General features: G+C 41.2%; 2 protein-coding genes across 10 annotated transcripts; one reads left to right on the forward strand and one right to left on the reverse strand.

Moving 5' to 3' along the window:
- Positions 1–11,768: 11,768 nt before the first annotated feature.
- Positions 11,769–21,676, reverse strand: MBAC1 (Mitochondrial substrate carrier family protein). 9 transcript variants are annotated; one of them, XM_086799633.1, is made up of 11 exons: positions 21,399–21,642; positions 20,149–20,238; positions 19,900–20,001; positions 15,038–15,139; positions 14,824–14,928; positions 14,499–14,744; positions 14,290–14,388; positions 14,074–14,193; positions 13,088–13,323; positions 12,579–12,912; positions 12,174–12,494 (listed from the first exon to the last, which is right to left on the reverse strand). In XM_086799633.1, the coding sequence occupies exons 1-9, from the start codon at positions 21,534–21,536 to the stop codon at positions 13,177–13,179; spliced, it is 1,149 nt and encodes a 382-aa protein (XP_086655759.1). In that variant the 5' UTR covers positions 21,537–21,642; the 3' UTR covers positions 12,174–12,494; positions 12,579–12,912; positions 13,088–13,176. The 9 variants fall into 9 exon arrangements, with proteins under 9 accessions (XP_086655763.1, XP_086655757.1, XP_086655760.1 ...); XM_086799637.1 differs by lacking the exons at positions 12,174–12,494; positions 12,579–12,912 and adding an exon at positions 11,769–12,103 and having other exon boundaries at positions 13,219–13,323; positions 15,038–15,183; positions 21,399–21,676; XM_086799631.1 differs by lacking the exons at positions 12,174–12,494; positions 12,579–12,912 and adding an exon at positions 11,769–12,103 and having other exon boundaries at positions 13,219–13,323.
- A 36,590-nt stretch (positions 21,677–58,266) lies between these two features.
- LOC147637807 (cytochrome P450 71AU50-like) lies at positions 58,267–60,392 on the forward strand. The gene is made up of 2 exons (XM_086798946.1): positions 58,267–59,221; positions 59,554–60,392. The coding sequence occupies exons 1-2, from the start codon at positions 58,319–58,321 to the stop codon at positions 60,163–60,165; spliced, it is 1,515 nt and encodes a 504-aa protein (XP_086655072.1). The 5' UTR covers positions 58,267–58,318; the 3' UTR covers positions 60,166–60,392.
- The last annotated feature ends 11,697 nt before the right edge of the window (positions 60,393–72,089 follow it).

Genomic DNA, 72,089 nt, shown 5'->3' on the forward strand with positions numbered 1-72,089 from the left:
ATTGCCAATAAACTGGTCATAGATGACATTGGCCTTCATTAAGAATGCTTGCATAGAACTACCTGTAGAAAACTCCATACTATAGAGTTGATCTTACAAAGTAACTGCCCTCATCATCGAGGAATCCCGAGCATAGAGATTCACCAACTTAGACCAAACTTCATATGCACTACCAAGGGTTTGCATAGCCAGTGAGACCTCCTTTGTGATGGTCCACACAAGCGCCGAGTGTGCCTTAGAATCATGATCCTCCCAGTCTTCAAGCTCCATATTTGTAGGGCTTATTGTCATTGTTGTGTGCCCATTAGATAGCAAAGATCCAATCTCTTGACATGAGACAAACTTGACAAGAACAACTATCAAGCCTAGAAGTTTAGAATGAAGAACTTCTTATGATGAGTAAGGAGTTATGGGGGCTGGTCATAGATGCAAACCCCAAGCCAGGTGAAGATGAACCAAAAGTAAATATCAAGTTGTATAACAAGATATCCATCGAGGTACTACATTACATATCCATCAGTGTATCTGATGCAATGATTAGATATATCCAAGATGCCAAGACTCCCAAGGCAGCATGGGATGCCTTGGCTGCACTTTTTGAAGAGCCCAAAGATGCAGTTCAATTTTCCCATGGGTACCTCCACCTTGACCGCCTCTACTCTTACATGAAGAATGGATGCTTTGCACAATGTGAAAGTTTGTCCAAGATTACGATGTCATGTTAGACCCTTGATATGGTTTTTCAGGCTCATCATTTCCCTTTTGGTGGAGTTCCCTAATTGGCATACATTTGATAAAGGACAACAAGGCATGGCCTTCAACATCAACAAGGGTCCCACACTTCACCAAATACTCGACTACTATAAGTGAGTACCATTGGTGGACGCAAGGCTAATGCATGCTCACATTCGAATATGTTTAAGATAGCCTTCTGTACATCCTTCAAAGCCTTTCATCCCACTTTGACTTCTATTGGACCTTCTATGGCTTCTACTAGTAGGCTCCCCAAAGCTTCACTGTCGATTCCAAGGATAGAATCATGATTAGGGAGGGGATATGTTAACCACATTGACTAACTTTACTCCAAAACATGCGAAAACATCTTCAAAACATGTTTTTGTACCATGCAATGTGCTTTATATAAAATGATTATGGGAAATCTTTGAGCTTACGACTTATGTAATGCTAGAAGATAGAAACACCAAGCTTGCAACTTGTGTAATATCGGTAATGTGCGTTTAGATATATATTTAGACTAGGAAATCAGCCTAGACTAACTTATTAGTCCCTCAGACATCAATTGGGTGGCCGGGCATTGTGCAAATGAGTCTTGTATATGAGACATTTTAACTAATGAGAAAACACATAATCCCATTCTCACAAAATTGATTTTACATCTTCTTGCTCTTGTGGTTGAAGTAGCTTGTATGATTTCTTCGGTTCTTGTTGCATGCATGGTTAGGGATTGTTTGGGTGAGTGATGGAGTTAATGTATGTTCTCTTCTCCCTCTCTCCTTCTCTTGTCTACTCTCTCATGCTCTCACTCACTGTGGCATCAAAGTAGAGGTTGAGCTTTCCATAGCTCTCTCTCTCTCTCTCTCTCTCTCTCTCTCTCTCTCTCTCTCTCTCTCTTGCAAAGTCGCTTTGTGGTGACAAATGAAAGAGGCAAGGTTAAGGAACCTAGCACCTCCACAAGAGAGAGTTACTCTACCAAGAGTGGCTTGAGGTGCAAACCGGTAAGACCTTTTCATTATCCTCTCCTTCTCTCTATCTTACAAGGCTCAAGTGTTCTCAATTTGTGAGCACTGGCCAAAAGGTACTTGCGGTGCCAAGAAATCCTCAATGGAGGAGGAAGGCATAGCCTAGGTCTGCCAGTGTGGATGGATTGCATTAAAATCCATCTACCTAGGTGGGAATTAAATAAGACATGTCACCCTCAGGAGAGGGAACGAGGGGGAGGGGGACAACCAAATTGTTCCACTACCATTGTCATGGGTCCCACTATGCATGAGCAAGAGGCCGGTTCCCCAAAGCTATAGGCGTTTAGGGTACAGTCTCTTGGATATAGAAGAGGCAGGCCAGGCCCTAGATTATGAGGATGATGGGAATGGCTTAACATAGGTTCTCACCCATCTTTGCATGCAATGGGATTTGATCGACATTGTAGCATGTCTGGCATGCTCGTCTCACTACAACAAGACCATTGATGGAATGAGTACCCCACATGTAACCATCCAAGCCATGGAGGGAGCTCCCCATGTCAAGTCTTTTACATATATTGTGAGAATGTTTTTGTAGTGTTTGTACTATGCCTCTCTAGTAGGCTCTTTCTTTAATTGTGAAAGGATTTTCCGTTGGAAATATGAGTTGCATCTATGGCCACAGGGGTTTTTAACATGGAAGATTGTGATCAAGAAACATCTAGGTCTAGTAAGACATGAGAATAATTTCTATTTTACATAATATTTAAAAATATTTTTGATGATTGTCTTATGCACTTTGAGTTTTCCATAGGCATGAAACCAATATAGACCATGTGCATGGATGACTATAAGCTAATTTGATGGCATGGAGCATAAGATACCCCTACCAATGATGGGACATGTATCTCTATTTTTTTTAGTCCCTCATGATTACTAAGAAGTTCTAATTTCTAAATTCCATAAAGCATTTGTTAACAGCCCCAAAGATTGGTGAATACAACACTTAACTTGTTCTCTATTGAAGAGGATTGAAAATTGGATTTATTCTCTGAACTTGGCACTCCTATTACATGTGCCTTAAATTGGATTTATTCTCTGAACTTGGCACTCCTATTACATGTGCCTTAAAGGGAGGTATAGTTAAAAATAATTATTCAATAAATTGATGTTGATATGAATCTGTGTTGTGATGAAGACCAAGATGTGGGTGCAAAAAAAAAAAGTAAACACAAAACAAGTTCATGATGCTTCTTTGAAGGCCTTCCCTCCCATCCACGAAGAGTCACATAAGTTTGCAAGTTTATTGAAAGCTAATAATAAAATTTTTTCCCATTGGAGATTTCTCTTCACAATTGGAACTTTCCTCTTCCTCCATTTGGTGATGAAGACTAATGAAGAACGAGATGGCAACGAAACCAACATGACAACATATGCTAACAAGTTTTCCAAGCAACTAACGGACATCTAGTTTGAAGTATGAGTAATGTTCTCTATAAAGACTAATGAAGAACGAGATGGCAACGAAACCAACATGACAACATATGCTAACAAGTTTTCCAAGCAACTAACGGACATCTAGGTTAAAGTATTAAGCTTTGGGGAATTACTTGGCTTTTATGATTAGAAAGAAATAAATATTTTATTTTAAATTTGTTGTAATCTTGACTTCAACAAAAATCAGAGTTTCTATTTAGAGTGTAAAATTTTTTGTATTGTTGCATTCTCCTTATTGGGTTTATTTAAATCTTTATAGTGTTGTCATAACAACATTGCATATACAAGGATAAAATAAATAATTTTTTAATTAGAGTGTAAATATTTTTGAATTGTTACATTCTCCCTATTGGGTTATAGTGTTGTCACAACCTACATATACAAGGATGAAATAAATAACTTTTTAATTTATTATGAAAGTATTATGTGAGTGTGTTAACCCAATTCTAGGGTTAATAAGAGCTACCGCCATTATCTTACATCAAGGAGTCAACGTAGATACACCAAAGGGTCATACATTCAAGATATGAATCAATGATGTCCAAAGCTACAACTTGGACAGGTACCCGTAATGGTGTGACGGAGTATTTATGGTGATTCCCGTTTCAAGAGCATGTGGTAGCAAGCTAGAATGAAGTCCTAAGTGATGTACATCATGGATATATTATGAGAGTAGTCATTGTAATAGCATTAGGCCTCTTATAAGCCTAAAGAGTCCGGCTGGCCACAGTTTAAGTGAGTGTGAACACTCATGGCCATCATGTATATAAGTGAATATCTCTTATAATACAACATACTCTCCCATTGTGCAATAGAGTCTTGCTCTTGCTTATCTCTCTCCCTAATACATGCTAGTAAGTGTGTGTGAGTGAAGTGAGGTGAGAGAAGGAGACGAGTACCCATAGTGCAACGTGACGGTGTGACAACGCTCGCGGGAGAGGCACAGCTATGTAAGTTATGAATAAGCAAACAACTACACTATCGTTTGAGCTTGAAAATCTACAAACATGATTCTTAGCTAAGATTTATAAGATTGTAGCAAGAGGAAACGTTTACAGCTATAAGCAAGGGATTAGGAACCCTAGATTAGTGTACATGGAGAGGTGTGGGGAGAGGAAAAGTTGTTCTCGAGAGAAGGATGAGGAATTAGAGGCTACAGGACAACAAGGGAGGGTGGATTATAGTCTATGAGGGAGGTGTGGGGAGAGGAAAAACTATTCTAGAGGAGCATGAGGAGTTATAGGCTAAGGGATAACAAGGGAGGGTGGACTATGAGGAAATAATAGGAGCAAGGTTGCTTTTTGAAGGGGCATCAAGCCCGTTTTTGGGTATTTGGCATGTTTTTTTACAACCGCCCAAAGGGCAAACAAGAATCAGATACTATCATTTTGACTAGTAGGTAACCTGTGCTTCGCATGTCTTTTGAGACCCCAAATTCAAATTCTACCCAAAGCTTCTCCTCCCCTTCCCAAACCTCCAAATTCTTGCCACGTGGAAGTTTTGTGAAACTCTTCCTTAAGATAATATAGAAATGACAAAGAAAACAAAATATCGTCAATAGGATTGAGCCCTTATAATTTAGGTACAGTAGAATTTTTAAACCTCCATAAATTATTATACACTTGCTTCAAGCTTGTCTAAACTTTGAAGTGAAATCAATGCTCAAGAATTGGGTCATTATTTTTTTCTCACATTCCATAGAGCTCAGTGATGCTCACGATTCATGATCAGTCCACTAGGCTACAGGCTGCGATTCATGATTACAAACCCTCCCTTGGCACTTGCGTATGCACTAACCAGGCGAGACCACTCACTTTGCTTAGTGGGTTCCGCCAACCCCCTCTTGGAGACTACAAGCTTGAGAACTAATTAGTATTACTAATACTTATTATCTTGGAGACTGGACACACAGTGGAGTCTTGCAGAAGTTGGGAGTCCTCACAACTTCTAAGGGTTTTATAACCTAAGCTTGGATAGTAGTGAGAGAGGTGAGTCTTATGGTTTCTAATGGTTTTTAAACCTCAGAAAATAGCAATAAGGGAGGTTGTTAATCTTGCTTGAAGGCTTCAAGTGTCAACGTTGATATTCTTGAAGTGGAGGTGCAGCAACAATATAGATCGATCTCATTGTCAACAAGTTGATTGTTTTCCCAAAGTAAGCTCGATACATATGAATCATGATATATTTTCTTCCTTTTTTTTCTTTTAAACATTTAACAAGTAAAGGAAAAATCTTTGAAATTAAAATTATATATTGTTGGTGATTAGATACAACAAAATAAATTTTACAAGTGTACCTTAATAAAAGCAGGTGGTGCTTTAAAGTTAATGCAACTAAGGAATGGCTCCTAGAAAAAGGAAGCAACACACAATTTATGTTGTGATTTGATGGAATGCGCCTACAAACAATGCTTTGTATTTTGATTTGAATGAGGATGCAGACATGTTTAGTTGATTTGAATAACCCAAAATCTCATGGAGCTCTCAAAACCCTCAGAAAGAGAGACCTAAACAAAAGTTTAAGATCAATGGAAAGACAAGTTTCCTTGGTTCAGATACATTGTGCAAGGTGACAAAACTATTATGAAATACTCATATTGTGAAAAGCACCAATTCCCTGGGCCTTTGGGGTATGGGAGATGGATGTGTTTCTCTTCAACATGATTCACTTAAGACCCATGAAGGGTCAAGTGGTCACAAGATAGCCTTGGCAAAATGGACTCATGACGTAGAGAAAAATGCAAAGCCCATTCACATGCGTGTTTAGAAATAGAAGATGCTAATAAGGCACGTGTCTTTAACCACCATGAAACTCACGTACTTTATTGCAAAAATAGATATATCCATTGCAACTTTTAAATATTTATGTAGCTTACAATGATTTTAAAGGTGTCACTTCATATATAAAAAGCAAGTATGCTGGCAATGAATTTGTTCACAACTTATCAAGGTACAAACACTACACATGATAGTGAGTCATTTTTGTTCGGTTATGGTGGATGAAAGTGCTAATAGTGGACTAGAGTTACACTTGATTGTGTATGGTGCTTATATTAAGCAAACAATGGTATTTGACCAAAGACTTCAAAATACATGGGTGTTGTTTTCATTCAAGATGGTAAGGGAAAGACAGTGTACGATGCATTGAAAGATTCTCTTGGTAAAAGAGGCTTGTGTGAGCAAAAGACAATTGGAATTGCTACAGATGGTGCATCTACAATGGCTGGTGACCTTAATGAAGAAGGATGTTCCAAGCTTGATAACTATTCATTACATAGCTCGGCAGAGACTTTAGCAATTGCAAATGCTTCTAAAACATTTCTGGAGCTCATGTTTGTAGAGAAGTTTGCCAACAAGTTGTATTCGCGTGGATTAACCACTCATCGAAGAGAAACAACAAGTTGATGGATCCTTTACAAATCATGGATTTAGATGCTCACCCCATGTTCTACAGATCCGCAACATTAGGTGGCTCCACAAGGTCAGATAATTCAAAGTCTTATTTCTCTAATGTCTGCTAATTTAAGCATGTGGAAAAAATGCGAAGGTCGTGGAATGGTATAACAAAGCAAGGATTTCTGGTGTCCACTTTTTCTTACACATGCTTGCAGATGTGTTGAAAGAGCTTAACTTTCGTAGTCTCAAGCTATAAGAGGACAATATTGATTTGGCCTCTATTAGAATTGTAATTGATGTAACAAGCCATAAATTTACGTAATCTTTCCTTGAAGACAAATTCTTTTGCTTTGGATACAACATATTTCTTAGAGTTTTTGAAGTGCACAAACTTTGGCTACCTTGAATTGAAGGAGGACAAGGATGGACATGTACATGATGTTGCTATGAGCTCTCATTTAAAGAAATTAAGATGCATAAATAAAAGATGGATGGTGCTACAAACAATTCTTTTAAAAAATAATATTCACAAATAATGTGAAGATTGTTGCTCTGCAAATGGTGCTACAAAAAAACAATCTTCACAGATAATGTGACTATGCATAGATGGATCCTTGGATAAATGTATTGAGTTGACCAAAGATTATGTTCAAGCACTTGTGGATGTTTTAAATGCTTAGTTTCCCAACCTTCCTCTATTCAATGCAGTTCAGGTTTTTAGCCCGTGTCATTATGCAAAGGATGAAGCAATAAGACAAGGTAATGCAAAAAGATGGCTTCAAAAATTACTGTGACATATACAACCAAGTTTAAGTAGTGAGGATAATGCATGTAGAATGGTTGATGACAAGTCTTCTGAAAGAGAGATGTATGCATTCGTTGTGATAACTTGCATAAGGGTTTACCAGGCTTGGAGATGTTTTTGCAAGATAAAAGATTGGCATGATAGCTTTCCTAACTTAATGTAGTTATGGTAAGCAATACTTGTGGTACCAGTACGGATAGTAGCCTCAAAGCAAAACTTAATCAAGGACATACAAAGAACAAAGTTGATGGTGAATACTTTGGATGAACTAATGAGAGTGGCACTCACGGGTCCAAAAATAAATGATGTAGACTGGGAATGGGTCTTTGAAACGTGGAAAGATGCCAAACGAGAGAGGGATCTTTGACAATGTATAAATTGCCTCAACATGGACCAAGACATATTTTCTTGTTGCTATTTGCATTTGATATTCACTTATTTAGAAAATCTTTATTGCGTTGCTTTCTAATTTACTCCACCCTAATCACATTCTGAAACGTGACGCAAGTGGAGCAATGGTAGCCTCTTAACCTCGCCTTTTCTTCATAATTCTAGGCAACAAAATAACTACAAAAAGTCTAAAGGCTGAACTCAAAAAATGACTTGACTTGATTTAAAAAACTCAAAGCTTGCCAAGTATAAATGCTTCACATTTGCAAGGATTGACTTTTGAGCTCTTCTCTTGAATTAATTGTTAAATGATATAAGTTATCAAAGTGAATTTGAAATTTTGAAAATAATTTTCTTAAAGAAGAAACTACATATTGATTACTCCAAAGGAATACAAGATTTTATGCTTTACAGACTCTTAAGTCTTTGCTATGCAACGGACTCCATATTTTTGTATATGCTTGTACATATCTAAAAGCATCTTAAAATCACCTTTGGCAACTTCAGCTTCATTCAAAAATTTTAAAATGAGCTTAAATCAATGGTTTCAAATCAATCTTTATGAAAGCTCTCTCGATGCATAAAGAATTTTATAGACTTCATGTTGTGAAGACAAGTTTCATACATTAGGAGCCCCTTTTCTAAGATGAGAATTTGACAAAAAGTCTTATATATATACCTAGATGGATCCAAAAACATGCCCAAATTCACCTTAAAAGAGTGTAACTTATAGCCTTATGGTAGTCATCCACAAGACAATAAACCATCAACTACACTAAAGAGAGAAAGAATTAACACAATATCAACTAGCTGCAACCTGGACGAAAGCACCACAATGTGAAAAGTTTTGACCATTGCACTATACAAGCTTATAAGAGTCTCTTTTGGTACATGAGAGATAATGTGACTATGCATAGATGGAACCTTGGATAAATGTATTGAGTTGACCAAAGATTATGTTCAAGCACTTGTGGATGTTTTAATTGCTTAGTTTCCCAACCTTCCTCTATTCAATGTAGTTAAGGTTTTTAGCCCGTGTCATTATGCAAAGGATGAAGCAATAAGACAAGGTTATGCAAAAAGATGGCTTCAAAAATTACTGTGACATATACAACCAAGTTTAAGTAGTGAGGATAATGCATGTAGAATGGTTGATGACAAGTCTTGTGAAAAAGACATGTATGCATTCGTTGTGATAACTTGCATAAGGGTTTACCATGAAAGAGGCTTGGAGATATTTTTGCAAGATAAAAGATTGGCATGATAGCTTTCCTAACTTAATGTAGTTATGGTAAGCAATACTTGTGGTACCAGCAAGGATAGTAGCATGTGAAAGGGGATTCTCAAAGCAAAACTTAATCAAGGACATACAAAGAACAAAGTTGATGGTGAATACTTTGGATGAACTAATAAGAGTGGCACTCACGGGTCCAAAAATAGATGATGTAGACTAGGAATGGATCTTTGAAACATGGAAAGATGCCAACGAGAGAGGGATCTTTGACAATGTATAAAATGCCTCAACATGGACCAAGACATATTTTCTTGTTGCTATTTGCATTTGATATTCACTTATTTAGAAAATCTTTATTGCGTTGCTTTCTAACTATCATTACACAATCGAGCGTACCAAGCATAAGCACTTTGATTTCTAAATACTTTAATTACAATTTCTAAGTACTTTAATTACGTATGGTTATGCATATCATATACTAGTTAAGGCCAATATACTTATGGGGTTCTAGTTTTTACTCTATGTGGAAGTTTATAATTATTAAAGTTCAATATCCATGTCATGGTAGTTTTATCACACACTCAAATTTGAAATACTAGTTCTTATAATCATGATGGATTTTGCTCTATATAAGTAATGTATGCTATGTTGGCAATCAAGTGTTATGTTTTCACTCATATCTAAACCATATTGAGAGATGATATTCACACAATTTTTAACCTTAGAATAAGGGTTCTAAAGGGCAAGTATATATTTGACTTGTCACATGAACGCCACTTATTAGATGGAAGCTGTCATAAAAATTTATCACGAGACAAGCATACCCACCCGTCAAAAATCAAGCCTCAATAGGACGACCAGATTTTCTCTAAGAGGGTTCCCTTGAAAAATCGCTTTCTACTTGGGGGATTCTTCATGGGAAAAACCACAAAAACATGCACATGCCAAACAACAATAAAATCGCTCAAGGAAAGTTCACATGCCAAACCCACACAAAGTCCCACAAGAAAAGTTGCCATGCCATTCACATGAAAATTAGTGCCAATGATAATATACCATAAGCAAGGTCACATTCCAAGCCACAGAAAAATCAGGTGTCAAATCACACATACCAAAATCAACATATTAAGTCGCCCAAACACTAGAACAAGCAAATGAAAGCTAGAATGTGCAAATGAAATAACATGACATTTTGCAAGTGAAGAAAAGAGTGTAAAATGTACTTTAAATGCAACCACTTCCTTATGTGCCTTCAAACCCAATAGTGTCACTTCATCTACCACAATACCCTCTCTCACGTCCCCTTCTTCCCCAATACTAAACCGTTTCACAAGACACTATATGAGTGAGAAGAAAGGACAAAAGAGAAATGGGCAAAGCAAAAGTAGAAAGAGCACACTTTGAGTTGCCTAAGAGTTATGCAAAGGTGACTCACACTAAAGGGATTTGCAACAAAAGATAACATCAAGTAATGTAAGGTAGTCATCAAAATGAATTCTAGAAAACAATGTTGTCAATCCTACTATATGCAAACACTATTTGTCCAATTCAAAGCTAGAGCAATCTGTAAGGACATTGACATAGTGAAAGATTGTTTTTCTTAGGTACAATCAAATTAATTTTCCGAAACAAAGAAACGCGACTATTAAATTAAGTAAACAACTCTCACCTTCAAGCTTCACCAATAATTTACTCCACCCTAATCACATTCTGAAACGTGACGCAAGTGGAGCAATGGTAGCCTCTTAACCTCGCCTTTTCTTCATAATTCTAGGCAACAAAATAACTACAAAAAGTCTAAAGGCTGAACTCAAAAAATGACTTGACTTGATTTAAAAAACTCAAAGCTTGCCAAGTATAAATGCTTCACATTTGCAAGGATTGACTTTTGAGCTCTTCTCTTGAATTAATTGTTAAATGATATAAGTTATCAAAGTGAATTTGAAATTTTGAAAATAATTTTCTTAAAGAAGAAACTACATATTGATTACTCCAAAGGAATACAAGATTTTATGCTTTACAGACTCTTAAGTCTTTGCTATGCAACGGACTCCATATTTTTGTATATGCTTGTACATATCTAAAAGCATCTTAAAATCACCTTTGGCAACTTCAGCTTCATTCAAAAATTTTAAAATGAGCTTAAATCAATGGTTTCAAATCAATCTTTATGAAAGCTCTCTCGATGCATAAAGAATTTTATAGACTTCATGTTGTGAAGACAAGTTTCATACATTAGGAGCCCCTTTTCTAAGATGAGAATTTGACAAAAAGTCTTATATATATACCTAGATGGATCCAAAAACATGCCCAAATTCACCTTAAAAGAGTGTAACTTATAGCCTCATGGTAGTCATCCACAAGACAATAAACCATCAACTACAACATGCTTAGTATGGACTAGATACTTCAACATTCCCACTAACATCATATGTGCCTAATAGTGGGTCTAGAACTTGGTATCAATATATGCTCCCACCCCCCCCCCCCCCCCCCCACGCATACACACACACACAAGAGCATACAATCATACAAAGGTCTATGTACTAAGTTTCAATTAGAGCTCCGGAGGTCCAAGGCAAACTCAATCATAATGAAACCTAGCACTAAGGATCATAACAAATAAAAAGAATTATTACAACAAAAGTAGTTGATAGGGCATACGCCATATGCACCACTAAAGAGAGAAAGAATTAACACAATATCAACTAGCTGCAACCTGGACGAAAGCACCACAATGTGAAAAGTTTTGACCATTGCACTATGCACGCTTATAAGAGTCTCTTTTGGTACATGAGAGAACACTAATGAGAAGCATCAAAAATTCCTTGTACGCAAGAAAATCTTCTCCTAATAGCAATCAAGTAATTATTGTGCATATCTAAGTCGACGACAGAACAATAACAAACCACCGTATTCATGTAGAATAAGCCCCTTCTTGTAGGCAATACGCACATGAAATCTTGAACTCCTTTGTAACAATGTTCTTCATATCCACCACTTAAGACAAGCCTTAAAGGCCCTTTCTGGAAATCGACTAACACTTTCCCAGGAATTTCAACCACCTACTGAGCACAAATACCTGTACTGAAACATGATTATACCAGAATTCTTCCGTGAGATGCTAGCACCAAACTTCATAAGCACTCCAAGTTCAAAACTTGAATTTCATAATTACAATTAACATTCCGTGGAAAGTTCATTTATATGTACATTCAATATATGAGGCACTTACATGCCCACATTGTATGTTTACATTCAATATAAGAGGTATTTACCCTGCATAGTTTTGTAACCCACTAGATATATGAGATTTCCCGCAGCTTATTAGGCCTAGTGCCACTAGACATCGGTTTAGATCATGCAGAAGGAAGGCTGACGAAGTTATGCAGCAAGGCAATCAATCAGACATGTCAAGCTAGTCACCATCAGGATAAGCTTGGGTAAGTCCAGGCAGTTCTCCGTGCATAACCCTGCATAGTTTTGTAACCCACTCAAAGTTGAGGTATTTTCAGATGTCCAGCAGCATATTAGGCCAAGTACCATGCACCAAATACCTGTCTAGATCATATGGGAGGAAGGATGCCAAAATCAAGCAACAAGGCAGTCCGTTGGAACAAGACCCATCTGGACAGACCAAGAAAGTCTGGCGAGTGGTCATGGCCAGTGGTCAAGCAGGTCAGGCAGCATTTGCAAGGCAGGAAGCTGTTGGTTTAGTGATCGAGCAGGCCAACCAACCAAAGGGGGGAATTTATTCCAAAGAATAGAACCTTGGATCCCTCAATCCTCATCTACTTCCCGGACAGAACAGCAGAGCATCACAGAGGCATTCATGCAGCATCGAGGTCCAAGACAACAACCCTCCACTTCAGCAGAGAAAAGGCTAGCAATCTGCAAGAAACAGATGCAGAAAAAGCCAGCTCAGTGGGTACTAGGCAAGTTGTTCCAATGAGGGACTGTTCAGTGCAATGAGACTGGCTATTGTTCAACCTCGGTACCAAGGCCAAAGTTCATCAAGGAAATGAAGGAGACATAATGAGGTCAAAGAGATGGATCTGTATCGTACTTATCTTAACCGAAAGGTTGGGGCCCTTGAGTGGATTAGTTGGAAACCAATTGGGTGTACTGTGCATTTCTCTCCTCTGCTCTCTTCATTTAGTAAAGTTGATGCAACGAAGTACTAATTAGCACACACACCTTAAGCAGGGGTCTTCCGCAATGCATATAACAGTTTCTTATATGATCCAAATGACACCAAGTACAAAGGATAGGACTTGAGCCCAAGATCTCTGGATTGAGTACCTGCATTTCACAAGAGAGAGAGAGAAAGAAAAATTTTATTAATGTCTACAAAAGACCCAGTCTATCTATGAGGCCATCGTGTTTTACAAAAGTTCCATATGTAGACTGTGAACATGGAAACAAAAAGTACTGAAAATGAAATGAAAAGAAGACCCGCGAATTACACAGGCCTCAGGAGGTACTGAAAATCCCGGAGCAAGATGGCCAGAGATACCAGGATCTCATCCACTGATAGTACCATCCTCCTCTATAAGCGAGTGTAGAGCTACGATGGCAACCCCTCTAAGAGAGAGAGAAAGAGAGAGAGAGTTGATGATGAACTCTCATACCTCTCTGTAGTTAGGACTGCTTCACCAAGATGGTAGGAAACCATTCAAAGGGGTTACATCACTACATTAAGAATTCCAACAAAAAAACGATGTGTATTAAAATCAAAATCATGACCACTGGTAGTCACCAGTGCTCCAAAATTGAGTGATTTATTTTGGGTGGTTCGAGGGTGGGTGGAAACTCCATATTTCAAGGAGCCAATAAAACGAATGGCTACCCCAATTTGAATCAACACTCTGAGTGGTCGTGCTCACAACATCACTTTACGACCCATCAAAATAATCAGGATGTTCGCAATATATCCTCTTGGTGACTTATTTGGGGTTCAAGGGTGAAAAATAAAACAGCACTAAATTGACCAAAACAAAACCTATGGCCACCCCAGTCTGAACCAAAGCTCTAGTGATCGTGTCGGCGTACCCCAAGAAACTTTGCTGTGAGTTCCCATGTCACCATTGCAGCCGCATTTGCAGGAAATGCTCTTGCAAGAGTCGGACCCAATCCTGCATAAAGACCTCTCAGGCCCAACTCTCTATAAATCTGCAATTCATTGGGCCGAAACAATACAGGTAAGCAATATAACTTCAAGAATCAGTAATTAAGATCTACAGACCATTCAAACCCTGTAACCATTACCAGCTTTAGGTTGTGTAGAGGATTTCTGCTCGATTTCGGATCGACAGCTGTCTGTATGCGTGTCTTGGCAACATCGAATGGCAAGACAACAGCCCAAAACTGCATGACACGTGTACAAACTCTTCAGTTCTGAAATGGGTTTTCTAAAACGCAAGCAACTCTACAAAAGCAGTCATGAATGCTTTTTCAACACTTGTCTGTTTGCTTACCGCCATGCCCGCCAGTCCACCACTCAAAACATCCACTGCCCCTTCAACCATAACTTTCGAATATGCTTTACCATACAAATATTTTTGCCATGGATCAGGCTCGGATTGTGGTGACCCAAAGTCTTCAGGGTATTTTAGAGCTGACAGGAGCCCGTATCTGGTGAACTCATATGTGGTAAAGAAGAAAGAGTTTCCGGTACATTCCCTAATTAGGGTTGTAAGACCGCCCCTGAACAGACCTTGTACCTGCAGGAAAGTATATCACAACTTAGGGCTGCAAAGTTCAAGGGTGCCTGAATAAAGAAGTATAATATAGTACACCTACTCCATCATTTCTGATCGTTTTTTGCACACAATCCAAAGGCCCATTATATCTTTGCACACGTGTAGAGCTTGTCCCCCCTTCACCTGCCTGTACCTGCAACCGACACTGAGCCCCCCAGACCTCACCAAATCAAAACACAGCTTCTCTTGTGGGAAAAAAGAGTACACGTTAGAATCTAAGTTCACCTTTCTGCATATCTAGAGAGTAAACTTGCCTTCACAAGCTCGGTAGGGCACAAAATCAGACTGATGCATGCTCCACCAACAGCAGCGGCAGGTACAATAGAAGAAAGCTCTGGTTCGCTACAATCTCTTCCCTTCCAAGAATCAGCCACCATGCCAAATAATACAGCATCAGGGCCTGCATACATTGCTTATTCAATCACTAAAATTACACACACCAATCAAGAAACCCGCAATCAAGAAACACCCCTATGACAAGAAACCCACAATCAAGAAACACTCCTATGACAAGAAACCAGCACATTCAAGGCCATGCAATTAAGCACTCACGAAACAGGGTCTCCTTCTGCTGTTAGAAACAATGATCACAGAGACTTCGACTATCTCACCCAATCTTGTTGATATGCATGCAAGTTAAAGATAGCATTGCAATATCTTCCCAACACCTAACAATTCAATAAATTCATACATTATGAACTAAGTATTGATATTTCTTAGACACTTCTTGATATCTTCTTGCTCCTGGAATTGCCTCCGTTGTCTCTCTATCGCTTCCTCCTTTTGCTTTAGAACTTCCTTTGGATCAATTTCCAAATGACCAGTAATAGGTCTCTCTGGGGTGCCTCTCACATGAGATGGAGAACAGTCAACCATCTTCAATTAATCCTGCTAATCCCTGTTTAGCATAGAAGAGAACCTCTTCCACCGTAGTGAAGAAGGAAACCTCAACCCTTTTACCAATGAAATCAATGTGGATTAGGAGCCCAAATTCCGTAACTACTTAATTATTAAAGATTAACATAACACAACACCATCCACATGTAAAATGATGTGATCAAGAGACAGCACTAGGATTGGAACAGGCCAGCCCCTCCTAAGGAAAAGATTTATTCCGATTGAGTGATTTTAGATACAAGAGAGGGTGCCAAGCACCAGATTCCAAGTTTTCTCTCATCTCCCTCTTGAGCATTTTTGTCATTTGTCTACATCTTTCCGCTGCCCTCTGACATGGTATTAAAGCCCAGAGACGTCTAGAGCTGGAATCACTGATTGGTGCTGATTTTTTGCGTTTTCACACAAACTTGGTGGCTGTCCACAGTGTTTCAAACCTGCGTTTCTTCTTTGGAGAGGCAGATCTGAGTTTTTTGCATTTGTTTCTCCTCTCCACTCTCTTTCTGTATCGTGCAAAAGCTTGGTGGAAGAATCAGTAACTTCAATGCTCAAAATTCAGCAATCATTCATGACGAATATAACCCACAACATAGAAGATGTGCAGAAAAGAGAGAGAGAGAGAGAGAGAGAGAGAGAGAGAGAAATGAAATGAAATGAAATGAAATGAAATATTAACGTCTTCAAAAGGCCAAAATGACCTATGAGACCAAAAAGGTTACAACAATTGGTGGATCTGATACAATGTCTGTGTAAGAAAAGCTAAAAACAACTAACTGAAACTAAAATAACTGTGAGGAAAAGTACGGTACTAGGAGCTCCTAATGGATAACATTTGGGAGGAAAACTCCAGCAACAAAGGTAAGCATCATACACATCACTATCCAAAGATGTCTCTCATCGGTCGATGGCGGATATCCTCAATGTCCTCCATGGTGAGTACTCTGACTGGACGTCTCCCATGCCGTGCTAGTATGGTCCTGATCCTCTGATGTAGTCTCCGCCGGTGTCGAGATGGGCCTCTCATCTTGGGGCGCCTGGACCGCCCCAGCTCTATAGCCCGATCAATCAGTGTACCTCTAGTGCGGCTATACTCTGGGGCTAGAGAGAGAGAGAGGAGGACACAGTATTGGGTCCGAATACCCTCTGTAGGGCCCCCACCACAAATGGTGTATTTGCTCTATTAGAATGATGTAAATCTAAAATAAAGACTGATTCTTGACCTGCACTTCTTCACCTTGGTTGAGCACCTTCCCCTTGGCTGTCCTAGCCCTTGGAACGTAGCAACCGTTGTGAATAATAAGATACTATGACTGAATTCTAGGTTGGGTATTTATACCCCTAAATCCTACTGGTCGGCCTGCTGTTAGGAGCCTCACGACCTGGTCCAAAAGTAATAAATGCCTTTTTTAATCATTCGTTTCACATTGCTAACATGCTAGCCACTGGGTGCTTCCCTCGCTGCTGGGCAGCCTCCTGGCCCTGGCCATCTGGGTGCTACGCAGCACCCAGACCTGGCCGACTGGCTGGGCTGGCTCAAAGGCCAATCGGCTGCCTGGCCAAGCCCTCTTGGGCTGGCCGTCAGCCTGCCCAGCCCCTCCTAGGGCTGGTGGGCAAGTCCTAGGGTTTGCCTAGCCCCTCTTGGGTGGCCTAAGCCCACCTAAAGCCCATGCAAGAGATATGTCATCTCCTTTCTGGGGTACCCGCAAGGGCTGGCCCCTTTCTACATGCAACCTACATGCTTCTAGACAGATGCCTGGCATCTGGTTGCAAACCAAATACACGACACCAGAGGAAGACTCTCAGTACGGACTGGCACTGCTTCATGTGCAGAACAATGCACACTTGACCTCGGACACGTAGAGTGGAACCCTGGCTAACTCGTCCTGGACTAGGCTCACATGGGACCAATTTCCACTCCAGGTCTTGCACCTTCTTGTTCAAATATGTCCACGTGGCATCCAAGTGCAGGATGCACGTGACATCCCCTTCTGCTTAACTTCTAAAATATGTGTTTAAATGCATACATTTGTGTGCATGGCTTATTTTTATTTGTGTCTATTGTTTTGTTTGCCTGGACAATGCCTGGATTTTATTACATGTGTCATGAGAAGCTCATGGATCTAGGGACGCTTGGATTGCACCCATGGGCTAGTATGTTGCATAGTGTCTTCAGTTAACTTGTATTGATGGATTTGTACATGAATAGTTGATATTTTGAAGGCAGCCCACTCTTATGCGGGTTTTCTATCTCCATGCATGCATGCATGCATGATAGTTTAGTTAAATATGGTTGATGATTTTCTTCTCCATGATGAGAAACCCCCATGCATGCGACATACATGGCCAGAAACCCCCATGCATGTGACATACATAGTTAGAAACCCAAATGCATGCGACATGCATGGCCAAAAACTTTCATGCATACTAGAAACCCCCATGCATGCAACATGCAAGCTTTTCCAGCTACATGCATGCATCATGCAAAGCTTTATCTTTTCATACACCTAAAAATGTGCCATGCAAGTTCACTTTACTTAAAAGCAAATCATGGAAGCTCACTTTTCCCCAAAAGAAGTCATGCAAGTTAGTTATAACTCAAAAAGAAAAGTAAGAAAAGTAAGTCTTTTCCTCAACTTTTACTACACGAGTTGCTCTTTTGATTAGTAGCCATTCTTTGTGATCCAAAAGTCATGCACAAACATCTCCCTACCACAACGTTTCATGAGCAATATTCTCCACTTCTTCTCTTCATCTAGGCGCCTCCTTCTAGGCTGATTACAGCTCTATAAATTCCCATTTCAAACGCATTACTTGGCCTTTGTGTATTGCTCTATCTGGTGTACTTATTGTAGAGTATTTTTCCAGCCATACCATAGTGTTTTCTCTCTCCAAAAACACTACGAAACTAGCAAAACTCCGATTCTCAGAATTGAAAGACTCCATTCAAGCTTGAAAAAAGAAGAAGAAGACTATTTCCAAAGATTGAAGCTTTGGAAGAATCATCTTGGTTCCGATTGCTACTTTCTCTACACGGGAGAACCCTTGGGAAGTGTTGGGCATTCTCCTAAGGCTGATTTTCAACCACTACATGGTTGATCTTATAGAAGCTAAGCTACATTTGCAGAAAGCTAAGCTTCCATTCAATTCGAGATTGCTGGGCAATTTTGGTGAAGGGTGTTGGGCATCATATTGCTAGCATTTAGCTCGGCTACTTGTGGGCAAGTATAGTATTTGTGAATTGTTTTCATATTCAATTATTTTGGAATTAACGGTGGTGTATGGCTGGGCCAAGCCACCCATTTTATGTACTCGTGAAATTCTTACTCCCTTAACGCAATACAAATCCTTCAAGAGCGGGAGGGGGGACCACCCATCTGCTGGTCCCTAGTGAAGTATCATTTCTTTTTAGTATTTTCAATTTGTATAATCAACGGTAATGGATGTGTATGTGAGATATGGCAGGTGATGAAAGGATGATAATCTTGTGATTTCAGTATTAAATTCTGTATAACCATGCACCCGATTGTGACACAAACTCTATGCCCTGAATCACTAATTGCTTCAAACTTGATGCTCGCCGTCATTCCTATGCTAAATCTCTCAACTTTCTTGTCTATTGAAGTCGGAACGAAACGAACTCGCCAGGCGGCTTGCTCATATTAGAGTATATATATGGATTGCTCTCTTCCTCATTTCATCATCATTCTAGTTGATCACTTTGGTGAGCACCTTCAACCCTCTACCTAGGGAGTCCACTCCTCGCCTACGGACTGGTTGTATCCACTCTTTTCGTGAGGATTAGTGCATCAGCGTTTTGCCTTTAAGAAAACAAGGTTTCTATGCAAGTTTTTAGTTTGATTTTCTTTTGAATACAATGAGTAGAGTGTGCTAGTCATACTAGCTGGATCCAATCACACTAGATACAAAAACTGGTTATACTAGCAAACCCCCGTGGGAGTACCAATCATATCAGCAAAGCCCCCAATTCTAGTCATACTAGAGTGCCATCTACTAGTCATACTAGCATCAATGCACATCCTAGCTAGTCATACTAACTCTCTATGATGTCCTGCACACATAGCTTTTGGATACCAAGGATGTCATACATCCGAATGAGCATGTTTACGGAGCCAAACATTGACATTACTACCTAGACACTGCAATATATACACAAAATGCATCATTGAATGTACCTACAAAAGCTTTCCCTTTCATGTAATACCTGCAATGCAGATCTCATCTGAGAATAAGCCCCAAAGAGCACTGAGCTTTCCAAAGCAACACCAACAAATGATGAGGTTGCACCCTTGTAAAAGCCTTTGCACTAGAACAAACAAATACACAAAAGAAAGATTATTTGTCATTTAGGCTTTTACTAGAACAAACAAATACACGAAAGGAAGATTATTTGTCATTTTGTGTATAAAAAAGGCATTAAAAGATCAGAATGAAATTAGTATTCTAATCCCACCCTTTCGGTCTTTAGAATGTCAATGATACAATGTGCCGCATTGCGATATTTGACCGTGTTAACTTCAGTGTTCTGTGTCTGTAACTTCACCTGCGAAACATGACAACCAAGAAATCAACAACTTTGCATTCAATAAGCTCGTATTGAGTTAAGCTGAATTCAAGATAAGGTAACAACTATGGCAGTTTATTGCCATGTAAAGCCTTGCTAATCGAGTTTAAGGAACCATTACACCAAGGTTTGGCAGGGCCTAGAGTATTAAATCTAAAAATAAGTATTATTATTAATATTAAATTCTTGTGAAGTAATCTGAAGAGACCAACATGCAAGGAATTTAGAAACAAATAAGCATAGGAGAATTTTTAATCACCCTACATGGATGATTGCAACACATGGCAGCAGCTAAGAGCTCGATTTAAAATGGAGCTTTCTGATGGAGGTGTATCAATCGGACAATACTCATCCATAATCTTTAGCATATCTTCATGCAGTAACGCAATAAAGATCAAGCTCCTTGCATGCATAGAGATGATCAAGCCCAGCCTGAATGAGATGGTGTGCAACATCTTATCTTTCTCTAAAACCTTCTCTATGCTTTTCATCAAAAAAAAGCTAGTGTTTCCACAAACACACAAGGATTAAACAGCAAACATGAGATCCTTATATTGCTCGGAGTTCCAAATCCCCTGCCAAGGCTGCACATCCGCTGCCTAGCTTGATCTTCTCTTGCCCAGCATTGTTGCCATGCTTATATTCACCATGCATCCTGCTGACAATGTTGCATTGCCAATGCTGCATGTTCACACTAGACTTGACTTTATATGCATGTGAACTGCCATTTTCTGAGCATGCTTGGCTGAACTGACATCTAAGAGCATCAGCATAATGGATACGCTGAGACTCCCGAATAAGTACGAGACATCCTTGAGATTAGAAGTAATGCTTGAAGCGTGGAGCTAACACAGGTTAAACCTAATGATTCTAGATGGTCTCTAGCTCTAGGAACGGTCGTTATGTGACAGATGGTGGTGTTTTAGTGCATGCCTGCCTATAAGCGTGCATGTTCGTCCCTCTGGAGTCACATCATGCATGGATGTGATCTTGGAATCCCAGTTTGATGGTTCCTATGAGGTTACCAGTAGCTGTGTCTCTTCCATTCACCCAAACCACCCAACTTCAAACGCACGCTCCCCACGAGTTGCATTTGAGGATGTCTGCATTCCACCATAGAACAAAGCAACTGCACGAACCTTGACGGTGTCGAAAGGGTGTCCGATGAGAACAGTGGCCACTCCAGCGGCGAAGCCAGCTGCATAGTCCTTGGCTGCATCGTCCATAATTTTGCTTTCGAAACCCCCTGCTGTGTCGAGCTCCAGCGCAAAGACCATACCCTAGAGAGAGACTAGGGCTTTGGCAATGCCTTCCTTCCAAAAATGTTCATAAAACTTAGGGTGTTTACAAGGGGGCTATATTTTGGTGAGTGTTTGATATTATGGTCAGTGTTTACAAGGGGGCTATATTATTTGGTATATATATATATAAAACAAATTATTTGATATGTATTAATTAAATGCCACTGAGACATGGTATTTAATTAATACAATCTTAGAAATGAGTTTCTCCCACCCCTCCCTCTACTCCTTCTCTCTGAGTGGTTGAGTGAGCCCTTTGAGGCTTTTTATAGAGAATTGTGGACCTTAAATAGAAAAGATATGGATGAATGCATGCAAATAGAAAATATGGGGGGGGTCATCATTTTATTGTCTTAAATAGGTAGGATTGTAAAAATAGAAAGCATATGGGTGAATATATGTAAATAGAAACGATATGGGGGGTCATCATTTTATTGCCTTAAATAGAGAGGAAATGGGGGTCATCATTTCATTGACTTTCAAGCATTAATAATTACATACTAAAATGAAACCTTAGAAAAACACTCTTATTCTTGAAAATCTCACATAATATATTTAATGAAATGCAAAAAACATTTTGGTGCCATATTATGGTCAGTGTTTGTTAGCATTTCCATGCCTTATTCATGATATAGCGGTAAGTGGGTGTTTTTTTGGGAGTGTTTTTTCACTCAAACTCCTTGATCAACACATTTTAATTGGAATCATTCATTTTTTATTTTACTTTCTTCATTGAAAGACTCACATATATTCATTTTTTAAAACTTTTCTACTGGTTTCTAAATTACATCTAATGTGTGATGAGAGGCTTCTTTTTTCTTTGCCAACCCCTCGATTTACCCCTTCCCCCTTGTCAATCATCTACGAGTGAATGCCAACACAAATTTAATCTCCTTGATTTGATTTCATATCTATTATCTCACTTGCAATACATGAATGCTTCTTTTTATCAAATTTTGTTTTGTCGATCGACTCTACATCTCATAAATGACCTCTTGCCGGGAAGGAGTTAATTTTGGTCATTAGTACTTTGACTTAGTAAAAGAGCATCTATTCCAACTTTACCTCAATGATAATGGTGCATGTATTATTAGGTGCGAAAGTTTTACCCTTTGATATTTAATCGCTGCATTATGCTAAGAAGTTGGGTTTGCATGCTTGGGGTACACACACAAAGGTTTTGGTAAGATTTTTAATTTCCTTTTTTAGTTTTGTATATTTTCCTCTAAATATTAGCATATTGTGTGCTAATTGCAATAAGAGATTTCAACTCATTTTAATATGGACTTGGAGACTTTGAAAATATTGCAATGCCTTAATCTTCTTTACGATGTTTCTTTAAACTTATACTAGAGAGGACTACCATTAACATGTAAGAAAACACACTAGCAAAAGCAGGATCAACACAATATAAAGCAATAAATTGTAGAAAGAAGTGGAGAGTAAACAATATTACTACTAACAAACTTTGATTATAAAACTGATGGTTGTCTGCCCACTCATGTGCTCCGAAAATATTGCAATGCCTTAATCTTCTTACGATGTTTCTTTAAACTTATACTAGAGAGGACTACCATTTACATGTAAGAAAACACAATAGCAGAAACAAGATCAACACAATATAAAGCACTAAATTGTAGAAAGAAGTGGAGAGTGAACAATATTACTACTAACAAACTTTGATTACAAAACTGATGGTTGTCTGCCCACTCATGTGCTCCATGTAAGGAGCTTTGATGGTGGCAATCTAACTAGACTATTGACGAAGGATCTCTTGCTTACAAGAGTGCTTGAACACAATGAACATAATGATTAACTAAGGCTACCAAACTAGTCTATATATAGTACCAAGGGTCGACATTGACATGGAGGGCGGCCACGTCAAGCCAACCTATGACTTGGTCCAAAATGACCAATTGATCATATCATCCGACTAGGACCATATTAGGCTATAACAGTGTCTCGTGGGAACTTCTACACAGTTGCACAACCATCAGAGACTGTCTCAACCCTCAAATGGGCCCCAAAACCCGAGAATAATATGTCCTTGGTTTGTTATCTAACACTCACTAATGCGGTCACATAGCTTATACATGCATGCATTCTACTTGGTAGAGTGCTAAGTCTACATAACCCTTCTCCTAACCATCTAATGTCTTGGAACCCGGGTGCTCACCACACAACAGCTACTCCTCATAAAGGGGGCCTTACAAAATACAACACATATGTCACCCATAGTACCAACATGAGAGTGGAGCATTGAGCAAATGCTTTTCCAACATTAGATACTTAATCTGGAAACAAAACTATCAAGCATAATGTAGCTAAGTCTTGTATCACTAAATAAAAACAAATATCAAAGGAGCAACACATCTACATTGTTATGATATTATTGAAAGAACCATAGCAGCTATGATTAAGGATATGGATTAGGCATGATGAATAACTTAATCACAGAGATTAGAGTGAGTGTGTTTTTTGAGGGAGCTTTTGCTAGAAATCCTTCTCTCTTAAAGATGTGAACATTCTCTCTCTAGTCCCTCCACTAGCTTCTCCTGTCTCCTCCCACCTCCACCACCACCTCTCATCCCATCCCCTCTAGCCCACCTTACCTCCTCCCTTTCCTCTCTCCCTCACTTCATCTTACTTCCATTTCACCCTCTCCCTCCCTCTTCCCTCTTCTCTCTCCCACCCTCTTCCCTCGCTCCTCCCTTTCCTCTCTCTCCCTCCACCACACTCTTCTTCCCTCTCTCTCTCTCTCCCTTTCCCTCTCTCCTCCCTTTCCTCTCTCTCCCTCCACCACACTCTTCTCTCTCTTTCCCTTCCTCTTCTCTCTCTCCTCCCTTTTCTCTACCCTCCCTCTCCCACCTTCTTCCTACTCTCTCTCTCTCTCTCTCCTCCCTTTTCTCTCCCCTCCCTCCCTCCCTCTCTCTCTCTCTCTCTCTCTCTCTCTCTCTCTCTCCCCTTTTTCCTCTTTCCACCCTCTTCCATCCCTCTCTGTCTCCCTCTTTCCTCTCCTCTCCTCTTCCACCACCTTCTTCTTCTCTCTCTCTCTCTCTCTCTCTCTCTCTCTCTCTCTCTCTCAATCTCCGTTCCTCTTCTCTCTCTCCTCCCTTCCCTCTCCCACCTTCTTCCATCTCTCTCTCTCTCTCTCTCTCTCTCTCTCTCTCTCTCTCACTTCATCTCCCTTCCTCTCACTCTTTCTTCCGCCATGTATCTCTCTCTTCATCTCACCTCATCTTACTCCCTCTCTCTCTCTCTCTCTCTCTCTCTCTCTCTCTGTCCCCTCTCTTTATCTCTCTCCGCTCTCTCTTTCATCTCATCTCCCACCTTGCCCCTCTCTCTCTCTCTCTCTCTCTCTCTCTCTCTCTCACACACACACACACACACACACACACACACTATGTTTTCTTTTATTATTCCTTTGCATGTGTTGGAATGTTATTATCATTATCTCTCTCTCTATCCCCTCCCTCTCTCTCTCTCTCTCTCTCTCTCTCTCTCTCTCTCTCTTTGTGGGCACCCTGGTTGCTCTCTCTGGGCGCGGGGAACGACCACCATGGCATTACTTGCCCTTTATTATCCCTTGGATGCACTTATATAAGCACTTATGCCCTTTATTTATCTTTGTATACACTTGCATAGTCTTGCATTTCATTTAATGTCTTTGCATGTAATACTATTTGCATACACTTGCATAGTGTTGCATGTAATTACTATTTGCATGTAATACTATTTGCATGCACTTGCATAGTGTTGCATGTCATTGCACATGCCTTTTCATGTGATTGAATGCATATTATTACTCTTTACAACATTGAAAAGATGCAAGGGAGAAGGGAGCTTGAGCTCTTACAAGCACACTCACACTCACACAAACCCTAGAAGACAGCACACAAGGTGAGAGGCTGAAAATTGTTCTTCTTCTTCTTTAACAAAAGAGGTCTACAAAGGAGATAAAGTGGCTAACATACGTATTAGAGTATATACAAGTGGTCCATAATGTGAACACGCTGAAGTGGAGTAGGTAGATGTGGAATAGTCGGTGTAGTCCAGCTGTAGAATCTCTGGCGAAGATATGTCGGTGCTAGCTACCAAACTCGCCACCAGTGATGTAAATGTCGAACGGTCATGTAGGCGCCCTGTGAGTGTCAGCTCATGTTAAGCTTGACATCTCAACACTCCCCCTCAAGCTTAACTCCAACTCCTGAACTCGAAGCATATCTTGAAATCTGCGGAGCTTCACAGCTCCCAAGGCCTTTATGAAGATGTCAGTGACCTGATCATGTGAGCTGATGTAGGCCAAATCGATGTCGCCTGTGCCAAGACTCTCTCCCTGAGATGAAGTGGTAGTGTACCTCAATGTGTTTCGTCCGCGCATGGAAAAACTGTTGAGAATTGTGGTGCCAAAGTGCACTAGACAAGAGGTATGGAGTGAGAAATGCCATATGGCAAGTAGACATTTATCCCATATGAAAGGGAAGTCCCGTGAGATTTGTACCTCCACGCTATAAAAGGGGTCATTTTTCAAGCAATGAATCATCTCATGCACTTTGCACATCTCAAGTCTCTTTATGAGTCCAAGCTAATCTATCTTAGAACCTAATTGATTTGAGTCTATTGCACATACACATCATCATGTGTATAATTAGACACCATCCACCTTAGGTCATTTTAATCATGTGTAATTAGTAGGTGATTAGTATGGGATTAACATCATTACCATGGAGACCTTGGGTCTCCCAAAATCTCAACATGGTATCAGAGCTTCCCCATAGCTCTCCTACCTATCTTCCCTCTTCTCATTAGTCTTCCCACAGCTCAATTAGCACTAATCATATCTTATCCATTTCTTCTGCTTGTGGCCCAAATTTGACATGCTCTATTCTCTCAATCATTTGCACCATTGCCTAAACCCTCTTAGCCACACATTCCTCAACCTATTGCTAAGCTACACATCCAAGGAATTGGCCAATTTTATCCTCTACCTCCCAACCGGCAGGTTGCTATCCACGCTTGTTGATTCATTCTTTCTCTCTACTCACAATTGGGCTGATTCCTCTTAGGTTAAGTTTAGAATTGTTATGAGCTACCCACAGCCCAAATCTCATGCCATTGGGGGAGTTAGAGCAAGCAAAAAAAAAAAAAAAGGCCAACAAGGAGGCTGCAATTGCTGCAAACTGCTTGAAATTTGGACTTTAGTAAGGTGCACCCCAATAGCATCTGAGAGATTATTTTGAAAATCCCAACGGTGAAAGTGAAAATCATGAGGTAACAAACAACTTTTATTTTTACATGAAGTAATCCAACGGTTGGATCTTCTTAGATGTTCTCTGCAATGTAGGCATGTCAAAACTGTCCAGTTTTTCTGTTGAGGTTTTCAACGTTTTTAAGTTTTTGCAAAGCTTGCATTAACCTTGAATTAACACCAAAAGCACTCATATTGCATCAGGGCTTCTCTCAAGAGCTCTGGAATCAAAAAATCAAAAGTGGAAAGTGAAAATTTCTTATTTGTATTGCACCAACTCTTTGCATTAATCTTGCTTGTATTGTTGCACATGCCCAACTTGTAATCAAGAGGTAGACACTGCTGAGTAGTACTCAGTAAGACCCCTCAAACATGGAACAAGAGATTAATAAATTCAATGGTGATGGATTTTATACATGGTAAATGAAGACCATGTACATGCTTATGTGGAAGGGTCTTTTGGGAGCTCATTGACAGAGTGAAGAAGAAGCAACCTCTACATCAATGAATCCTCAAAATAATCACAAGGCCTTGGGTATATTATTAAGCATGGATATGAAAATAAACATGAGATAAAACCATAGACTTGAAAATAGAACTTAGACGACATCACCATCAACAAAGGATTGGGTTAAATCTCCCCCTTATGCGTGCTGGCTCCTTGCACGACATGGGTATTTTAATCATGTATTACCAAAATAGCCCTTGAGCCAATGTGAAGCTTTTGCCAAAAATAGGGCTCTTTACTTTTTACAAAAATGACCAATCCCTCTAGAGGATGTTCACACACATCTAGTGTGTACCAAAAATAATAGTGAAGCTCTGTTAACCCATGGCGGACATTGCGACGTACTATATTTTACGTCATTAATTTAAATATTCTGAGTCATGGGCCGGGCTTGTCGGCACCATATGTTAAGGATGAAGGGATTGGGTGATCGCCGATGAGAGGCGCACCTTGGATATCAGTAGGATAAGGGTTAGGGTCGGCCGGCCATGTATGGGCGCCCAAGTGTGAACGGCCAAGTCAGCTATAAGAGTCAATTGTAACCCTAAAATCCTTATTCTCATGTGTTGTGAATACAAGAGTGCTCTTGCCTTATCTCTTTGGTTTCCTCCTCCTGCGTGTGTGTGAGAGAGAGAGAGAGAGAGTGAGAGAGCGATCGAGCACTGTGTAGCGGCACGGCGGCGGAGAGGCGGTAGAGCGGCGACGGCGGCTCCTCCTTCACGGCTGCGACGCGGGAATCCTTCAAGGCGGCGGTTGAGCGGTGAGTGACACACCCTTTGGCATTCTGTTTGAGCTTCCTTCCCTGGTTGCATGCTTGCAGCCATTCGTGGCTCGCATACGGTGTCCGGCAAGTCCCCAGCTACGACCTGTGCGGCAAAAGCGCACATTTTTGGCGCCGCTGCCGGGGAGTTGCCCTGCACCAAGCTCCAGTTTGTAGCTCGGCTGCTGCGTGAAGTTTAATCTACACTGTAGGGAAGGCGTCTGTGTTGCTGTTGAGGTGTTTCTGTGGTTTTCAATCTCTGTTTCTGCAATTTGTCTTCTGTATTCCTGTTCCTTTTGTTATATTTTCGCTCCGCGTGTGGGCGTACGTTCTGTTATCTGGTTTCTGCGTGTGAGAGGGATTTTTGAATCCCCAGATCTGTGCTGTGTGTGCGAACTGCATCGCGGCCAAGGCCGAACCCTAAGGAAACCATAGAAAACTTATCCCACAAAAAAACAGAAAATTAAAAAAAAACAGAAAATAAAAAATAAAAAAATTAAATTTTATTTTCAAAGAAAGAACCGAATGTGTGGAGAGGAAAGCTTTTCTAATTGGAGAAAAAAATTTTGAAAAGAAAGAACCCCAATTGACCCACGGCCCCGGTCTCGGTCTCGGTCTCGGTCTTTTGATATATATATATATAGGAGAGTGAGCCTCCATAGCTTTCTCTCAAGTGAGAACTTATGGGAAGTCGTGCCCTATATGTAACCCACTCCCCAAGGAGTAAAGTGAGCATGTGGGATAAAGCCCTCACCCTTTCCTCCACAAGCAAATAGGCTTTTGCCCCTTCCCCCCCAAAGGAAACGGACTATTTTGAGGACTACAGGAGCTCTAGATAGGCGAACACGGTGCTGTAAAGCACACTAGGACCCTTTAAACGATACGCTCGTTTCGAGCTATCACACGCCCTAGTCCAAGTTCGACCGTAAGTAAGGGGGTCAAAAACGGGTTAAAAACAACACAAAAACAAGTAAAAACGGGGTGCGAAACACCTAAGAAACTACTTGTGTGAGTTTCAAGGGTAGTTACCAACGCACGTAGGGTACCCACGTCACATGCATCTACGTTCTGGTCGGGTGCTAGAGCCTGAACCACTAGAAAGCGTTTCAGTCTACGCAGGCTCACACCATCCCTCCACGTTGGCATCTTGGCCTTCGGCTGGAACCCAAGGGAGTGCAACCCAAGATCCACGAATAGTGGATAGTGACTCATCCTTCGACTCAGAAGCCATGGAAGGGCACCCTACCAAGAACCCTGAGGAGACAAGCCAAAACATGCCAGTGTGGGCCCCACAGCCCGGATCTAGCATGTTTAGTCGTTTAATAGAGACCTTTAGTAGAGCTACATGCTCTGAGCATGCGACAAGCGAAGTAAATGAGGAAGGAGGGGTAGTAGATTCGCCATTCACATCTTATGTGGACCCTACCCTCCCAAAGAGTGTCCATGTGGATATTCTACCCACTTCGTTTAATGAGGGCCCTACTGAGCTACCACATTCTGATGCTCTTCCTAAAGTAGAGGTCCCTAGAAGCCAATCCATAAGAAGTGACATTGCGTCCACTTCAAGAGAACCGTTTGGCACACCAAGTCTAGATGGGATATTTCTCAATGAAAATTGGGAATATGATCTACACACAGAGACTCTAACGGACCTATACACGGGTTACACATACCATGTAGGTTGGTTAGAAGTCCTACGATCTACATCTAGCGCCACTAATCTAGAGGAGCAACAACACATGATATGTGAGGTGATTCATAGAATTATCCAAATTGAGAGGCAAAATAGGGGAGTGGACCTAGTTTCCACTGGCCCTATGAGGTTTTTTGATACGGGCAAGGCCAAACAACCAACCCTATCACAATTGGAGACTCCCTCGGTGAGTCCCATAGACCCTTCGTATGTTGTTTCGCCTGGAGTCTCAATGCAGGTTGAGCCCACGAGCAGTAACTTTAGTTTTCCAACCTTGGCTCAACTTTCCATTAAGGAATCCGCAACGCCTACCCCAATGATGAGCATAGCTGAAAGTGCACCTGTTACCGCTGTAGTTAGTACGACACCGCTACCTAGTGGAACAGTACCTACAACAGTGCGTGCCAGTGCCTATCAACCATATGTACCTATCGCTACTCATGCTCATGTAGCTCCTATGCCTCTTAGTATGCCAATGGCGTATGCTCCACGACCACCTTATCATAACCATTATCCAAGGGGAGCTAGGCCTAGCCACATATCATATCCTACATCATTTGCCAACTTACTCAGACCAACGCCAACTCCTATCAGCCAGGCTATCCCAGAAGTGCCTCCACCAACTATGCCTGCTCACTTAGGTGATCTCGCAGCGTTTGCTCAGACGATCGGACGATCCATTGTGGAAAACATGTGGGGCATGCCTGAGAGAGAACCTAGAAGCAAGGCAGTACAAGTGGCTAAGCTCACTCAAAACTTCAGTGGTAACGAGGATGTTAGAAAGCACATTGAAGTCTTTGAACATGTGTGTGATTCCTTGGAAGAGCACAATGAGCTGCATAAGTGTAAAGCCCTAGGCTTAACCTTAAGTGGGAAGGCCGGAGATTGGTATCAAACCTTAAGCGTTGAAGAGCGCACTCACTACCCCACTCTTAAGAGATTGTTCTTGAAAGAATACATACGTGAGGGTGTGCTTTGGGGAGTAGCATCTCAACTCCAAAAAGCTGAACGTGAGGAAGGGGAGTCAGTGAGAGACTTTATAAGTCGATTGAAGCATCTAAATTCTCGCTGCACTCCCGATGAACGCTTCAATAACAACCAACTCCTCGATAGATTCATCCGAGGATTGCGCCACGAGGACATTTACAATGGCCTGGTCATTAGAGGTCTTACAACGTGGGAAGCAGTCACTACCAATGCAATCCAGTTAGAAGACAACTTGATGATTGCAGGTAAAAAGGTGTCTTCAGAAACAAAATCCGTTAGTTCGCAAGTATCTGGGCACGAGCCAATGACGGTAAAACCAATTGCCAAGGAGCCCAAGATATCTGAAATGTCTGTGACCGACCTTACTAAGGCTCTCCAAGAATACTTTAGGGGTAATCGAGCTCCTCAGAATAGCCATATGTACCCAAGGAGAGAGCAACAATGGTGTTCGGTGTGCTTAGGACCACATAGCACGAGTGAATGTCTCACATTCAGAGTCAAATTCAATGGGAATTGCAATGCATGTGGTAAGTATGGCCATCAATCTAAAGATTGCCTAACACTTAAGCGAATGTTGGCAAACCAGGCACCACTAGCTTGGTCAAACACACCTCAAGTACCCGCGCTAATGCCTGCACAACCTATCGAGCAACCGTCACAGCACATAGTTCCAAGGAATCCGAATGTAGTCCAGTCTGTGCCGTTACCACCGCCAGTGCTAGGACCACAACCTCCACATCCAAGGATTACCCCTGTAAACCAGATGGGTTGTGAGTCACATAGTGCATGTGGGGACTATGAAGAAGAGATAGACCCCACTGCTCCATACGGGATTGATACGTTTGAAATGATTCCCCAGTACTACATGGAGGATCATTTCGGGCAAGTCAAGCCTGTATATCAAGCGGCTGCTCTTGCCACAAGAGGGCAAAACCTTAATACCATGGCGAGGAGACCACCTCTTCAATGTTACGAGTGTGGTGGACCGCATCGTGTAGCGGAGTGCCCTAATAGGTTACAAAAGATCGCTACTCAGATGCAACCAAATCAAGGGAGCACATCGGGAATGCCGGTACTTACATGTAATCGTTGTGGCATAGATCATTTGATCGCTCAATGTCCACATAATCCTAATGCACCCAAGATTACGCCATTGAATTTGGTTGAGGTCACCAACCAAGCACGAAGAACCACACCCGTTGTACCCGCGAATGTAGTTACACGGTCAATGCTTCAAAATCAAAACTACATTCTTGAAGAAAGAGATACTGCATCAATCGCTCAGGCAAAGAAAAAGAAAACACGGCGGAAGAGATCGCTTAATGCCACGAGCTCCAAGCCTAGTTCAAAGACTAACATAGGGACAGGAGACGACCCCGTGTATATGAATGATCCTGAAGATGATTCCGATTCAATAGAAACCATGGGGACCAAAGCCACTACCTTAAGGGAGGAACCCACTCGGGAGCTCAATGAAGGAGAATCAAGCGAGTACCAAAATAAGGGGAAACGGAAGGAAACTTCCTCGGCCCCACAACCAAGTCAGTTAATGCCCCCTCGACCACCCAAACTGACTGAGACTCCCCAAGACAAGCCACGTGGGCCAAAAACCCTCAAGAAAAAGATTGGTACTTACCCAAACCCAGTTGAGGAGATTGAACAAGTGCAACACTTAAGGGGTTTGGTGGAAGAAACACAAAGAGAACTGGAGCCAAACCCGAGAAAAATCAAAATTCCAGACACAGTGTTTCCTACGCAAGTTCAGCCTCACCGGACCCATAAACCGTTAGCTATACCTAGTATCATTCGGGAAGAAAGCGAGGATAGGACATCCGGAAGTGGGCAAACACCCTTCTTGCTGGAAAGAATGTTTAGTGAGGGACGGCCTGACCCCATTGAAGAGGAAGTGATTCCATCTTCACCAGTCCCTAGTCAAGGGGCGATGTCTCGAAAAGTACCATTGAATGTGTCTAAGCTAATGGATTTCATGTCCTCTGAGATCAGAACCACGATCATATCCAAATTATACGGAGATCCTGAGCTATTCTTAGCTCTTCGGGCATTTCTCAATGGAGAACTAAAGGCGGGGCTACCACAATTTGCAAATATGGATAGACCCGACACGCTTCAAGATGAAGGAGAACATTGGGATCTACAACCCAACCTAGATGAAGATTCGGTCGTTGAAATACCTGTGAACAAGTTGGGACAGTACTTTGAAGGTGACGAATCTAATGCCACCCTCCCCATTACTACCAAGGGATTAACTCTAAAGGGAATCCTTGATGGTGGTGCTGGAGTGAGCATTGTGACTAAAAACTGTTGGGAATCTATGGGAAGGCCTCACCTCGAAGTCACAAACATAGTGGTTAAGATGGCAAACGGAACCATAGCTAAACCTATTGGAATGTTAAGGGACCTTAAGATCAAGGTCCTGGGATACAAGGTAAAACATACCTTCATTGTAATGGATTTCTCCAAGCATCCTATGTCATATCAAATGATCTTAGGACGTCCTTTCATGAGGGAAGCACAAATGGTGCATGACTGGTCGAAAAACCATGTCTATCTACAATTCCAGGACTCTGTCATTCGAGTTGATCTTGAGAATGGTCGTGCGCATCCTTTAGGAAGCAAGGTTATCATTGATAATCGATCGGATACCACTATTCACTCTGCCCCATTAAGATATCGCTATACATGCAAGAAAGAGACTGATGATGGGAAAGATTCTCCTTATATGGATGTCCTACCGGGTATGACTGAGTCAGATAACGTGGATTGGGTACACCTAGCGGCAACCATAGACACATGGGGAAATAGAGGCACAAGTTGGGTAACACCTGAGGGGCAAGATATGCCACCGTTAGTGCCAATAAACATGATAGGTGTTATGCACTTGACTCCTGATGGCGAGAACGTGGCAAACTCCACCGACACTGAAAGTAGCGAAGACTCTGATCAATGCAACTCTGAGTATGAATCTCAAGAAGAAACTGACCCTGAGCCTGATGGGAAAAATGAATCAAATACTCACACAAATGTGGAAGCAAGGTGCTCAAGGCCTGGGACAGTGGCTTCCTGCAGTTCACCCGAAAGTGAAGATCGACCAAGTGAGTCCGAATCTGATAGAAACAAAAATCAAAAACTTGGTAAGAAGAAAACGAGACATAAGCGCCAACGCTATCGAGCTAATGTACGCACTGCAATAAACAAGGAAAGATCCACTGCAGAATGGCTCAGTTATGTAGGAGCCATTGATGCTCATCGAAAGATAGCTAATAATTGGGGACAATATCTCCAAAGTGTCATGTGGTGTATTCCGCAACCTCATGACGTCGCCCAATTAGAAATCGAAGAGAAGCCAAAACTAAGTCGTACTGCAAGAAGGCGGCAAAACCAAGAGTTGGCTCAACAACAAAAGGAGGCGGAATTAAAAGAAAAAAACCGGGCACAACAAGAACCAGTAGACTTACACCCCGCACCCGAGCATTTCAAATCATTCACCACAGGGGAACGTAAAGTAGTCTACACAAAAGCCCAACGAACGCCTACCAATGGGAGTAGCGGTGTCTATGATGGCCCTGCGGTAGTTAAGGAGATAGACTTAGCAGATCCGGGTGAGGAGTCTAAACCAGTTTTTATTGCTCAAGACCTCACCAAGGCGGAAGAAGCTGCACTTACGAAGCTTCTTAAAGAATTCAAGGACATATTTGCCTGGACATATCATGATATGAAGGGTGTCCCACCCTCGGTGGTGCAACACACGATTCCAATGATTAGCACTGCTAAACCAGTCCAGCAACGTCCCTACCCAATGAATCCTAAGTACGCAAAGATTGTACAAGAGGAAATTGAAAAGCTGGTAAAATGTGGATTCATATACCCAATTGAGCACTCAGAATGGGTTTCTCCGATAGTCATCGTGCCAAAGAAGAATGGGAAACTCAGAGTGTGCGTTGATCTCAAAAAGGTTAATGCAGCCACCAGAAGGGATCATTACCCCTTGCCATATTCTGAACATGTTCTTGAAAGAGTGGCAGGCAAGGAGGCATATAGCTTTTTAGATGGGTACTCGGGTTACAATCAGATCACAATTGCAGTCGAGGACCAAGCTAAAACAGCATTTATCACGGAGTTTGGAGTGTTTGCCTTTCGCGTCATGGCTTTTGGCTTGACCAATGCACCTGCAACATTCCAACGATTGATAAACACGGCCTTTAAGGAATATCTAAGGGACTTCTGTGAAGCTTTCTTAGATGATCTTTGTGTTCATTCCTCTTGGGACGAGCACTTGATGTGTTTACGAAAAATATTTGAAAGGTGTAGATTATATCGCATCTCATTGAATCCTTTCAAATGCCAATTCTGGGTTAAACACGGAGTTATCTTAGGGCATATAGTGTCCAAAAATGGGATTTCCACTGACGAGAGTAAAATCAAGGTCATTCTGGAATTACCCCCACCCACCAACTACAAGGGAGTCCAACGCTTTATGGGCCACGTTGGTTATTATCGAAGATTTATTCTCTTCTTCGCCGAGATAGCTCGACCATTGTATAAGCTTCTCATCGAGTTTATTTGGACCGAAGAATGTGACCGTGCCTATGAGCTATTAAAGAAGGCCTTGGCGAGTGCTCCAATCTTGAGAATGCCTAACTGGGATTTACTCTTCCATGTGCATATTGATGCATCAAACTTTGCTATGGGTGTGTGTTAACTCAACCTGGAGAACATAAGCTAGACTACCCCATTAGCTTTGCCAGTCGCCAGTTGAACGATGCTGAGATGAACTACACCACTACGGAGCGAGAAGGGTTGGCAATGATATATGCAGTAAGGAAATTTCGTTATTACCTCCTTGCCACCAAGTTTGTTTTCTATGTGGATCATCAAGCATTGTTGTATCTGGTAAATAAACCATGCTCCACAGGAAGAATCACACGATGGCTATTGATTCTTCTTGAGTTTGATTTCACGGTTGTTGTGAGACCTGGCAAGAAACATGTTATGGCTGATCATTTGTCTCGCATACCCAATGGTGAGGCTCCTACAGGGGTTGATGATGACTTACCTGACACTTCCCTGTTCATGGTGGAGACAATGCCTGAATGGAGTGAGAAGATTGTTAACTTTTTGGTTAATGGCTTGCCACCCAAGGAGCTTCGTAAAGATCTAGCTCGAAAGCTGATCAAAGAATGCGAACCCTATTGCCTGATAGCCGGGACTCTTTATAAAAGAGGAAAGGATGACGTTCTTAGGCGTTGTGCCCGAGAAGATGAGTATCTATACATTTTGCAAGAGGCACATATGGGTGTAGCCGGTGGTCACTTCTCGGGAGACTTAACTGCGCGAAAGATCTTACAATCGGGGTATTGGTGGCCCACTATGTTCCAAGATGCATCACTCTTTGTGAAGGGTTGCGATGAATGCCAACGATATAAGAAACCCCAGAGGAAAGATCAGATGCCCCTACATCCAATCAAAGTAAACCAACCATTTGAAAAGTGGGGTTTAGACTTTGTAGGTCCAATTAGCCCAGCGGCCCGAAACACACAATCTCGCTATATTATTGTGGCCACTGACTATATGACCAAATGGGCTGAAGCGAAAGCGACACGTAAGGCAGATGCGAGGACAACAGCCAAGTTCCTCTTTGAAAATATAATCACACGCTTCGGTTGTCCTTTTGAACTTGTGAGCGACAATGGAACGCATTTTATAAATGACGTGATTAAGGAGCTCACAACAAATTTCATGATATCCCATCACAAATCTACTCCTTATTATCCGCAAGCGAATGGCCAAGCCGAGAGTACAAACAAGACATTAATCTCTGTTTTGACAAAGACAGTTGAAGCTCATCGCACGGATTGGGATCTAAAGCTTACAACAGCTTTATGGGCCTATCGTACTACGTACAAAGTGGCTATTAATTGCACACCATTCAAAATGGTATATGGCCAAGAAGCAGTCATGCCATGGGAATTTATCATTCCTAGTCTTCGTGTTGCTACTCAAGAGGGATGGGATGGTAATCCTTTAGCAGAGCGTCTGTATATCCTTGAGCGGCTAAACGAAGAAAGACAATTGGCTGTATACAATGCCCTTGTGGAGAAGGATAGAAGGAAAAAATGGTTTGATCGCCATTTAAAGGACAAGGACATCAAGGTGGGGGATAAAGTCCTGATGTATGGAGTGCGAAATGAAAAGAAGAAGCTCAAATATGCTGGTAAGGGACCATATAGAGTATGTGAAATCACCCCGCAAGGTACCATCAGAGTGGAGACTCTCGACGGAGTTGAAACCATTGGATTCCTTAATGGGAGTAAATTCAAACGATACTATGACCCCCTGAGCCAGGAGGAGTTACATGCAATCCATCAAAAGAAGGCAGCTAAAGAACAAGCTGAGCTTAAAAAGATACAAGCGAGAGTCGAAGCCAAAGAACGTCAACAGCGTGCTAGGAGACAACGAGAAGCCAACTTGGGAATTACGCAAGTATTTTTCGAGGAAGCAGAAGAGGATGCACTGGAATCTGACCCACCTCTAAGATACCCAATTGAGTTACAGAGTCCTTACGGGGAGGTACTGTATAATGCATTATTGGATACAGGAGCTCAACACAATTTGCTATCATATGGCGTGTGGTGTCAACTGGGAAAACCACCTTTAACCAAGAGTTCTATCCAAGTCCAAGGAATCAACAAGAAGAAAACCCCTGTCTCAGGAATTCTGCACACTCCGGTTGCTTATGACAAGGGAACCATAATTCAAAGCTTTTTGGTTATGCCTGCTGGCACCATGGAAGGGACTGTAATCTTAGGGCGCAAATGGATGATGGCCACCAAGTGCAATATCGATTGGGCAACCAGACAAGTCACAACGCAAGAACCAACACTAGGTCTGACCGCTCAAAATCCCGCACCTAAGTCATCCACTCAAATATTAGATAATGAAAAATCACAAAGTCCAGTGGCAAAACCATCTTCGATTGTAGGCCACCCCTCTAACGCTTCAACGCCAAGAGTGGAAACAGGCAAGGCGGTCCATAAAGCTTCGCTTACTATGCCAAAGAGTACATACAAATGGGTCCCCAAAGCTTCGTTAGCAGCTACTTCCCCTGCTCAATCTCGTTCAGCCACCAAGAAGCCTCGTAAAAGGAAAGCAGCTACCTACCCGAGAAAGGGCAATGTAACATCGCGATGGATCCCTAAAAAATTATTAGTAGCCCAAGGGTACTATGAGGGAAATGACCAGATTTGGGTCCCTAAACATAAGTTGAATCCCTCTACATCACCTGTAAAACCTTGCAAACCAATTGTTGCCACCCCAATGACAATTCAAGACCGTGGTAAGGGAAAGGTAATAGAGTGCTCCGCACCACTTCTTCCAGAGTTAGTTTGGATTCCCAAACGATATCGATCATTACCACCTAGCTCAGGAAGGGGGGAGCCACATGAAGCTTCTAGCTCCTCATGCCAGGCACACACTCATAAAGAAGTTTCTACATGCTCTACACCTACTCTTGTCAACACCCAAACCGATGAGTCTACGTCTCCCCTTGTAATAGTATCATCAGAAACCATTTCCTCCATTCGTCAATGGGAGCGTACATTACCATCTCTGCAATTGGATGTGGCCACAAGGGTCATAAAAAGCTATCTACCCACATCACAACCTATGACCCGCTGGACAAATTGGTTCCAAGAGGCTGCAACATCATTGCAAATAATATGATCTGCCCAAGGAAAGGGGGAGCATGTACTCACGCTTGACATTCTAATGCTTCCTCCTTAACCTTCTCCCCTGACCATGTAATTGCCAAATTCAAGGGGATGTATATATATAGCTTTATACATTTTAAAAAAAAAACAAAAAACAAAAAATAGTAAAAAGAGCAAGAGCACAAAAACAAGAGAAATATCCGTATACAATCAAGAACTAGATTGTCCTGTCATAAACCTACTGATGCTATATCTGTGTTTGCAGATATGGCAGATGCCCGATCATCATACACTTCATCCACTCCTACCTTTGGTGAGAGGTATCATCTGTACCTTTCTCAGATATTCCACATGTGCTATCCTGTTATTGAAACTGAATGGGATCATATAGATGTACTGGCCAGAGAGGAAAATGTTGAAGAATTAGAATGGCTAATTCGCCTATTGACCATGACTGACCCCTACTCCGTAGAGGAAATATCCCCGATAGCCCAATGCTTTCCTTTTCCACAAGATGACTATCCTCGCATGGTTATATTCTTGATGAGTTTATGTGGATGGGAAAATGAAAAGGAAATATCTGACAATGATGAATGGACGGATGAAACTCATGGCACTACTGAGGTTGACTTTATTTGTTTGGATGATGCGGATAGAGGCTTAGCCTTAGGGCTAGAGCCAGGACTCTACAACATCCTCTTACCGTATTCTCAGTAGTAGTGTGGTGACTGGTAGGTAGGTTAGTGTTTTCAAGTTTTTTCTAGTTTAGATTCCTTAAACGAGTCTTGAAATTTTCACACTGATGTGCCTCTCGAGGTATAGTGCTTGTTAGTTGATTGTACAGGTTAAAAAGTTTGAGGTGGGTTCGCTTCCATATCTTGAGACTGCCGCAACGATCATCAAAATATATCTACATCACATTGCAAGCTGTCTCATCAAATCAAGGAGATCTCCAATTTCAGGTGTAATTCTTCCATACCCACTCTCTTTCGTTTTTTCTGTTCAATTAATTTCATAAACTATACGGCATGACCACATGGAAATTGTCACTGTACTACTTAGTTTTTGAAGTTGCTTGCATGCTAGTGTGAAACATTAATGAGCTTAACTTTATTGGAAATATTCCTAGGCAGCATGATGTCTTTAGTTAACCTTGGAATACGATTGTCTTAGGTCTAGGGTCAAACCATCTTAATGTTTGACACCTGGCCATGTGTGTGTTGACCTCTAGGACATAGCTTTTACCCCTTGTCGAAAGAATGTAAGAACACATTTTAGTTCAGGAGCAAAGATCAAAAGAAATAGATTTAAAAAAAAAAAAAGCCTACAATAAATGGCAATACAAGGGTTAATGTGCTTTAATGTTGGCCTATCGCCTTATTGATACTTGGTAGGCGAGGAGTATTCTACTCCAGACCGATGCCTTGGTTGGTAGGGGGTAGCCTTGCCTAAAGTGAGCTAATAGATTCTTGGATAATGCCTTGTGTTAAACATGGTACCAGGATCGATGTTAGTTTTGCCTTAGGAAGGTCGCCATTGTGTGTCAAAATTGTCACGTGCATTAAAAAAAAAAAAAAAAGAGAGGCAAAAGGCTCCTGTAACTGTGATGTTTCTTGTGTCCCTAGACGTGTGGTATTAACTTGTTCTTAGAGTAGACACAGTGTGGTCATCTGTTTATTTATCAAGCTTGGTTATTTTCCTAGACTTAGGCCAGTTATAAACCTTGATTAACCTTTGACACCTTGCTAACTCTTGAATTCCTTTCAATAATTTTAAACTCCTATTAATTTGCTACACTAGCTCACTCATGTGACCCTTAAACTAAGTTCTCATAGCAACATCCATTGTGGTCTCACATTCTTGAATTTATCACTTTATATCTTTTGAATTTCAGCATACATTCACTATACTTCCCTGTTTTGCAGACGGTCTACCACAACAACCCTCTCGAGCTTACCATACCATAGCTTCCGAGGACGGAATCTACATCAGGAAGGGGGGCATGTTAACCCATGGCGGACATTGCGACGTACTATATTTTACGTCATTAATTTAAATATTCTGAGTCATGGGCCGGGCTTGTCGGCACCATATGTTAAGGATGAAGGGATTGGGTGATCGCCGATGAGAGGCGCACCTTGGATATCAGTAGGATAAGGGTTAGGGTCGGCCGGCCATGTATGGGCGCCCAAGTGTGAACGGCCAAGTCAGCTATAAGAGTCAATTGTAACCCTAAAATCCTTATTCTCATGTGTTGTGAATACAAGAGTGCTCTTGCCTTATCTCTTTGGTTTCCTCCTCCTGCGTGTGTGTGAGAGAGAGAGAGAGAGAGTGAGAGAGCGATCGAGCACTGTGTAGCGGCACGGCAGCGGAGAGGCGGTAGAGCGGCGACGGCGGCTCCTCCTTCACGGCTGCGATGCGGGAATCCTTCAAGGCGGCGGTTGAGCGGTGAGTGACACACCCTTTGGCATTCTGTTTGAGCTTCCTTCCCTGGTTGCATGCTTGCAGCCATTCGTGGCTCGCATACGGTGTCCGGCAAGTCCCCAGCTACGACCTGTGCGGCAAAAGCGCACAAGCTCTAGTTTACATGCAATATACCCATGCACATCGGTGTAAATAAATATTCGAGTACAAATAAATGCATGTGGCCAACCAAAAATAATGAAGTATAACTCATAAATGTCAAGGCGATGTAAATGCCCATGCACATGACAAAATCCGCACGACACCTCGTTCGGTGACCTTCGCGTGTGCAACACCTCGTTCGGTGACCCTTGCACACATGCCTGTACGACACCTCGTTCGGTGACCCTCGCGCAAGTACGATGCCTCATTCGACATCCTCGTACTCATCACCTATACTCAACAAGTCAACATGTTAGGTGAGGCAATCAAACACCAATATCAACAACACTAGCATGCGTACACATGGCATCACCCAATCAGAGCATACATAGCATAGACCTGCAAAGCATATGCCAATTGCACTTATAATGTAGTATCTACTATGACATCACTCACGATACAAGCATGGCACAATGGTCAGACGAGCATCCCCAATAGACCATAGAGGGCCAATAATGTAACATTAAATGCACATGAAGCTTAGTAAATGGGTGAATATTGATGTGGAGAAGCTCTTGCAACATTTGGTTAAGTGCATTGAGAAATAAGGAGCTAATTTGGAGCAAATTAATAGAGGATTAAGTCTATAATTAGCAAAACAAAGCTCACTAAATCTCTAATTACTCACTCACCACTCAAAATTGGAGCACAGAGGTGGAGCAACATCATATTGAGCTAATGAATTCTTGGGTCTTGAATTTGGATCTCATTTGAAGTGATTCGAGCAGGATTAGTGACTATAAATCATTGTTTACATATTTACATCAAAATAGAGTACAATATTTGGCAAGTGTTTGGCATGTTATGAGTTCGGATGATGTTTATATGCAACATGGAGGATGTATGGATGTCAATGCATTGATTTGATCAGTTTCCATTAATTTGAAGGATTGGAAGGCTCAACAAAACCCAACACAATAGGGCATAGTGGACTGTTCATACATAGTTGAGCTCAAATGCTACTCGGATGAATTTGTATGCATAGCATGAGCTAATTGAAGTGTTTTGAAAAGTGGAGGGCTGTTTTGGATGCATTTCTTAAATCTTATGTGCGGTGCCAAGTTATTTTCAGCTTATGCAAATAGTGGTTTTGAGTCTTGGAGTTTGTTGCCATAAAAATTGTGGGATGTGTGGATAACATTGGTACCGAAGTATATGTTTGTATGTGTGTGTTTGAGTTGATTGTTGGAAATACTCAATGAACATTGTGCTTAGCAAAATGAGTGAGAGTCCAGACAAAATTTTTGGTGAAAATCTTGATAGACACAACTTCCGTATTTAAAAGTATCGTATGACAAATTTTCTTAAAGGCAAAGGGCTTTGGCATTTGGTGACAGGCGAGGTGACAAAGCCAAGGGTTCCCCTAGTGAATGCAACACCCGCCCAGCTTATAGCACATCAGAATTGGACAGAGAGGACCTTTAAAGTATTACATTATTTCTCGATTTGTGTGACAAACACCAGGTTATGCCATATTCAGGACACACATAATCCCAAGGATGATACAACTACAACACCAAAGGAAGATGCAATTGAAGAAAAAGATACATGGTGTGACTCGAAACAATAGGAGCATAAATGATTATGTGTTGGAGATCAAAGAATGTGCTAATGCACTAGCATCTATTGGTGCTCCCATGCCATTACATTGAGTGGCTTGGGTAAGGAGTACAAGGCATTTGAAACCTCTATCAGGGTTAGAGGTGAAGACTCCCCATATTTTGATGAGCTGATTTCATTGCTTATTATGGAGGAGATGAAACTTGGTTTAGGTGCTTCATCTAGTACCAAATGAACATGCAAGGGATCAAGCATTTTATACTTATAGAGGTGCTAGAGGCAAGGGGAGATTTAGTCCAAGAGAACTTATAGGTGGACATGATAGGTCACCACAATCTCAAGAGAATTTTCAGCTATCATTTTTGGTGCCAGAGGTGGTCATGGTTATGCACCTTAAAGAGGTCGAGGTAATGCTCATGGAAGAGGTCGGCAAGGCCAACAATCATCTATGCAGCATGCGGATTGTCTCACAATTGTGGAAAGTTTGGTCACATGGCTCATGACTGTTAACGCAAACAGAATGATTTAAGAGGGGGTAGAGTACATGGTGGTAGTTTTGCATCCAGCAGTTCATGAGAGCAGTGCAAATCACTTATTTGCAAATGAAGCATGTAGTGGGTTCCGTGATGACACATGGAGACAATGATAATACATGGTATATGGATTCAGGAGCATTAAATCACATGACTTGCCATGGTGAGTGGTTTGCGAACATAAAACCAATGCATGAAAAAAGATATGTGGAGACAACTCAACATGCTATCACTCATTTTGGGAGTGTGCCATTGGTGATGCACAATGGCGAGGAGTGAAGTCTATGTCATATGTTTTGTATGTGCCTTCCATTACAAAGAGTTTGTTTTTGTTGGTCAAATGGTTAAGTAAGGATTACAGGTACGATTTAACGAGCACGGTTGCTTCGTTGAAGACTTTAAGAATGGCTGTAGAGTCATTGCCACCAAGGGCAAGAAGGAAGGCAGGTTATTCAAATTGGATGCATGAATCCCAAAGTTGAAATCGGTTATGTTTTCTGAAAGTCGTAATGTGGTCCAAGATATTGAGATATGGCACAAAAGTATTGGGCATGTGAACATACAGAAGTTAAAAAATATGCAAGCAAGAGGCATAGTTGGTGGGCTACCTAGATTTAAATATGATGGGAGGATGCATGCATGTGATGGGAGGCATAGTTGGTGGGCTACCTAGATTCAAATATGATGGGAGGATGCATGCATGTAATGGGAGGCATAGTTGGTGGGCCACCTAGATTCAAATATGATGGGAGGATGCATGCATGTGATACTTGCCAGTTTGGAAAGCAAGCAAGGCTACCATTCCCTAGAGAAAGCAACATGAGCAGCAAGCCACTTGAGATCGTTCACAATGATGTATGGGGGTCTACACAAAGCCCATCCATTAATGGTAACATGTACTATGTAACCTTCATTTGATGATTATAGCAGGATAACTTGGATCTATTTTCTCAAAGAGAAGAGCGAAGCGTTAGAAAAGTTCATGGATTTTAAAGAATTTGTAGAAAAGCAATATGGTTGTTGGATCAAATGCTTGAGGACAGATGGAGGCGGTGAATACACCTCACATGCATTTGAGGACTTCTTGAGGAAGAATGGCATTAGAAGGCAACTTTCATGCAGTACACACCTCAGCAAAATGCTATTGCTAAGAGGAAAAAGATGATCATTGGTGATGTGGCTAGGGCAATGCTAAATGAGAAGAGCATGCCAAACTTTTATTGGGCAGAAGCATGCGCCACAGTGGTGTATTTGCTTAACAAGACAACTATAGCTACCATACATGAAAGTACACCAGAGATGCATCTTACTAGATATAGGCCATACATTGGGCATCTCAAAGTTTTTGGTAGCATTGCTTATGTGCATGTGCCACATGAGAAGAGGAAGAAGCTTGATCCAAAGGCATAAAAGTGCATCTTTGTTGGGTATGCACAAGATCACAAAGCATACAAATGTTACAATCCATATACTAGGAAAGTGCTCATTTCACGAGATGTGGTGTTGAAGTAGCTTGCTAGTTGGTACAAAGCAAAAGATGAGGATGCCAGTGATTACAGTGATGATGATGTGCATGTGGACTTGCCATAAGCAAGTTCTTCTTCTATGTCTAGGCCACAAGAGTTAAGTGGTAGCAGTGTACACAAGTGGAAGCACTAGTAGTAGTGCTGTGGACAAAGGAAAGAAGAAAGTTGAAGGTATTGGCATTACAAGATATGAGTCATCTAGTTCGGAGAGTTTGGATGAGGAACTTAGTATACTAGTTTTACGCACACCAGGTACAAAGCAAGAGAGAATGTACCTCCATATGCTAGAGTGCAAGTGTACAGAGTGATCTACAAGCTTTGCGAAGATCACAGAGAGACAGGTATCCAGTTGACTGGTTGACATACCATGGTTTTGCTATGCACTATGCATATATGACCTCTTTGGTAAAGCATGTGGAACCTACATGCTATGTAGAAGCTATTGGAAAGCATGTGGAACCTACATGCTATGTAGAAGCTATTGGAAAGCATGTATGGGAAAAGGCAATAGATGAGGAAATGGACGCATTGGTTCATAATGATATTTGGGATTTGGTTGCCTTACCACAAGGCAAGAATGTCATTGGCTGGGTTTATAAGGTGAAATTTAAGTTAGATGGTTTGATTGAGCATCATAAAGCACAGCTGGTTGCTAAGAGTTATCATAGACCCAAGGCTTGGATTATGATAAGAGATTTAGTCCAGTGGCAAAGATGGAAAGTGTGAGGTCAGTTATTGCCATGGCTATGGCAAATGGTTGGAAAATGCATCAAATGGATGTTAAGAATGCATTTCCAAATGGTGATTTGCAAGAGGAAGGCTTTATGGAGCAGCTAGAAGGTTATGCACACCCAAGGAACCCCACTCATGTATGTGTATGTAGGTTGAAGAAAGCACTTTATGGGCTGAAACAAGCACCTCGTGCTTGGAGTGATAAGATACGCTGGTATCTTATCTCTGTTGGGTTTTAGGTTTCTATGGTAGATTCTTCACTATATGTGAAGAAGACATATCATGGGATTGTTGTGGTTGTCATCTATGTGGATGACTTGATTCTGACAGGTGATCATGTTACAGATACTATGCATATCAAAAAGGCATTGAGTGGGTAGTTTGATATGAAAGACGGGTGATTTGAGGTGTTTTCTTGGCATTCAAGTGGCCAAAGATCATGTAGGAATATGGCTAGTTTAGCGTCAATATGCATTGGATATGTTGGCTAGATATGTCATGATTGGGTGTAAACCCATGATTGGGTGTAAACCCATGAGTACACCATTGGAGCAAAATGTGAAGTTGAGGGCTGATTTTGTTAAAGTGTTAGAAGATCCATCTATGGTTGGTAGCCTCATTTACATGACTATTACACAGCCAGACTTGACTTATGCTGTGGGGCTAGTGAGAGTTTATGCAAAGCCCTCTCGAAAGCCTCATTTGGACGCAATCAGATGGATCATGCATTATGTAAAGACCACTACACATTATGGTCTTCTTTATGAGCATGGTAAAGGCTTAGATGTATATGGCTACACAGATGCAGATTGGGCAGGTAGCTCTTATGACAAGAGATCTATTAGTGGTTATGCTTTTACATTTGGGAGTGCAATGGTGAGTTAGAGTAGTAAGAAGCAACCTACTGTTGCTTTATCCAGTACAGAGGCTGAGTACAGAGGAGCACCCATAGCTGCATGTGAAGGAGTATGGTGTTGTCATACATTGTGAAAACATGAGCAGCAAACAGTTGGCCAATAATCCAGTTTTTCATGCGCGGACCAAACATATAGAGGTCCACTATCACTGTCAAGGAGAAAGTGTTGGATGGTACAACGGATTTGAAGTATGGGAAGACTGAAGAGCAAGTTACCAACATATTTACGAAGCCACTTCAGAGAGAGAATTTTGAGTACTTTCGTACCATGTTGGGAGTACATGGGATGAGCTTGAGGGGGAGTGTTGATAGCCTAAGCTCATCTTCATCTCTATGGATGTACATCATAAGCTTGAGAGGGGATGTTGAGATTACAAGGTTGATGACAGCTGGAGCCAGGCACTATATGTGCTAGCATGGTAGATAGTAGCATGATATGTGCTAGCATGGTAGATAGTAGCATGATATGTGCTGGCATGGTAGACAGTAGCATGTGTGTGGTAATAAATGGCCACGTCTAGCTGGCCACAGTGTGTGGACACTAGTTAGGGTTATTTGTTGTGTGAACACAACACATGTATTGTGTGGTTGTGTAGTCTTCTTCTATTATGCATTGTGTGAGAATGGATATGGCTTCCCTCTATGGTTAGGGTTACATCAATCTATTAGGGTTTTCTCTTGTGTGTGTGCTCTCTCTCACTATTTGTCTTTTATCACCACTCCATGGTCTATCAACAGAACCGCTGTATGAGGACTCTCCTGGTCCACTTAATGACTGTGATTGTTGACTTGCATTCTATGCAGCCACATTTCCACTTACATCATCCCCAATGGCATCTTCTTCAAAACACCATACCAGCTACTCATCTCATCAAATACAACATCCCTGCTTACTCGCAATTCACGTTAGCAGGATTATAACATCTATATCCCTTTTGCTCAAGGGAATACCCAGTAAACACACATTTTTCTGCCTTTGGATCTAGCTTAGTTCGCAACTCATTTGGCACATGCACATATGTAATACATCCAAAAACTCTCAAGTGAGACAAATTAGGTTTCTTGCCAGTAAACTTCTCCTCTGGCGTTACATCATGTATGGCTGTAGTAGGAGTCTTGTTCATGATATAAACTATTGTAGACATAGCCTCAACCCCCAATAGCTATGCGGCATATTCTTCTCTACCACCATCAATGCTCGTGTAATCTCAACAATGTGCCTGTTTTTTTGCTGAGCAATTCCATTTTGTTGTAGAGTGTACCTACATGTAAATTATCTCTGAATGCCATTCTTCCGCAAAAAAATCAGAGAACTCATTGGAGAAGTACTCTCTCCCTCTATCTGACCTTAGGTACTTCACATGCTTCCTTGTCTGCTTTTCAACCATTACTCTGAAATTTTAAAAATGAGTGAAAACTTCACTCTTCTCCTTCATGAAATATACCCATACTTTCCTCGTGTGGTCATCAATGAATGTTACATAGTACCTACAAGCACCCATAAACACAGTCTTTGCATCAATGAATGTTACATAGTACCTGCAAGCACCCATAAACACAGTCTTTGCAGGATCCCATGCATCTGAATGCACAACATCTAGTACATTCCTGCTCACATTTCGATCATGTGGAAATACATGTTTTGTTTGCTTTCTAAATCGACATGCTTCACATATTTTCTACTTACCTTCAACCTTAAACTTATCTTTAAAGTCTTCTACATAACCATCAGGGTTAAACCACACTTGCAAACATTACAACACTCACTTTAGGCATATTTACATTTAGTGTAAACATTCTGCTTGTTCTGTTCCCTTTTGCAACCAACCTACACTTATCTTTAAAATCTTCTACATAACAACCATCAATGTAAACATTCTGCCTACTCTGTTCCCTTTTGCAACCAACCTACACTTATCTTTAAAGTCTTCTACATAATAACCATCAAGGTTAAACCACACCTGTAAACCCTGGAATCATTTGGCCAACAGAAACCAAATTCTTTGTAATGTTTAAAACATGTACATCTGTAAGGTACTTGAGCTTACCATCTTGCATAGATAATGGCACATGTCTAACATAGGCAATTGGATGAGCAGTGTCATCCCTTGTTTTTCAACAAAACATGGTCTTTCAAGACTCTTCATTTCCTTGAACCACTCATCATGACTTGTCATGTGGTTTGAAGCACCTGAATCAACATACCATACATCTTTCTTACATGCTGCTACATCTTTCTTACATGCTGCTACATCATTTCCAGACACAACATTAACTACATGTTGTATAACAAACAACCTCTCATTATCCTCATTGTTTTTGCTAGAGGACGCATGGTTATTTTTCATTTTGCATGTCATTCTGCTTCTTATAGCAATCTACCTGCACATGTCCAGGCTTACCACAGTAAAAATAGCATCATGTATCATTATGTTGCCTTTGCCAATTACCACGACCTCTTTGACTCCCCCTGTCTCTAAACTGGCCTCTTCCACCTGTGTGTTGTTGTTGTGATTCATGGGACTGTTGCTTTTGCTGACTATAATTTTGATTACTTGTTCGGCCACAACCTTGGCCGCCAGGGGCTCGATCTCTACCTCATCCTTTACCTGCACTTGTGTAGAAGGCATGTTGCTTCGAACTGCCTTTGTTTTGTGAAGACTGTTGATCTTCACCCAAATTCTTCTCTTCAGCATTGGCACCAAATTTGTAAGGTTGGGAATGTTTTCCCGAGTCTCAAAATAGACGTGTTGAATGCCTTGTATTGTGGCCCTAGACCACTTAGACATACTTCCACCTTATCATCATCATCAATAGAAACACCAATAGATGCAAAGGAGTTCGCAATGCCCTTGATCTTCAAGGCATAATCATTCACAAACATGTTTTTCTCCTCCACATTATGAAGCTCATTCTTGAACTAAATCTTTCGTGCCTTGGTGTTAGTTTCATACAGCTTCACCAAGGTGTCCCATGCCTCCTTGGGTGACTTAGCATCCTGTATATACCCACTTTCCTAGCAACCTACCAAGATGATTGCTTCCCTAGCACTCATTTTTCTCACTACGAGGTTCCTCTTGGAATTTTGTGAGAGCTTTGGTGGCCTCATGTGTTGTGGCAAGGGCAACATCACGTCCTTTGGTGTCCTATATGTAATAGAAAGCCAATACATGACTTTCCTTGCTCCTTGATTCCAATCCTTGTACCCTAGAAAAGAACACACAAGGTGAGAGGCTAAAAAATGTTCTTCTTCTTCTTTAACAAAAGAGGTCTACAAAGGAGATAAAGTGACTAACACACATACTAGAGTATATACAAGCGGTCCATAATGTGAACACGCTAAAGTGTAGTGGGTATATGTGGACTAGTCAATGTAGTCCAGCGATAAAATCTCTAGTAAAGATATGACGGTGCCAGTTACCAAACCCCCAGTGATATAAATGTCAAACGGTCACGCAGGCGCCTTGTGAGTGTCAGCTCATGCTAAGCTTGACATCTCAACAACATTCACATGTCACCAAATGCCCTTGCTAGTGATCCTAGGTCTGTACATGTGATTGCATATCCATGATAGTGATTACATGTCTTTTCATATGCTTGCATATCGTTGCATACGCTTGCATATTAATGAAGGTTCATGAAACTTAAAATTAAAGATTCCACTTTCCTATAAATAATGAACAATGTACAATGGACAATGTAAATAATACACATAGATAAAAGATAATTTATAGGTTACCGTATATACACATAGGTTATCTGTATATTTATAGTAGTGGGAGAGGTGTACTCTTCTTTTACACTAAACAAAAAAAAACAACCTTTCTTCTTTTTTAATTTCAATAATAAATTCATCTTCCCTCAAAATCCCACACCTCAATAATGAATGCATCTTTTCTTACTTTACTGGGAAAGAGTAAGTATGTCATGAAAAACAAATAATAGTAGTATAAGGGATGTTCTTTTTGTGATAGGTTTGTTTCTTGATGTGGATATATTTATATTGAGACTCTCTCTATGTGATTTGTTCTTTGATGGAGAATACATTCCGCTTGGGTTTTATAAGGTAGATCTTCATAGGGTTGCAGGCCCTTGCAGGCCCTTTGATGGAGAATACATTCCGCTTGGGTTTTATAAGGTAGATCTTCATAGGGTTGCAGGCCCTTTGCAGACCAAATTGCATCACTATGTCTTTCTTAAGATATCGAGAGTTGGCAAGCTATTGGGCATGGTCATAATGATGATTATATGAATAGCTTTTGGAGGCCTACCCGTATGCTTATCCATGAAAGTATGTCGTTTAGGGTATGTTAAATACTATGATTGTAAAGCTCTTTTATGTCAAATATTCAAAGTTTTTAATGGGTTTATATGTATTACTTAGGTACATGTCAATTTGGAATAGAGTTGGTAGTTTTGAGTATAGGCATCATCTCATAGCATGAGCAAGACAACATGTAGATGTAGCCTTTTTGACAAAAGAGGCTCTACATCTACAGCACACCAAGATTCTATGACACCATTTGATTCATGAGATATTTTGGTGTGACCACTATATATAGCTTGTGGGGTCATTGTATATGAGTTTTTTTAGTGGTCCCTATAAAGGTTATGATGACCTTCGTATGTGAAATGTTTTGGTTACCACATTTCAGTATAGTCTATTATATTCATGAGATTTTTTGGTGACCATTATATGGCTTATGGAGACTTTTTGTATGTAAAGCATTTTTGGACATAAAATTTTTGTATAGTTTTCAAATGTATTGCTTTTTGTGTATAATGTTCATTCATGATTCTAAATATCGTTTTGGTCATTTAAAAGTTTTTCAAGTTGAGAGAGAGAGAGAGAGAGAGAGAGAGAGAGAGAGAGAGAGAGAGAGAGAGAGAGAGAAATTGTCCCCAACCCCTACTCATCAAAGATGGATGAGGCTATTCATCTACATAATAATATTACCACAATTTGCAGTCAATCATCACATGAGTATTACATTATCTTTGGGGAGAGATCTAAGGTTAAGGGGGGACATATGATTTATGCAACATAGGAGAGGGCTTGTACGCAATTTTTGTGCCCAAACAAAAGGGGTTTTGAAATTATTAGATATTCAATCGCATTATAGTTTTGGTTGCCCAACTTTGCATGTGATGTTTCATTAAAAGACCTTGACGTCCAACTCCTTAGCTAACTAGGAGAGATTAGCCACTCTTCTTGAAAAATTACATGTTTTCAGGCTAAACCCAAGGGCACCCACTACACAAATTGGATAACCTCATCTTGCAACCACCCCTCAGGATTAGGGGATATTCAGTATGTGGATTTTGGTATCTCTAACTACATGACCAATCATGGTAAGTGGTTTAGAGATATGAAGAATATGGAAAAACTAGGGTATGTGAAAACATATGATTATACTTCTCACACACGATGTTGTGTATGTTGGTAAAGTGCCATTGTCTAGAAGGGAAAAATGAAGGAACTGGCAGATATAATTTATGTTTCTAATATTACAAAAAACGAGCAAAAAACGTAAGTTCTGTTGGATAGATAGTTGAGCAAGGTTTGCAAGTGAGGTTCATTTTTTAAGGGTTCTTTATGGAAGACTTGAAAAATCAATGCTACTTAGTTGTAAAGGGTAACAGAAATTGCATGATGTTTGGATGTTAACATGCTTAAGGCAAAGGCATCCATGTTTTCACATTGGACATGTGCCATTATAGATATTGACATATGGCACAAGCGCATTGGTCATTTGAATATACAGATGCTGAAGCCTATGCATATCCAAATATTGTTACAAGTTTACTAAAGTTTAAGGTTGATGTTATATATACACAAAGTATATAAGGTATGCCAACTTGGTAAGTAGGCCAAACATACTTTCCCATATGAAAAGCACATTAGTGCAAGGCCATTGGATGTTATACATTCTGATGTGTATGGGGACTGACCAAGACTACCATAATTACAGATTGCAAGTGCTATATTACATTCATTGATGAGATCACACAAGGAAAGTGGGAGTTTATTTCATGAAGGACAAAAATGAGATGTTTGCTTACTTTTAGAGAAAAGTCTTGGTTGAGAAGAAAAAAGGTATGTAGATCAAATATCTAAGATTAGATGGTGGGGGAGAATGTTTCTCCAATGAGTTAAAAGATTTCTTGAGAAAGCATGGAATCAAGAGGCAATTCACATGTAGGTACACTCTATGATAGAATGGCATTGTAGAACAAAAAAACATGTACATTATAGAAGTTTCTCATGCCTTGATATTTGAAAAGAATATACTAGATTATTTTTAGGCAAAAGGCAGTAGGAACTGTTGTTTAGATTATGAATAGAACCCCCACCATTGGAACTATTCTCATGGCATGATGGCCTAAACAGAAGTTTATAGGTATATTTATACAAATAAACTTCTATTTATGCCATCCTGCCATGAGAAATCAAATGTCTCACTTGAAATGTTTGGATGTATTGAATATATGCATATTCCTAATGAATATATGCATATTCCAGATGAAGTGAGAACCAAGTTGGATCCCAAGGTAAAGAAATGCATCTTCATTGGTTATGCTTTGGAGTAGAAAGGTTATTGATGCTATAACCCTACCACTTGTGAGATGTCAATAAGCAAAGAAATGCATCTTCATTGGTTATGCTTTGAAGTAGAAAGGTTATTGATGCTATAACCCTACCACTTGTGAGATGTCAAATAAGAAAAGATGTTTTCCTTGATGAGATATACACTCATGAAGCCAACTGAAGATGTAGATGTAAGAAGTAATGATGCTATCCCACATGTAGATTGGTAATCATCACATGTGCGTAGTGTAGAGATTCAGAGTGGGTGGATAAGGGCCACCCACCACAGCCCATGCAGAGAGAATGCATCATTCAATGATACAAGATAAGGTTTCACGCTCGATGACCAGCAGAGACATAGAATTTTTTTAATAAAAAAAAATAAAAGCCTTAATCTTTAAATGTGTGTGGTGTAAAGAAACACAAAGTAAGCCCTTGTTCACTTGCAGCTTATGGAAATGCTTGTGATGGTGGTCACATTGGTGCCCAAGTGGAGGCATCTTGCTATTCTTGGAGGTCATTCAAGAACAATAATCTTTGTTCATTTGGTATCTTTAAGGTGCGGAGTTGTATGGTTTTATCTCTCCATAGCCCTGAAAAAAGTGGGCAAGTAATTGGCTTTTACAAGAGCTGTGGATTTTGACCACACATTTGATGGGTGCCCTGCCCTTGCTTGTATGCATAAAATGGATGTAAAATTTTCTCTCACCCAGATTTATGAGGGTCCCCTACCCGAGTCCACGAGTACTCAAAATGGTTTGTAATGTGGTGTGCGTTGAGTTGTGCATGCATAGGTGTCGCACTTCATCGGTTGGTTCCCACACTCGAACATTTATTGTTAAATTGGACTTAGTGGTTCCGCTATGAGCAAGTGGGATCAAAAAGGATTTCGTGTCTAGGAAGCTAGGCACATACACACACACACTCGTTGAACACTCTAATTTGCATTGAGGGGGAGTGTTGAGATTGGCAATGCCAAATTGTTGGGGGTGAGAAGTAAGTTGATCAAATTTATTAGAGAGATTGTATGCACACACCCAAGTTTACATTGAGGACTAGGGGTGTTGAAATGTGCAATGTAAATGAATAGGTTATTTGGTCGTGTGTGGGAAAGCACCCTAGAGGTGCAAGATATTGTGGTAAGATAAGAATGCCACATAAGATGTGTGAATGTTGAGAGCCACATAAAAGAATGTGGAAAAGGGAGTGCCACATGGCACGATGATGTGTAAAGTGGGATAAGGCTAGAAGGCCTATATCATTGTATGGTTCATTGGGATATGCAATAGAGCTATTGTTGAGTGTGCAATCTCTCTCCTCCACATGCTGCTCTACAACTTTCTCCTCTCTCTTTGCTCTCTGCTAGTTTTAGACGACGTTTGTGTTGTTGATCGCATAGAAGCTTTGGTTACCATAATAAAAGAAAATTCTTTTGATGCTGGGTGTGGCCATCGTTTTGGCCAGCACTTCACTCTGTAGGCATGAGCTACTGCCACCTCAGTGAAACACGTGGCCCATGTCCAGTTGCTCATCTTCAGTTTGACATAGACTGCGTCTTGTGCTTCTTCACATGGACTGTGATCTCTAGATCATTTGCTCAGTCACTTGTGCTGACGCCTTACTGAGCTAAACCATGCTTGCTACGCACTCTGATTTTCTCAAGGTCCCTTGCCGCCGACTATGGCCTGAGCTTCTTCACACTAAACTTCTTTCTCAATAGCAGCCTTCTGCTATGCTCTAACTATTTTGCCTTTGCTTCTCTCTTCTTTGCCAAGTTGCTTTCGCTGGCCTTCATGGCTTTGCTTGCCTATTTGCTTCCATATAGGTAGTTGAGGGCCTTTACACAAACTACTGTCTTCAAGCTCAATGTTGCACAAGGTGTTCATGTTTGGGCTGTGCCGCTAGGCTTCTCTCTCCTAAACGGGTGCTCTTTCAGGCCAAAATCTTTGTAGCTTTTCACCTTTCTACCTTCTCCAAGAAGGCATGATTTGTCCACTTGTGGTTTCGGACATGAAAGCTGCCTATTTTCCAAAGCATGACAACTACATAACATTTGGCTTTGCTACTGTTGCTGCCCTTTCTCCTGGGCATTTTCTTCAACCTGCAAAATGCTTTGTATAACCAAACAAACCTTCACAATGTTTTCATTAGACTTGGCTACCATGGCTCACCAATTGAGCTCACAAATCTGCATGTCTTTAAAGGGTGCTTCACAAGGTTTCTCTTTAGAAAACCATAAGTGCATACAATCATGAAAGCCTTCAATAGCTTCCACACAACTTGATCCTCTTTGTTGAGAAAACTAACTAGCACTACCCCCTTTTTGGTGTGCTCAAACATGGGCTTTATTCCTTGCCCACCACAAAGCTTGCCCCTTGCTTGGACAAGCCTGCACCTTAACATGCTCGTTGCTCTATTTGCAAAGAACCATGGGATCTTCTCATCCGATAAATCAGCAACCTTTCTTTAAAATTTCATGAGGCAAAACTTACAAAACCAATTGTCTTGAGACACCTTTGTCTCCTTGGCAGCTTCTTTGTTGACACCGAAGACTCCATGGCCTTCATACTTGCTAAAAATCCTTATTTCAGCTTCTTTGATGATGAGCAGGCTCTCCATTATGCAAAACTCCCATTTGCAACTCTTTTGGGTGGCTTCTTTGATGTTGATGAAGACTTCATATTTTTGAAATCTTCATTTTCAGCTTCCATGGCAGCACCATAATCTCTAACTCTCCATGAGCAGGTTCCAAGACTCCAAATGTAATCCATAATCATGAGTGTGCATAATTTTTTTCATAATAAAATAAAAATAATGCTTAGTCAAATAACCTCATAACCAAGAAAACTATACATAAATATTTACCCCATGGCCAAGAGCCCACCCTAGCTTTGATACCATGTTAACAATCGTAATATGGGATTGATCATGGTGATAGACACAAGATTAAGGTGGATTAAACCATATAAGAAACTCCATGACTAGAGGGAGAGAGATTGCACACTCAACAATAGCTCTATTGCATATTCTAATGAACCATACAATGATATAGGCCTTCTCACGTTATCCTGCTTTACACATCATCATGCCATGTGGCACTCCCTTTTCTACATTCACACATCTTATGTGGCATTCTTATCTTACCACAATATCTTGCACCTCTAGGCTACTTTCCCACACTCAACCAAATAACCTATTCATTTTACATTACACATTTCAACATAGTGGACTTGGAGAGTCCTCTAGCAGTGGATCAAGTGTTAGTCCATGGTCATGCAAGTTGAATATAGATGCATCATCTCATGGCACTACAAGAGCTGGTACACATGTATCATGCACAGGGAAGGAAAAGGTCAACCTTTTGTGTTTGATTTGTTAGCATGTCACTCTTACGTGGATGGTGACTCTAGTCAGCTAGAGCCTTGATGAGGATCTTAGTATTCCATTAGTGGTGGTTACTCCTGGTGCATGGAGAACTATGGCTCTTTTGAGGACACTGAATCATGATTGACTAATCATTCTACTCTCTAGTCTAGTCTCTAACTCCTTACTCTCTACACTTCTAATTCAGTAAATAATGCCTTGGCACATCCTTGGGCACATCCTTGGGCATACCGTATTACCATCATGGGTGCCTAATAGTACGTTTATCATTTTCTTGAAGCATTAAGCCAAAAATGACTTTCTGTCACATATTGTTGGGCATTGGGAACCCATCCAATGCAGATCTTGAATCTACCTCTAATCAGTATAGTTAAACTTAGTATTAGCTTTTTACACCATGTGGACCCGTCTTGGGCAGCACCATCCATGAGTTAGAGGTAGCCCACAAGTTTAATCTTCTTGCCAAAGCCTTGTAGCTTACACATATTACTCTTGTGGTTTCTCCCTACAACTAGCTATCATCAACTTTTTTGTTAACCTTTAATTTGCATTGACTCTATTGACTCAATCAAAGTATTGACTATGAGTTAACATCATTTTTTAATTAAAACTATAAAATATTACATTTATCTATTTTTGTTAATGTTAATGTTGTTCTTATTTTATAAAAAAGCATCAATATGGTCATTTTAAGCAACTAAGACCATATTAGGGAGCTTGGGAAAATCCTATTACTTTGGGAATTTGCTTTTCAATCCACTTTTTGGTGTATCTTAAGCATACCAATTCTAAAGTTGTCGGAGAGTGTGGATTTAGAACCTACTCTTCAAGAGCTTTCTTAACGGTATGTCTTATGAAAGGGGTTTGACAAAATCTTAAAAGGGTTTACCATGCCCCCCATGTTTTGGTCTTGTAAAATGGGAATTGGTATTTTGCCAAATTCCCTAATATGGTCTTAGTTACTCTTTACTCTCTTGAGTAAAGAGTTTTTGTTAAAGGAAAACTTTTGAAGTTGCCGAATGTTTCCCCTTAATAAGTAAATGTTTCCCTTAATAAGATGCCGAATGGTTCCCGTTAATAAGTAATGTGCTAACCATAGTGCTAGATTTTCTTGTGTTATTTTGTAAGTAAATATTAGATACTACTCAGAAAATATTAGATACTACTCAGAAAATATTTTCTTGTGTTAACCATAGTGCTGGATTTTCTTGTGTTAGATGCTACTAAGACCTGCCTTTTTCAATTACATGCCAATACAATATAACTTTAACACATAAATTTTAATCTAAATATACTTGAGGTTGATTTATAACACGTCTTAAAGTTTTGATTGGGTAAATCACATTGTAGAGCTTTTGAAGAAATATATACTAGGGATAAAACATACTACATAAGGAAACCCCTTAGTTGTAAAATTGCTGCCACTTAAGCACGAGGTTTGACAACAAGTTTGAGGATACGAGTACATGATACAGATAATTGATTCTAGATGCTTGTAGTGAGAACATTACATTCGCATTTGTTTGCTAGCCCCATTTGGATCTAATCATGGAATTGTTCCTTTAGAATTGATGGACTATTATTCTTTTATGGCCAAGAAGACATGGTGGTATCCATCGGCATCTTTTTATCCTACCATGCAAGAAAACAAGATCACAAGCTTTTGGTATCTCGTTCTTCCATTTTGCATGATGGTAGGATAAAAACTCCTCATTTTATCCTACCATGCACACAAAAACAAGATCACAAGCTTTTGGTATCTTGTTCTTTCATTGTCTTTGGATGCTTTTCAATGCAAAAGAATCCAAGTGAAATTTATTAGTATATTCTCTTAGTTGACGTGGAAGAATCTTGAGCATTTTTAAGTAAGTGACACTTTGTATTAATAAATTAAGCCCCTCGTTGACCTTAGTAATAAGGAAGCATTATACGCGTTGCAGAAGCAGCCTTCAGGCAGAGTGCGACCAAGCATGGAGTTGCTGCAACCAGCAGGCGGAGGCGCAATTGCAGTGGCAGCGCTGGTGGTGCTGTGTTTAGCATACAGCCGTAATTGTGTGAGAAGGCGGCGGAGGCTACAGCTTCCGCCAGGGCCCTTGGCTTTGCCGGTGGTGGGGAATCTGCTGCATCTGATCGGCCACCTGCCTCACAGAACTCTTGCAAAGCTTAGCGAGAGGTATGGCCCCATCTTCTACCTTCGCCTGGGATCCACCCATGCCGTCGTGGTTTCAAACGCGTCTCTGGCCAAAGAGTGCCTAACCTCCAACGACAAGATCTTCGCCAGCCGCCCACATTCCGAAGCCTCCCGCCGCATGGAGTTCGGCCAGAACGGCGGCATTACGATGGCCCCCTACGGTCCCGAGTGGAGACACGCCCGAAAGCTCTGCAGCCTCCAGCTCTTCACCGCCCGAAGAGTCCATGAATTTCAGCCCCTCCGCCAGCAAGAGATTAGCCTGCTAATCCAGAAGGTTAAACGCCATCAAGCAAGCCATCCTAGTGCCCCCATCGACCTCACCCACACCATAGCCACCCTCACGGAGACCATCACGTGCCGCATGATTCTGGGCAAAACCCTCTCCGAGGTCACCGACATAGCCCTGGGCATCAACATGAAGGAGATGGTAACGAGATTGCCCGAGCTCTTCGAAGTCCCCATGATAGGTGACTTCATACCTTACCTGGGTTTCCTAGATCGCCAAATCAAGCGATCGCTCGACAAGCTGCGTGGCGACTTCGACATCCTGCTCGAGGGCCTGCTTCGTCAACGCGAGGACGGTATGAGGCGACGGAGATCCGAAGACGGCGCAGCAGCCGCGGTCATCCTAGACGTGCTCCTCGATAACCTCGACAAGGGAAAGGCGAAAACGGTCATGATGGTGAGCTACTAATGCACTACTGTTAATATAATATATTAGCGCAAAATTTAGTTAGTTAGTTGTGTTGGGATAAAAAACTAGTCTTTTCCCATGTCATCATGTCTCTCCATCTAATTGTTTGACGTCTAAGCAAAAGGCATGCCTTATCTAACAGTCGTCTTATTCCATCCCTCCCTTTTCCTTGCTTTTGCCTTCTCCCCCTCCCCTCTTCCCCTTCCGCTTAACACCATCATAAAAGCAACAATTGTACTTCCGATGCCCCAAATCTTCCGACTACCACCATGATAGATTGTTGCATTTTGTGTGTGTGTGTGTGTGTTGTACTGTTTTAGGAGCTGATTGTGGGTGCAATCGACACGACTACCACCACGATAGATTGGGCGATGGCGGAGCTACTGGGAAGCCCTCATGCAATGCACAAGCTTCAAGAGGAGCTAGATAAGGTGGTCCAACCGCAAGAGGGGAGGATGGTAGAAGAAGCTGATTTGGCCAACTTGGTGTACATGAAAGCGGTGGTGAAAGAGACACTACGCCTGCATCCAGTCTTGCCACTTCTAGTGCCGCACATGTCCATGGAGGCCTGCGAGATGGGCGGCTACACACTACCCAAAGGAACCAGGCTGTTTGTGAATGCATGGGCCATTGGGCGTGACCCCAAGACGTGGGAGCACCCACAGAAGTTCATGCCAGAGAGGTTCTTAACAGAGAAGGGCATCCATATGGATGTGCGTGGCCAGGACTTCGAGCTGTTACCCTTTGGCTCTGGCAGGCGAAGCTGCCCTGGATTGCCTCTCGCTCTCCCGCTCGTTGAATCCACACTGTCCAATCTTGTTCATGCCTTTGATTGGAAATCTCCTCTTGGCCTCAAGGTGGACTTATCTGAGAGATTTGGGATAGTGGTCAGCCGTGCCAAGCCTTTGCTTGCCATTCCCTACTCACGGTAATGTGCTGCTTCCATGGCTCTTCCTTACAAGATGCCGATGTTGTTTTTATTTCTTTTGCCATATAAAGGCGTGTAAAATTTTCATAGCATAGTTGATCCTTACTTGAAGGCATCTGGATAGCATGGTTAATATATACAGTTTAAGGAAAAACACATGTACCTAAGCAAAATTTGTAAATTCTAAAAATAGCTTAAAATGTTACAATTAAGACCTACTTTGAGGAGGATAATGTAAAATCTTATGTCGTCAATTGATGAAATGTATGCCATTGATTTATATATGCATACAAAAAAAAAACTATTCTTGTATTTATAAGTAGCTTTCCTTTTAAAAAGTGTACATATTTAAGTTGTTTTAAAAAACGTACATGATTTAAGAGGTTTTCAAAAAAGAGATATATATATATATAAGATGTTTTCTCAAAATGTATTTATTTAAGATGTTTTTAAAGTAAAGCTAAAAATCAATTTTTTTTTGAGCCAAACAGCTTCCTAAATAGAAACCATGGTCCAACAGTATGTACTTGATTATATTTCAACTAATGTCTTGTGTTGAGAGTACTTCAGCAGAAGAGATTTCATTAAAATCTTATAGTTAAAACAATATAAATTATTTACAAAAGTTTTCTAAAAACCCCTATAAGACCAATGTTAAAGTCATCACATGATATCCTTTTACAAATAGTTTCGGAGAGAGAGAGAGAGAGAGAGAGAGAGAGAGAGAGAGAGAGAGAGAGAGAGAGAGAGAGAGAGAACATGTAGGTCACACCTTTTCAAGGTGCTCATGTAGGTCACACCTTTTAATCCAACAACATGGCTCTTTCTAAAAGCATACATAGTACTGCTCCTCCTTGTCGTAGCTTGCCATATGTGTCATATCTAATGAGAGCACACATGTTAGAATGGAAAAGTTAGATGACAATGGGTAGGGGAGGACACTCTCTAGGAAAATATGGTAGTCTATCTATAAAGCTCATAGATTTGCTAGGGATTAACCTTGTAACCTACATGACTGCATACAGTTACCAAAGGTGGAAGATGGAGCACCCCGTTGAAACAAGAGGTGAGTATTTAAAGATAGAGACAGATGAAACAAATGCCCCAAGATTGAAGATTTTGGCATACAACTAGAATGGTGGAAGGTTTTCTCACAATTCTAGAATATAGCAGCATATACATGGCAATACTGATGTAATGTGTGGACCCCTTATACATGCCAATCAAAAGGCAGCTCACCCCATTAGCATTGCAAGAGAAAAAAGGAAAGACTCCTATGCCTAGTTCAACTTTCCAACATTTGAGCTAGCAACGTTTGATTGCATAGAAAGTCAAAAGAAAGGGGGGAATTCTCTTTTGGATGTGTGGAGGAGGATTCTTGATCCAGTTGTGGTCACTCTTTATATTGCTTCCTCAAGCTCTAAAAAGGAAACAGTGGAAAATATTGATAAAGAAGTGTTGTATTTTGATATGAATAGGGGTCCAAAGGAGTAGATCATTTTTTATTATTATCATTGTCTACTACAATATCTACGAGGGCTACATGTATGTTACTTTTGAAGATGTGATAAACACCTCACCCTTATTTCAGATGCACTTTGTGCAAGCTCTAATCATGTAGAAACAATTATAGATTTAAGCTTTGGTGATAGGGCTGTTAGTATACTCAATGCCCGCCACTCAGTATGTATCTCACATCTATGTTTGGTGCACATTTGTAAAGGCCCCCATTATGAAGAGAAGCCGTTGGTGCACATGTCTTTGGTGGGAACCCTAGCTTAGATGCCGATCATTGATAGTTAGGAGATGGTGCGAGCATTAGCTGGGGCCTAGGGCAATGCCTCAGCTTGGGGGTTCCAAGGGGCTAATGGCCCCCCTAGTCGAGGGTTCGGGGGGCACGAGCCCTCGACCTGACATATGAATATTATTCTAGGAATATTCCTTAGCCGCGTTTATCAGTGAGAAGCAGAAAAAGAACAACTTCCATGCTTGGAAGTTTAGAATGACCAATTTCCTAATGGGTAAAGGATTTTGGGAATATGTTGAAGGAGACAATGAGGAGCCTCCAGAGTTGCTTTTGAAGAGAATGTCACTCAAGATGTAAAGGCATTCAAGGAGGACTAGACAACGAGGGTGCAAGGAAAGTCATGTTATTGTCTTTCAATCTGTGTCGTAGAGACACAATGATAAGACACATATAGGGTGCCAACACTCCAACAGTTACATGGTAGAACTTGGTGCAAATGTTCTAGACTAACACAAAGTCAAGGAAACTTTGCTAAAACAAGAGCTACATAGTGTGGAGAAGAAAAAACATGGATATGTTGGTAATGATCGCGTCTATACTGTGTAATTGTCCGCGTTGTATACATGTCTACCACACCACTTGTAGCACTATATATTATCACAAGATAAAGTATCCAATTCTTGTGAGTATCCATACCCTCCACACTTAGTACTTCCTCCATCCACAGCCTATCTAGATTGTCATCTAAGGGCTACTTGAGAGCGCACGAGTGGACAACAGCATCAAATTGTACTTGTCTCATAATTTTTAAATTCTCTATTTATTGCATTGTTTATTGCACTTTGTTTTTCTATCTATCTTTCCATTGTACTTTTTCTTATAAGACCCTTTAGGCCTTAACATGTTCTAAGGAAAGAATATGCATCATCATGTATGGGAGATTTTAACCCCATTTTAGGCTTAAAGAAGCACTTCTCATTACACAATAGAGTAGCCAAATAAGTGTTATGTAAATGACACTATAAATGATATATATATTATGAGGAAGTTGGAAAATGACCAAGCTTAATAGATTAGGATAAAGTTTGGGTTCCCAAGTGTGAATAAGAGCTAGTTGTATCTAAGCAACTTTCTCATATTGAAAAGACACAATCCCCCTTGAGTCTTGCTTGTCTACTTGCTCTTATCTTGTGGAGAGAGAGAGAGAGAGAGAGAGAGAGAGAGAGAGAGAGAGAGAGAGAGTAGGGTGCATAAGTCAGCGTGAAAAATTAAATTGATTTTTAGTCATGAAAACTTGAGATATTCACGTCTAAAAATTTGCATAGTTTGGACCCTTTTCATGTATGTTATTATGACTGACATATCAGACCCTTTGCATAGTTTGGACCCTTAAATTGATTTTTAGTCATGAAAACTTGAGATATTCACGTCTAAAAATTTGCATAGTTTGGACCCTTTTCATGTATGTTATTATGACATATCATTCAAATGGTGGATGGAGGTTCGGTGATCATGTAATGCATATGATTAGTATGCATTACATGTCATTTAGATGGTGGATGGAGGTTAAGTGATCATGTAATGCTTATGATTAGTATGGCATGAATAACTAAGGTGGCATATTCACGCATGATTTAAAAAAAATCACATCAAATAAAAGTTACTATTTTGATGCAAAATGATGTTAGATTGGTGCAATTGTGCAAAAAAAGGTGGACATGTGAATCTTATGTGTCCAAAGACTTCCTCTTAGCATGAAAAACTAGACCGGCGTGAATATCTTGAGATATTCACGTTCGAGTTTTGGTCATTGAAGTGGATGAGAAATGCATAATTGTGATTAGGAAGATGTAATGGAGCAAATAAAGTACGTTTCTTTGGCGTGAAAAAACCAAACTGACTTACTGGTTTTTCATGCCAACTGAACTTTTAAATTTCTTACTTTTGAAGCAATTTTGTGGTTTACCTTATTATTGTGAGATTCATTCAGATACTAGAGAAGGTTACTCATTGACCAAGAAGGAAGCCTTGCAGGGGTGTATAACAATGTGATATGGATGAACCTATATAAATAAAACAACAATATTGTTGATGAGGCAAAAACATGTATCTATATTTAAGAATACGTTGACCGAGAAGGGAGCCTCACTAAGGATGCATAACAACATGATATGGGAAAAACTATATAAATGAAATAATAGTATCACTTTACATTGCATTGATGATGAGGAGAAAACATGTATCTATATTTAAGAACAAGTTGACTGAGAAGGGAGCCTTACAGGGATGCATAACAATGTGATATAAACCAACCCATATAAATGAAACAATAGTATTGCTTCGTATTACATTGATGAGATGAAAACATGAATCTATATTTAAGAACGAGTTGACCGAAAAGTGAGCCTTACAAGGATGCATAACAACACGATATAGACGAATCTGAATAAATAAAATATTAGTATCAGTTTGCATTGATGATCAGGAGAATATATATATTGATTTCATTTGCTTTGACTATATCTTAGTGATGCATAACAACACGATAGACAAGAGCCTATATATAAGTGAAACAACGGTATTGCTTTGTATTGAAACATACATGACAATAGCCTTAAATTAAAAGCTTAAAGAAGTTTTGATATCACTTGCAGTAAAGAGACTAAAAGCCATAAGATGTGTAATTGCATCCTTTAGAGAGAGCGCGAAAGCAAATTTTCAATTCATAAACACAAGTGCAAAGTCACATTTCAAGGAGCTAGAGAGGAAAGGTCAAAACACGAGTGCAACATGATATTTGTGCGATCAAGTATTCAAAGATGGTCAAAACAGTTAGAATATTCAAGATACCAAGGGAAGAATAGGCAAAAAAGGGGGCAAAAAGTGCACGTGAAATCAAGCAAAATGATGTCTCAAGGTGCAGTGGGTAATATCACTACGTTTCTCAACAAATGAGCATAGGCCAAAGACTATCACATGGTAACATGTCATTGATGTAATGATCAAGGTGATATAATCAGTCGAATTAACGAATGCCACCTGGCAAGGATGATCGTTATCTTGCATGTATTATCATATAGACAAGTAGCACTATTAGTATACATTCAATGCTCGCCTCTCAGCATGTATCTCACATTGATGTATGGTGCACATTTGTACGGCCCGCATTACGAGGAGAAGCCATTGGTGCACAATTCTTTAATGGTAATCCCAACTTAGATGCTGGAAAGGGTCGTAGTTGTGACCATTGATGGTTAGGAGATGATGAGGGGTACAAGCATTAGTTAGGGTCCAAGGAATATCCCTTGGAATATTCCTTAAAATATTCCCTTGGATACTAACTTCATCATTAGTCGGTTGGGACGCGTTATGAATACGCAAGCGGTGAGCTGCGTTAATGCAGCGTAGTCACCCACGTCTTAGACGCGCCCACCACACTACCTGTAGCACTATAAATGGACATAGTTGGCACAAGCTAAGGCATTTAATGCTTGTGAGCATATATTCCCTATACTCTCAGTACGCCCTCCATCCAAAGTCTATCTAGATTGCCATCTAAGCTCTACACTAGAGCTCACGGGTGGATAGCACCATCATATTACACTTATCTCTTGTTTAGTATAATCAAAATTTCAAAATTCTCTCCATTCCTTCTATTGCATTGTCTAGTGTACTCTGTTGTCGTGTCTTGTTCTATTGTGCCATATTCTTACATGAACAAATCATTAACTTGCATGTACAAGAACAAACCATTAACTAACTCTTCTCCTGAGACACAATACACTATATATTATGTTGACTATATCTCAACAATGCATGATAATGTGATAGACATGAGCTTATATAAGTGAAACAACAGTATCGCTTTATATTGAAACATGTTTGACAATAATCTTTAACCGAAAGCCTAATGAAGTTTTGTTATTGCTTGCAACGAGACTAAAAGCCATACAATGTGTACTTGCATACCTTTAGAACAAGAAAGAAAACTTTCAATTCACAAATGCAAGTGAGGAGTAACTTTTCAAGGACCAAGTGGAAAGGTTGAAATGCAAGTGCGGCATGATATCTATGAGATCAAGTATTTAAAGGTAGTCAAAACAAACAAAATATTCAGAATATCAAGGGAAGTGTAACGCCTCCGCTACGGCTGCGTCTTCCTCAAGCCGCCATAGCCTAGGCGTGGAGAAGAAGAGAGGGTGGAAGTCGAATCACCTCCCAACCACATAATGACGAGTTAGGGTTTCTCGTTGGGTTTTATACCAAAACCCTGGCCTGTGTCCACACCTCCTAGCCCGGCCGCCCATCTTACTTAAGAGCCGTGCTAACTTAGATGTGTACACACATCGACCAAACCCTAACGCCCATTAACCCCTGAACCCCGCTAGCACTAATAATACTCTCGAGACTCCGAAAGCTATTAACTTATGCTAGGGTTCGACTTCCGTAGGACCATAGTCCTGACATTACTCCCCCCTTCGAAAAGAGTTTTCGTCCTCGAAAACAAAAGTGGGGAAACGTTTCCTCATTACACTAATGTTTTCCCAAGTGGAGCCTTCCTTTGGACGGTCCTTCCACTTGATAAGAGCTTGTTTCCGAACTTGGTGGCGAGTACGTAACATGTGATAATCCAATACTCTTTCTGGTTCATGAGGCAGTATTGGGGGTTCCACATATTCTACCAAGAAAGAATCATCCACTGGGCTTTCATGACCCATAAGGCGTTTCCTCAAACGGCTTATGTGAAAGATGGGATGAACCTTGGAATGTGCTGGTAACTCAAGTTTAAGCAGCCGTAGCGGAGGCGTGGAGAAGAAGAGAGGGTGGAAGTCGAATCACCTCCCAACCACATAATGACGAGTTAGGGTTTCTCGTTGGGTTTTATACCAAAACCCTGGCCTGTGTCCACACCTCCTAGCCCGGCCGCCCATCTTACTTAAGAGCCGTGCTAACTTAGATGTGTACACACATCGACCAAACCCTAACGCCCATTAACCCCTGAACCCCACTAGCACTAATAATACTCTCGAGACTCCGAAAGCTATTAACTTATGCTAGGGTTCGACTTCCGTAGGACCATAGTCCTGACAGGAAGAATGGGCAAAAAGTGTGCGTGCAATTTGGAAAAATGATTTCTCAAGGTGCGTATGTTAACCTATGACGGACATTGAGACGTATTATGTTTTACGTCATTAATTTAAATATTCTGAGTCATGGGCCGGGCTTGTCGGCACCATATGTTAAGGATGAAGGGATTGGGTGATCGCCGATGAGAGGCGCACCTTGAATATCAGTAGGATAAGGGTTAGGATCGGCCGGCCATGTATGGGTGCCCAAGTGTGAACAGCCAAGTCACCTATTAATCCTAAAATCCTCATTCTCATGTGTTGTGAATACAAGAGTGCTCTTGCCTTATCTCTTTGGTTTCCTTCTCCTGCGTGTGTGAGAGAGAGAGAGAGAGAGAGTGAGAGAGCGATCGAGCACTGTGTAGCGACACGGCGGCGGAGAGGCGGTAGAGCGGCGACGGCGGCTCCTCCTTCACGGCTGCGACGCGGGAATCCTTCAAGGCGGCGTGAGCGGTGAGTGACACACCCTTTGGCATTCTGTTTGAGCTTCCTTCCCTGGTTGTATGCTTGCAGCCATTCGTGGCTCGCATACGGTGTCCGCAGCTACGACCTGTGCAGCAAAAGCGCACATTTTTGGCGCCGCTGCCGGGGAGTTGCCCTGCACCAAGCTCCAGTTTGCAGCTCGGCTGCTGCGTGAAGTTTAATCTGTACTGTAGGAAAGCGACTGTGTGTTTGTTGTTGAGGTGTTTCTGTGTTTTGCAATCTGTTTCTGCAATTTGTCTTCTGCATTTCTGTTTCTTTTGTTATTTTTCCGCTCCGCGTGTGGGTGTGCGTTCTGTTATCTGGTTATCTGCGTGTGAGGGAGGATTTCTGAATCCCCAGATCTGTGCTGTGTGCGAACTGCGCCACGGCCAAGGCTGAACCCTAAAGAAACCCTAGAAAACTTATCTAAAAAAAATAGAAAATAAAAATTAAAAAAAATAAAAAAAATAAAAAAATAAAAAAATTAAATTTTATTTTTAAAGAAAGAACCAAACGGGTGGAGAGAAAAGGTTTTTTAATTGGAGAAATTTTTTTTGAAAAGAAAGAACCCCAATTGACCCACGAACCTACCCCGGCCTCGGTCTCGGTCTTTTGATATATATATATAGGAGAGTGAGCCTCCATAGCTTTCTTTCAAGTGAATGCTTATGGGAAGTTGTGCCCTATATGTAGCCCACTCCCCAAGGAGTAAAGTGAGCATGTGGGATAAAGCCCTCACCCTTTCCTCCACAAGCAAATAGGCTTTTGCCCCTTCCCCCCATAGGGAAACGGCGGATTGTTTTGAGGACCACAGGAGCTCTGGATAGGCGAACACGGTGCTGTAAAGCACACTAGGACCCTTTGAACGATACGCTCGTTTCGAGCTATCACACGCCCTAGTCCAAGTTTGACCGTAAGTAAGGGGGTCAAAAACGAGTTAAAAACAATCTAAAAACAAGTAAAAACGGGGTGCAAATCACCTAAGAAACCACTTGTGTGAGTTTCAAGGGTAGTTACCAATGCACATAGGGTACCCACGTCACATGCATCTACGTTCTGGTCGGGTGCTAGAGCCTGAACCACTAGAAAGCGTTTCAGTCTACGCAGGCTCACACCATCCCTCCACGTTGGCATCTTGGCCTTCTCGGCTGGAACCCAAGGGAGTGCAACCCAAGATCCACGAATAATGGATAGTGACTCATCCTCTGACTCAGAAGCCATGGAAGGGCACCCTACCAAGAACCCTGAGGAGACAAGCCAAAACATGCCAGTGTGGGCCCCACAACACGGATCTAGCATGTTTAGTCATCTAATAGAGACCTTTAGTAGAGCTACGCGCTCTGAACATGCGACAAGCGAAGTAAATGAAGAAGGTGGGGTAGTGGATTCGCCATTCACATCTCCTGTAGACCCTACCCTCCCAAAGAGTGTCCATGTGGATATTCTACCCACTTTGTTTAATGAGGGCCCTACTGAGCTACCACATTCCGATGCTCTTCCTAAAGTAGAGGTCCCTCGAAGCCAATCCATAAGAAGTGACATTGCATCCACTTCAAGAGAACCGTTTGGCACACCAAGTCTAGATGGGATATTTCTCAATGAAAATTGGGAATATGATCTACACACAGAGACTCTAACAGACCTATACACGGGTTACACATACCATGTAGGTTGGTTAGAAGTCCTACGATCTACATCTAGCGCCACTAATCTAGAAGAGCAACAGCAAATGATATGTGAGGTTATTCATAGAATTATCCAAATTGAGAGGCAAAATAGGGGAGTGGACCTAGTTTCCACTGGCCCTATGAGGTTTTTGGATACGGGCAAGGCCAAACAACCAACCCTATCACAATTGGAGACTCCCTCGGTGAGTCCCATAGACCCTTCGTATGTTGTTTCGCCTGGAGTCTCAATGCAAGTTGAGCCCACGAGTAGTAACTTTAGCTTTCCAACCTTGGCTCAACTTTCCATTAGGGAATCCGCAATGCCTACCCCAATGATGAGCATAGTTGAAAGTGCACCTGTTACCACTGTAGTTAGTACGACACCGCTACCTAGTGGAACAGTACCTACAACAGTGCGTGCTAGTGCCTATCAACCATATGTACCTATCGCTACTCATGCTCATGTAGCTCCTACGCCTCTTAGTATGCCAATGGCGTATGCTCCACGACCACCTTATCACCACCCTTATCCAAGAGGAGCTAGGCCTAGCCACATATCATATCCTACGTCATTTGCCAACATACTCAGACCAACGCCAACTCCTATCAGCCAGGCTATCCCAGAAGTGCCTCCACCAACTATGCCTGCTCACTTAGGTGATCTCGCAGCGTTTGCTCAGACAATCGGACGATCCATTGTGGAAAACATGCGGGGCATGCCTGAGAGAGAACCTAGAAGCAAGGCAGTACAAGTGGCTAAGCTCACTCAAAACTTCAGTGGTAACGAGGACGTTAGGAAGCACATTGAAGTCTTTGAACACGTGTGTGATTCCTTGGAAGAGCACAATGAGTTGCATAAGTGTAAAGCCCTAGGCTTAACCTTGAGTGGGAAGGCCGGAGATTGGTATCGAACCTTAAGGGTTGAAGAGCGCACTCACTACCCCACTCTCAAGAGATTGTTCTTGAAAGAATACATACGTGAGGGTGTGCTTTGGGGAGTAGCATCTCAACTCCAAAAAGCTGAACGCGAGGAAGGGGAGTCAGTGAGAGACTTTATAAGTCGATTGAAGCATCTAAATTCTCGCTACACTCCCGATGAACGCTTCAATAACAACCAACTCCTCGATAGATTCATCCGAGGATTGCGCCACGAGGACATTTACAATGGCCTAGTCATTAGAGGTCTTACAACGTGGGAAGCAGTCAACTGCCAATGTAATCCAATTAGAAGACAACTTGATGATTGCAAGTAAAAAGGTGTCTTCAGAAACAAAATCCGTTAGTTTGCAAGTATCTGGGCACGAGCCAATGGCGGTAAAACCTATTGCCAAGGAGCCCAAGATATCTGAAATGTCTGTGACCGACCTTACTAAGGCTCTCCAAGAATACTTTAGGGGTAATCGAGCTCCTCAGAATAGCCATATGTACCCAAGAAGAGAGCAACAATGGTGTTCGGTGTGCTTAGGACCACATAGCACGAGTGAATGTCCCACATTCAGAGTCAAATTCAATGGGAATTGCAATGCATGTGGTAAGTATGGCCATCAATCTAAAGATTGCCTAGTACTTAAGCGAATGTTGGCAAACCAGGCACCACTAGCTTGGTCAAACACACCTCAAGTACCCTCACTAATGCCTGCACAACCTATCGAGCAACCGTCACAGCACATAGTTCCAAGGAATCTGAATGTAGTCCAGTCTGTGTCGTTACCACCGCCAGTGCTAGGACCACAACCTCCACATCCACCAAGGATTACCCCAATAAACCAGATGGGTTGTGAGTCACATAGTGCATGTGGGGATTATGAAGAGGAGATAGACCCTACTGCTCCATACGGGATTGATACGTTTGAAATGATTCCCCAGTGCTACATGGAGGATCATTTCGGGCAAGTCAAGCCTGTATATCAAGCGGCTGCTCTTGCCATAAGAGGGAAAAACCTTAATACCATGGCGAGGAGACCACCACTTCAATGTTACGAGTGTGGTGGACCGCATCGTGTAGCGGAGTGTCCTAATAGGTTACAAAAGATCGCTACTCAGATGCAACCAAATCAAGGGAGCACATCGGGAATGCCGGTTCTTACATGTAATCGTTGTGGCATAGATCATTTGATCGCTCAATGTCCACATAATCCTAATGCACCCAAGATTACGCCATTGAATTTGGTTGAGGTCACCAACCAAGCACGAAGAACCACACCCGTTGTACCCGTGAATGTAGTTACACGGTCAATGCTTCAAAATCAAAACTACATTCTTGAAGAGAGGGATACTGCATCAATCACTCAGGCAAAGAAAAAGAAAACACGGCGGAAGAGATCGCTTAATGCCACGAGCTCCAAGCCTAGTTCAAAGACTAACATAGGGACAGGAGATGACCCCGTGTATATGAATGATCCTGAAGATGATTCCGATTCAATAGAAACCATGGGGACCAAAGCCACTACCTTAAGGGAGGAACCCACTCGGGAGCTCAATGAAGGAGAAGCAAGTACAAAAATAAGGGAAAATAGAAGGAAACTTCCTCGGCCCCACAACCAGTCAGTTAATGCCCTCTCGACCACCCAAACTGACTGAGACTCCCCAAGACAAGCCACGTGGACCAAAAACCCTTAAGAAAAAGATTGGAACTTACCCAAACCCAGTTGAGGAGATTGAACAAGTGCAACACTTAAGGGGTTTGGTGGAAGAAACACAAAGAGAACTGGAGCCAAACCTGAGAAAAATCAAAATTCTAGACACAGTGTTTCCTACGCAAGTTCAGCCTCACAGGAACCATAAACCGTTAGCTATACCTAGTATCATTCGGGAAGAAAGTGAGGATAGGACATCCGGAAGTGGGCAAACACCCTTCTTGCTGGAAAGAATGTTTAGTGAGGGAATGCCTGAGCCCATCGAAGAGGAAGTGATTCCATCTTCACCA

The sequence above is a fragment of the Cibotium barometz genome, chromosome 6, assembly GCF_041138505.1.
Source record: "Cibotium barometz isolate CiBa-2024 chromosome 6, ASM4113850v1, whole genome shotgun sequence".
In the NCBI taxonomy this organism is placed as follows: domain Eukaryota; kingdom Viridiplantae; phylum Streptophyta; class Polypodiopsida; order Cyatheales; family Cibotiaceae; genus Cibotium; species Cibotium barometz.

Coding starts and splice junctions, on each gene's coding strand:
- LOC147637807 (XM_086798946.1), top strand. CDS start 58,319: ATGGAGTTGCTGCAACCAGCAGGCGGAGGCGCAATTGCAGTGGCAGCG. Junction 59,222..59,553: donor AGGCGAAAACGGTCATGATG/GTGAGCTACTAA, acceptor GTACTGTTTTAG/GAGCTGATTGTGGGTGCAAT.
- MBAC1 (XM_086799631.1), bottom strand. CDS start 21,536: ATGGTCTTTGCGCTGGAGCTCGACACAGCAGGGGGTTTCGAAAGCAAA. Junction 20,002..20,148: donor ACATTCTAAAGACCGAAAGG/GTGGGATTAGAA, acceptor TGTTTGTTCTAG/TGCAAAGGCTTTTACAAGGG. Junction 14,389..14,498: donor GTGGACTGGCGGGCATGGCG/GTAAGCAAACAG, acceptor CGTGTCATGCAG/TTTTGGGCTGTTGTCTTGCC.